The 72089-nt window shown below is 37.3% G+C and overlaps 3 protein-coding genes and 1 long non-coding RNA gene across 4 annotated transcripts; 2 read left to right on the forward strand and 2 right to left on the reverse strand.

The window, feature by feature from the left end:
- Nucleotides 1-6292: 6292 nt before the first annotated feature.
- Nucleotides 6293-15455, reverse strand: LOC131996367 (uncharacterized). Its single transcript, XR_009397807.1, has 2 exons — nucleotides 15199-15455; nucleotides 6293-6787 (listed from the first exon to the last, which is right to left on the reverse strand). It is a non-coding gene; the product is annotated as an uncharacterized LOC131996367 (long non-coding RNA).
- A 2320-nt stretch (nucleotides 15456-17775) lies between these two features.
- LOC106088063 (zonadhesin) lies at nucleotides 17776-45063 on the forward strand. Its single transcript, XM_059366012.1, has 4 exons — nucleotides 17776-17972; nucleotides 39891-39983; nucleotides 40048-41052; nucleotides 44797-45063. The coding sequence occupies exons 1-4, from the start codon at nucleotides 17921-17923 to the stop codon at nucleotides 45009-45011; spliced, it is 1365 nt and encodes a 454-aa protein (XP_059221995.1). The 5' UTR covers nucleotides 17776-17920; the 3' UTR covers nucleotides 45012-45063.
- LOC106088067 (protein FAM136A-like) lies at nucleotides 36460-37050 on the reverse strand. Its single transcript, XM_013253363.2, has 2 exons — nucleotides 36807-37050; nucleotides 36460-36728 (listed from the first exon to the last, which is right to left on the reverse strand). Exons 1-2 carry the CDS (start codon nucleotides 36981-36983, stop codon nucleotides 36540-36542), a joined length of 366 nt encoding a protein of 121 aa, XP_013108817.2. The 5' UTR covers nucleotides 36984-37050; the 3' UTR covers nucleotides 36460-36539.
- A 4702-nt stretch (nucleotides 45064-49765) lies between the features above and the next one.
- On the forward strand, nucleotides 49766-60227 carry LOC106088064 (uncharacterized). The gene is made up of 5 exons (XM_013253360.2): nucleotides 49766-49847; nucleotides 49924-50043; nucleotides 50144-51109; nucleotides 57082-57177; nucleotides 60193-60227. The coding sequence occupies exons 1-5, from the start codon at nucleotides 49778-49780 to the stop codon at nucleotides 60225-60227; spliced, it is 1287 nt and encodes a 428-aa protein (XP_013108814.2). The 5' UTR covers nucleotides 49766-49777.
- Nucleotides 60228-72089: the final 11862 nt, after the last annotated feature.

Consider the following 72089-nt stretch of genomic DNA (forward strand, 5'->3'; position numbering starts at 1 on the left):
GTGATTACAAGATTGGGATTTCATTCCCTTAGTCTTCCAAGTATGGATTCAGGATATGAGGGAATCCTTGGTATCCAAGCATGCGTCATTGGTCGAGAAGGAATATTTTTCCTCTTGACTAAATCTAGTGATGTACTTGGCCAGATCTCACCTATCTTTTTTAGCGCACAACGATACATTTCTATATCTGCATCGTCACAAACTGTAGGAGAGCCAAAAAATTCCGCAAGGACATCGGCAGTTCATTGACTATCCCACTCCAATTATTCCTAGTTATACAGCCCTGTTCTTTTCCCTTGTCGACAACTGTCGTCACCAAACTGTACCTAGCGACATTAGCTAAAGGTTCTTGGACCCATCTTACTATTGTTCGCCCTAGTTCTCTTAGACATGGGATGCCCTCCAGACGACTGCAGCTGACGGCTGACTGCGAATCTTGACGTGTAATCTTTGGGGTAGCCTGTACAGCGAGTCCCCGAGCCTAATTTAGGAAGTCTCTCTCCCTATTAGTGAGGGTCGTAGGATCATTCGCACCAAGCCTCTCAATAAACCTGAGAGCGATGCGTCTTCTAATATTTTAACCTCTTAAAGAGGTCTGCCGGGGAAGACTGATGGCCTATGCAAATTATAGGCATGCGAAGAAAGATTAGGGTAGGCCTTGTCCTTAAGGTTCGAACCAGGTGTCTTCGTCAAACGCCCCTGTTGACCAGTCGTCTCTCGGCTTCAGCAGTCGAGATTTTAGTAGCAGACAACATGCTACGGTCTGATACCACCACCGCAGCTGTTGGGTTCTTGGAGTCCATTTTAAGCCTACTCCCGGTCTCTAGATCTGCCGCTCCACTGGAAATAGACGCAAGTCATCAACCTCCTAAAGGATACCACTATCGTAGCTATCCTTGAGTGACTGAAATTTTTCTTCCAAAAATAATGACCTATTACGAGTTACAGGAAAATTCTTGTGGAGCGGAATAACAAAACGTCCGCTCCACTCAACGGTTCAAGGGCGATTTTATTTGTTTCGTATTCATTCATATAGGATTATGCTCGCGGAAATGAGAAATGTCATTTTGTTATGGTGTTAAACAAAATTAGTTTATTAAAGGAAAAATAGGCTATTACGTGTTTGTAAATACAAAAAGAGTACTTTTTAACAATTTTCGGTTTATAGAGCTCTTTTAAATGTTTGTGAATAAGGCTGTAAATGTGTGAAGGAAACTCTTAATGGACTAACAGACTATCGACTGGGAGCGTCAATTGCAATAAAATTTTTCAAAAGTGCCGCAAAATAGCGAAAATGTGTAGAGATGTGAGTTGTGTACGTAAATTTTATTGATTTATTTTTCCAATTTTTTTTTCATTTTTTTTTCATAGACATTATGGCACATATAATAGTGATATCTCAAACTAAGTTTTACGTATTGGCTAGATGAACATGTGATTCAGCAAAGTAGAAAGAGCCATATTAAGAAATTTTATAGCATGAGTAATTTTGGCGGATTTTTTGTTAAATTATCGATGTGTACGTAAATTTATTTGACTGACGGTATATGTAATATTATATAGGATCATTAAGCACACCAAGAACTTAAATATACACGTTGTCATTGGATAGTATGAATGTTAGTGGAAGGTTGTTCTTTTTGCGGCAGAAGTTGTATAAGTCTAGCAGTCTTTGTTTCGGAAAATGTTGATTGGAGATTCATTTCGTTTTTCCAGTAGTTCTTCCATTATTTGGGAGCTTTTGGGTATTCATTCAGAGCTTTGGATAGTTCTTCAAAATCGTTAGTGCGGAACAATTTACTACTCAACTGATGATCAGCAATCCCATGGCAGCCGGTTGGACGTACCGGATTGACCCGAAGGATTCCGTTATCGGCAAGGACGGCCTCAGTGCACACAACACTGCTACCACCACAACAACTAATGATGAAATTAATGAACAGATTTTACTCAACCTGTTTCGGGTTTTAGGCATCAAAATAAATGCAAGATGAACTAGAATGGTTCCAGCGTGTAATGCAGATATTTGGGATCTGCTTAAACTTTACCAAAGGGATCTTACACCTCTCAGTGAAGTGGTGGGAAACTGTGATGGGTGATGGATGGAGTGTGGTGAAAGAGAAACTTCATGTCATCTCTCCAGCCCCATGTCTCCTTAAACTCAGTTTTACAATTGCTGCAGGTTACTTTCAATTCGTCATAATTGCTCTTCAAAACCTGCCCAAAGACGTACTCTATGTTTTGTGATTTTTTCGACACATGCAGCTCATCGCGTGAGGTGTTGGTGGACTGCGTTCTTAGACATCTATATATACTTTTTCTTGCTCCTGGGAGTTTGAGCCCTCACGGTGAGTCGGAAGTTCAGGTGACTCTCTCGATGTCAGAGGAGAAACTGTTTAGAAAAGAGTTCACATTGGTTTCTATACCATTTCGGATCATACTATGGGTTAAAGGTTTAAAGGTCATAACAGAAGTCTTTGTACCAAATTTCAGTTAAATCAATTTTTAATTGAGGTCTCTACATGCTCAAGAAGTCAAATCCGGCAATCGATTTATATGAGAGCTATATCAGTTTATAGACCGAATCGGATCATGTTTAGCACAGACATTGAAAGTCGTTCTGTTACAACTTGTGCCAAATTTCAGCCAAATCAGATGAAAATTCAGGATTCTAAGCGCTCAAAAAGTTAAATCCGGGAATCGGTTTATATGGGGGCTATATCAGTTTATAGACCGACTTGGATTATACACAAATGTTGAAAATCATAACAAAAGTTCTTGCACCAAATCGAATGAAAATGGAGGCCTCTTAGGGCTCAAGAAGCAGAAACTTGGGATAGGTTTATGTGTGGTCTACGCCCAAATCTGAAGCGATATGAGCCATTTTAAATTCCGAGCGGCCTATATCGACAAGAAGTATAGGTGCAGTATATTTTTGATCGTACAAGCGCTATCGTGATTTCGTCAAACGGACGGGCATGACTAGATAAACTCTGAACTTAAAGAACAAGATATAGAAGGCCACCGTAGCTCGGAGGTTAGCATGCCCGCTTATGACGCTGAACATCTGGGTTCGAATCTTGAAGGGGCCATCAGACAAAATTTCAGCGCTAGTTTTCCCCTTCTGATGCTGGCAATATTTGTGAGGTACCATGCAATGTAAAACTTTTCTCCAAAGAGATGTCGCACTGCGCACACGCCGTTCGGACTCGGCTATAAAAAGGAGGCCCCTTATCATTGAGCTTAAACTTGAATCGGACTGCAGTCACTGATATGTGAGAAGTTTGTCCTTGTTCCTTAGTGGAATGTTCATGGGCAAAATTTGCATTTGCAAAATTTGCTATATGCAATTAGGGTCTTAGATAAAAATTTCGAGGTGTTGCAAACGGAACGACTAGATTAGTACACCCCTCATCCTATTGTGGTGTAATTAAAAAAGAACAATGGATAAGAATCGCTAAACTATTGGCACTTAACAGGTTATGAACCGATTCGAAACATATGTAATTGCAAAAACTAGGTAAGCACATGTCATTACACACTGACATACCAGTAACCAAATTCTTTTTACTCGTAGGAATACCCAATAATGGGTTACTTATAATGAGTTAAATAATTACTTATTGGTAATGAGAAGTTAAAGAATACCGAAAAACTAAAATGAAATGATTTCAATAAATTATATTCTATTAAAAGTCGTTATTTTTGAAAAGTAAGTATTACTGAATCGGAGTCATTATTTTGAGTGATTCAGTAGATTTGAAAGTAATTCATTATATTGCAACATTTAGTATGTTTGCGGGTATGCCATTAATTTAAAGCAATAATTATTTTTACATCGAATCTATTATTTTCCATATTTCGGTACTTTTAGAGGTATGTCTTCATTTTTAACACTTCTGTATTTGTACAAAGAATTCATTATTTATCATCTGGTGGTATGTTTACTCTGAAGCACTTTCCTTGAAGGTCATGCCCTTTTGTACTAGTAAGTGGTTTGTTTCGGTTTACCCACTGACTTATCTGGTAGTATGACGTTTTGCTAGGTGGTTTGGATGTTGTAGACCATGGTAGAAGTTATAATGTAAAATTTGCAAAGAGGCTCAGGATATAAAATCGGGAGATCTGTTTTTTTTAGGAGTTATATCGGGTTATGGACCAATTCAGACCATATTTGGCACGTAGATTGAAGGCCATAGGAGAATTGGTTGTACAAAATTTCTGCCAAATCGGATAAGAGTTGCAACCCTTAGAGGTTCATAAAATATAATCGGGAGACGGTATATAGGAGGTCACCGTGGCGCAGTGGTTAGCATGTCCGTCTATGACGCCGAACGACTGGGTTCAAATCCTGGCATGAACATCTGAAAATTTTTTAGCGCTGGTTGTACCCTTACCAATGTTGGTTATATATGTGAGGTATCCTGCCATGTTATAATTTCTCTACCAAGTAGTGACGCTATGCGGCACTCCGTTCAGACTCGGCATAATAAAAGAGGCACTTATCAGTGAGCCTAACTTTAATTGGACTGTACTCATTGATATGAGAGAAGTATTCCCCGTTCCTTAATGGATTATTCTTGGGAAATTTATAATTTAGTTGGGCCGTTTGGGACCATTTTTGGGACATTCAAAATTTTAGCAAAATCGGATAATAATTGCGCACTCTAAAGACTATAAAAGTCAAATCGGGAGATAAGTTTTAATGGCAGCTCTATGAAAACATGAACCGATTTATCCCATTTACAATTCCAACTGGCCTGCATCAACAAGAAGTGAAGCTTAACTCCTTCGAAAGTTAGAGTTCTTTCGACAGACACAGCTCAATAGACTTAGAATGTCAAGACGATCACAAAAATATGTATTTTGTTGGATCTCATAACATTACTTGGTTAAGTTATAAACGGAATGACTCACTTAGACGTTTCCGTCCATTGTGATACCACAGGAACAGAAGTAAGAAGATGCCTTCCTAGTTCCTACCGTTGAACCATCCAGATCGTTTTTAAAAGCCCAATAACTTGCGAATGTTCACACCCGCTAAATTTATTACTATGGCGTAACAACGGAAAATAATCAATCACGATCTAAACGTATTTTGCCCCATAGCTTACTTTGCTAGTTAGCATACGAATTAGAAACAACAGTAGAATTTATTAGTAATAGGGCAATAAAATTGAAGTGTTCCATCTTTTTAAGTGTTTTGGCTGTTCACACTCTCCTTCGTCGACCATAATTTAATAAGTTTTGCCAATACACGGCCCTGATGATAAGCACCGTTTAAACAGAAGTTGAAAGTGTGATAAAAGTTATAAAATTCCAAATTAAACATATGTTTGTTATTAAGGTGTGTATATACTTGAAAAAGTCATATCATGGTACTCGATTGTAATGGGAAAAATACTGATCTAGACAATAGCTTAGTAGGTTAAGAATATTTACGACGATTTTCTTAAAAATTATGAAGTAGAAATTATTTCTAAGCTCTTTCAATTAGTACTTTTCAATTAATTATTGGTAATTGTCCAGACGAAATGGCTGCGCCAACAAATTGAAATTTTGCATGATGGTATTTACTCTGGGCAAGTAGGTGTGAGTGACATAAGGCTGCTGTACAGTTCTGTAGATTAGTTTAAGGCAGCGAGAAACAAAATGAAAATATGACTGTGCTATGAATGAAATACTCTCTTAAGTTTTTTAATTCACAAATCTTGTTTGATTGAATGATTGGTGTTTTGCAAAAATAATCATAAAGTAAGAAAATTTTAATAGTTTTTATACCTTCCAATCGTTTTTTCAATAAAAATCATTGTTTTCAAAATAAAAACAGAAATGCGATGCAGGAACCCCTTTCAGCATCTCCATTTGTTGCTGTCTCAACAACAACTGAAACAAAGAGAAGAATAGTACGTGTGACTTGCCATCAACACTATTGTAAAGGGCTGGACATCGCTGGTAGAAGTATAGATCAACAAATCATATGTATATATAAAGGAAATAAGAAATGTTAATTATAACAACTTAGGTCGCAGAATGAGAATATGAGGGTACACTAATGTACAGGGTGGCTGATGAATATTGCTACAATGATGAATATTGCTACATTTTTTTTTCGGTGTATGGAATACATTTTTCTTTTATTCATGTTAAATTAAATTATTAAATTAATTATTAAATTATTATTAATTAAATTAATTAATTAATTAATTAAATTAATTATTAAATTATTATTATTAAATAGAAAAAAAGTTATTACATTTTTTTTTGGTAGCGGCTTTCATCAGCCACCCTGTAGAAATAACGGCAGAAATGTATTGTTTATTCTAAGTGATTCTCAGATAATATCCTTAGATAATAAGCCTTGCATAGTTTGTAGGAATTTTAGTATGTATATGTGAAGAAAATTTGCATATGTTTTTATCAATATAGACGCTTGCGAAACATTCGATTATACAACAAATTTTCATATTCTGACACAAGTCAATGTACTTGCCGCTTTGGTTTTTTTTATACAAAAATTTTGAAACCAAAATGACAAGCTAAAATGTAGATGGTATCTTTTTTGCTCTTCCCCTTTTCGATTTATCACAATTTTCATTATCTTTTGGGCCTAATCTTGACACAATTTAAATGAGAACGATTGATGGGGCTTATAGCATCGGAATGTATGCTTTATCACTTGTTGCACGTATTCAGGGAAAAACGTTTCCATTTCCACCGTTGCGGTACACACACGGCCTAGTTTAGCCCATTTACAGAAAATATGTTACATTTGAACTCGTACACACTGAAAAATAATGATAACAGATGTTATTACTTGAGAGGTACTCAAAAGGAAGGTCCAATAATGATAATTAAAATGACATAAAATTGGCATATTTAATACACCACAGAGATTTATTGGTCTGTAGCTGAAATAATTTATGAGAGCCGAATGGGAATAGCAATTTTTACTACAATAATTAGTACATGAGTCAACATTTTCAGAGCAATCAACAAGTGACACTCTTGACACTTGAACGAAATATAAGATACTTTAAGTCTGTGATATTAGCTTAAAGTTAAAAAGTATATTTGTACTAGCTGAACCCGGACCGCTCCGCTGCGCCTTCTTTTACCTTATATTTGGAACAAAGCTATCCTTTGAATGTTTATTTTCGGCAATTAAAGAGATTTTAGTGACATACCATGCTACGAAAATGGTATATATGTCACTTGACTAACAGTATAACAATAGAAATGCCTTTATTTCAATCCAGTAAAATCTTTATCGAAGGTTATAAAAGTTAGGATGTTAGATGTACTCCATTTTTGAAAGACTTTATTTGAGCCCGATATTCTCATGGAGATCTTGGGAGTGGAAAGGCCCCCTGGGTATTGCTTGGTGGATTTAGAGGTTAGTGTGAGCCTATAGAAACCTGGTCCCGAAAGTGGGTATTAATTCTACTCAGTGACTTGAATATATATCAGATTCGTATTCTACTCTACTCTACTCTACTCTACTCTACTCTACTCTACTCTACTCTACTCTACTCTACTCTACTACTAAAATTCTTTTTATTTCAGCTCCATATTGCAATGGTCTAATACGTCCAATTAGGGGTGTTATGGGGTTGGGGTGGCCCTATAAACACTTTTTCCCGAATGTTGAAATTCGTGCTGTACTCCCAAATACCTTTCCTTTGAGCCCCATATTGACATGGCCGGTAAATATGTATGTCCGAGTTAGGAGACTTTTTAAGGATAGGGTGATTCCCCCGTACACAGCCCTGAAAAAACTCAGCAAAATTCGATATCGTTTTCTAATCTCAAATATCTTTCAAAGTCAGCACATATGTCCAGTTTTGGAGGTGGGTTGTAAGAAACTATTAACATGGAACTCTACTCCCTTTGAGCCCCAAATTGTCATGGTGAGCAAATACATGGGGGTTGTTATAGGGGTGGGACGCCCCCTAAACAATTGGTGCCGAATGTTGATTTCAGATTCGTGCTCTACTCCCAAATATCTTTCATTTTAGCCCAATGTTTTCTTAGTCGCCAAACATGTCCGTTTTGGGGGATGAAGTGGCCTCTTAGTATCTTGGCCTTGGCCCTGAAAATATATATCGGATTCGTGTTGTACTCTTAAATGCTTATTATTGGAGCCCCATATTGCCATGGCCAGTAAATAAATCCTTCTCGGAGGAGGGGGTGTTTTGCGGAAGGGGTGGACCCACAGACACTTGGTCCCGAAAGTGGGTATCAATTTCGTGCTCTACTACCCAATACCTTTCATTTGAGCCCCATATTGCCATGGTCGGTAAATTTGTCCAATTTAGGGATGTTTTGAGGTCGCCCAAGCACTTAGCCTTAGGCATCGTGTTCTACTGCTCAAATATCTTTAATTTTGAATCCCATATTACCATTGGTTTAAGGGAGCCAAACACTTTGGCCGCCAATTTAAATATCAAATTCCTTTTACAATCACAAATACCTCAAACACTTGGTCCTACATTTGGACATCAGATTCGTATTCTACTCTCAAATACCATTTATTTAAGCCCCATATTGGCATGGTGGATAAATATGTCGGATTTAGGGGAGTTTTGGGGGCTGAAGTGGTCCACCAAATACTTGGTCCTTCAATTGGATATCGAATACGTTTTTTACTCTTAAATACCTTCCATTTAAGTCCCATATTGTTGTGATTGGTCTATACATATATTTGGAAGGTATCGGGGTGGGGTGGCGCCCTAGGTACCCTATAAGAGGCCAAACAAAATTTCGCTTAAATCGCACAACCCATCTCCGATATCCGACGGAAAATTAGGGTAAGGGGAAGGTCCGCTCCCCTTCGGCTTTCAAAAAATGTGGTACCCCATTTTCACCACGGCATCATTATGCGCCATCTATGAAAATTTCAAGAAAATCGGTTAACCCGTTTTTGAGTCTATACGGAACAGACAAACAAACGAACAAAAATTGATTTTTATACCCACCACCATAGGATGGGGGTATCAATCTAGTTATTCCGTTTTTAATACCTCCAAATACTCGTCTAAGACCCCATAAAATTTACATATTCTTGGACGTCTCAACGTTCTGAGTCAATCTAGACATGTCCGTCTGTCGAAATCACGATAGCGACCGAACGCGTAAAGCTAGCCGCTTGAAACTTTCCACAGGTACTTAATCTTGATGTAGGTCGTTGAGGATTGCAAATGGACCACATCGGGTTAGATTACAATATAGCTCCCATATAAACCGATTTGACTTCTTGAGCCCATACAAGACGCAATGTTTGTCCGATTTGGCTGAAATTTTGCACGTGGTGTTCTATTATGACTTCTATCAACACTGCCAAGTATAATTCAATCCGTCTATAACCTGATATAGTTCCCATATAAACTGATCTCCCATATGATTTCTTGGGCCCATACAAGTTGCAATGTTTATCGGATTTGGCTGAAATTTTGCATGTGATGTTCCATTATGACTATTATCAACTTTGCCAAGTACGATCCAAATCGGTCTATAATCTGACACAGCTCCCATATAAACCGATCTCCCGATTTGATTTTTTGAGTCTTTACAAGCCGCAATTTTTGCTCGATTTGGCTGAAATTTTGCATCTGGTGTTCTGTTATGACTTCTATCAACTCTGCCAAGTACGGTCCAAATCGGTCTATAACCTGATATAGCTCTCATATAAACCCAACTCCGGATTTGACTTCTTGAGTCTCTACAAGCACTAATTTTCGTCCAATTTGGCTGAAATTTTGCACGTAGTGTTCTGTTATGACTTTTATCAACTCTGCCGAGTACGGTCCAAATCGGTCTATAACCTGATATAGCTCCCATATAAACCGATCTCCCGATTTAAATTCTTGAGCCCTTACAAGGCGCAATTTTTGTTTGATGTGGCTGAAATTTTGCACGTAGTGTTCTGTTATGACTTCCAACAACTTTCTTATGTTCGGTCCAAATCAGTCTATAACCTGATATAGCTCCCACATAAACCGATCTCCCGATTTGACTTCTTGAGTCTCTACAAGCGGCAATTTTTGTCCGATTTGGTTGAAATTTTGCGGTGTTCTGTTACGACTTTTTAACACAGTTGGCGACCCAAATTAGTCTATAACCTGATAAACAGCCCATGTAAACAGGCCACTCCGGTTCCTAGAAGCTTTAATTTGTGCTGGTTTCACAGAAGTTTGGCATGTAGAATAAAATTATGTCCTTCAACGAAATTTGAAATAAAGTAATTAATAAAATATTTTTATAGACTTTTTTCCGCTTTTAAAAATGGAATGCGCAGAGCAGCGGACCATTTCATGATAGCAAATAAATATCAATATATAATATCATATAATTTCAATTCTTGGAATAATTACAAAGCGTTTTTGTCTACTGCGTGTAATCATTATTTACTCTATTTACTGCACTGATAACCCTGAAGTTATTATATGCCATTATTTACCAACATTGAAGTTTTCATTAGAAATGTGCTTCAAGTTTCTTATTGATTGCTATCCCTTACCAATTATGCTCATAATTGATGGTCAAACTCCAATATTAAGTGACTTATATATAGATAAAAATAAATTATGGCTACAAATGTTCGTTGGTAGGACTACCATCTCTATACATAGACACATACATTGTCAACTGATCATGTGCAATATTTTAAGACCATTAAACCCACCATTTGTCACTTAGGTCTTAATATCGTAAATAGAATTTGATAACAAGTAAAAAACGTGCTAGGTTCGCCGGGCCGAATCCGATATACCCTCCACCATGGAGAGCATTTGACAAGTTCTTTGAATGACTTTCTCAATATATATATGAGCAGCATCAAGTTGTTCACCGATATGGGCCGAACCCTTTTTGGCTATTAGAAGTCATAGTAAAATAGCACCTCCAAAATGTGAGACAAATCGAGTACAAATTGCGCTATCCAATGGCTCAGAGTATCAAATTGGAAGATCGGTTTATATGGCAGTTATATCAGGTTATCAACGGATTTATACCATACTTGGCAAAGTTGTTGAAGGTAATATCAAAACGAACTATGCAAAATTTCAACCAAATTGGATAACAATTGCGCCCTTTAGAAGCTCAAGAAGTCTTATCGGGAGATCGGTTTATATGCCAGCTTTATCAAAACATGGACCGATTTGGCTCATTTACAATCCCAACTGACCTAAACTAATAAAAAGTATTTTTGCAAAATTGCAAGCGCCTAGCTTTACTTCTTCGAAAGTTAGCGTGCTTTCGAAAGACGGATTAAGATTGACTTAAAATGTCAAGACGATCAAGAATATATTTACTTTATGGGGTCTTAGGCGAATATTTCGAGGTGTTACAAACGGAATGACGAAATTAGTATACGCCCATCCTATGGTGGAGGGTATAAAAACATGTGGTCTAAAATTATGTAATTTCAATTGGAAGTTGCTAACCATAGAACAGAAGGAGTACCAGCACAATACATTTGTATGCAGAGAATCAAAGACGATGGGTGCATACACCGTTGTACGGGGTTCATATCATCCTAGAAGAGCAGCATAATGGTAGTTGCCTGCACATAACATATCTTGGAGTAGAATACCATCGAGCCATGGCCGTAGAGAAGCAAATGTCTTAAACATTGGTGAATGAAAAAACACTGAATAGTTTTTCGGCAGTTCTCGCCAGGATCGAACATTTTTCAACGCCAAATAGTCTTTCGCGTATCTTCTAGATGAAGATTATGGTAGATCCGTAAAACGGATCTTCTAGAAGAGTGTTCCGCGAATCTTCTATATAAGTTGCTAATGAGTAAGTCAGAAGAGTCTTGGAAGATCTTATAATCGCCCAAGAATAGTGTCGACTAATAACAGATGAGTGATTTAAAAGATTTATAAAATAATCGTCTACACTCAAAAAAGTTTACTCAAACTTAAAGATGTTGTCCTTAATTTTAGGATTTTGGTAATCATTTCGAGCAAAAAATATGCAACGTATAAACAAGGATAGCGTCCTTACATAAAAGACGTAGTGTGGATAAACTATGTACACGGCGTCCTAAAACAAAAAAATTTATGAACCCTTAACACAAAGAAATGAATACTAAAATCAAGGTTTTTTACATTTGAAACCCAAGGATATGCAGACTTAAATTAACGATTTTACTCCATTAATCCAATAAAAAAGAAGTGGATTTAAGTTCGCAGGAATTTAAGAAAAGGACATCGAATGTTTAAAGAACAGAAATCCATATCCTTAAATAAAAACCACTCGGTTTGAAAAAAAGACTTTTGCGAATTCTAGGTGAAATTTCTTTTCAACAATTAAAACCATTTGAACGAGGTAAATGACGCTTTTACCAGCTATTCTACGGCTTAAAATGAACACTGGAGGGAAATAAAAGAAAACCCAAAGAATGTAATTTACCTGATCTTGTATGGCGTCAAATGGTCTTTTGAAAAAAATGGCAAGGCTTCATAAAACTAAAATTCTTCCTTTTTTATAATTAAGGATTTTTAGGACATTTTTAATGCTTAATTAAATTTGAATGGAATAAAACCATCGCAAAAAGTACATCTTAAAAATTTGCTCTCTTTCTTTTATAATTCTGAAATGTTTAGTTGCTAAAGTCTCCTACAAATGCAATTCACTTAGACATCAAAGCACAAGACATGATGCCTTCACATCTTCCCGATATTACCAATTTGTTTATTTTGATTCATCACATTCGACGATTGAACGACAGTCAATATATTTTCGGACAACATGTGCACCGTCTTGCAATATCTACAGCTTAGCGACATGACAGATGTATCGTATCACACGAATCACCTTTTATTAATGTCCGCATATCCGTGGGAATCGGTTTGATTTCAATAACGCTACCAAATCGATTTACAGTTTTAACTCCTTAAGCTCCAAGAAGCCCACATTTTGATGTGATTTGAGTGAAAACTGGTACTTAAGGTGCACTGTTCCCGCCAACGTAACATTTTTTGATACAAAAGTTATGGAAACCTATCTCCATATTTAAATTCGTGAACACAAACAAATTTCTTTTGAACAATAGCATAGAGGTGTACACCAGAGAACAGAAGCAGGCCAATTTAAAATAAGTTCACACAATAGACCTGAAGTGAATAAAACTTACAAATCCATGCAAGCAAATTTGGTAGAAAAAGCCAAACACGGCAACACTGAATGCGTGTGACTTGGCATCAACGCTACCGTGAAGCGCTGAACATTGCTGATCTATGTGTCTTTGCTGTTCGTTTGTTTGTTTGTCTATTGTGGCATTCTTCGACATGCTTTAGCTTCACATGCCACTCATCTGAGTAATGGCCACTCGCAAACAATGTAAGATGTACGATACTTAAATTGAAAAGCACATCCACTGAACGATTGGCGAAACGTCGTATGAAGAGCGTTTCTAGCTATCATTGTTTTGATGTGGCATGCATAACAGGCACTTGCTTTGGCACAAATTTGACATTTGAGTGCCAAATTTAGGTTCTCATACAGTTCTCCGGTAAAACGTGAGTGATTTTTCATTCACGCTTCACTTTACGAGACAAAAAAATATTCACTCACGACTTTTTTAAGTCGACTAACGTTCAAGCACGCTCACAAGAAAAACAATTTTACTCACGCACGACTCACGGAAAACTTGCGAATCCCGGTTCAAAAATTATTATTCCATGAAATAATATTTTTTTGAAAACGTCTATGAGAAGTAGCCAAAAATATAGTACTCTTCTTTAAGACATAAAAGAATTAAATTAGCAACCCTTAAAACGTGTTTTGGTATGGAAACAAAAACATTTGATTGTGGTCAAATTTAGCTTGCAAAACAATAAAAAAATTTTGCGGCTTTTCCAAAAGCAAAATGGAATACCAACCCTAAGTCTTAACTTGCTTATAACTCATGATATCTCGTGCTTCGTGATTTTTTCGTGCGTCGTGATTAGCGTCATGAGTCGTGATTAACGCTCAAGTACGAAGAATATTAATTCAAACACGCTCACGCACGACCACGTGATTAGATTTGGAAAGCACTCACGAATCTCGTGATTCACGCGGGGTTCACGACTAGCCACGACTCACGTGCACACCTTTACTTAATAGTAAGAATAATATCTTAAAATTTAATAAAAACTTGACTTTTGTGAAGTGTTTTTTATACCCACCACCATAGGATGGGGGTATACTATACTAATATAGCCATTCCGTTTGTAACACCTCCAAATAACGATGTAGGACCTCATAACGTATATATATTCTTGATCGTCTCGACATTCTGAGTCGATCTAGCCATGCCCGCCTGTCCGTCTGTCGAAATCACGATAGCGGTCGAACGTGTAAAGCTAGCAGCTTGAAATTTTGCACAGATACTTAATATTGATGCAGGTCATTGGGAAATGCAAATGGGCCATATCGGATCAGATTTGGATATAGCTTCCATATAAACCGATCTCCCGATTTGACTTCTTGAACCCCTGGAATCCGCAATTTTTTAGCACACAATATTCCGTTATGATTGGCAACAAATGTGCCAAGTATAGTCAAAATCGGTATATAACCTGATATAGCTCCCATATTTAAGCAGAATCCATGGTGGTGGGTTCACAAAATTCAGCACGGCCGAACTTAGCACGCTTTTACTTGTTAATTTTAAAAATAAAGTTGGAAAAATTTCTTACTAATATCAATGCTATTTTTGAACTTTAATTAAAGACGTGTTGTCCCCTTGAATTTATAGCTAAATTCTTTATCTTAAAGTTAGTATACTGCAATAAAACGCTTCCAAAATTTAGCTTAAAGCTATGCATCCTTATGCCTAGGACATGATTTTAAAGATTAAGCATACTATTTTTAAGTTTAATAAATCTTTGTGTTTAAGACCTAATTTTTAAAAACCAAGCACAAAATCGTAAAAATTAAAAGCATTTACTAGTCATTTAGGACAAAACCGCTTCCTTAAAATAACAAAAAAAAAATCTTTTGTTAGGACAAACATTTTTCCAATTGTCCAGGCTTTTATTTTGTTGCGAGATTTATACTAACTGTGAATCAGAACACATGAGAAAGTTAAAAAGAGTCACAAATGTCATTGCTAGATTTGTATGAGGAGTAAATTGATTTGAAAGCATTTCACTTTTCGCGACAGAATTGTATGGTATGGCTTTTAGTAGGTTTTCCGATGCTTACCCTTTCTTTACAAATGGGTTATCTTGCTGAACCAAAATATCTTTTTGACAGATTAACTATCTCCTGATCATCTCGTCTAAGTTGTATTAAACCATTCAGGACTAGATACTTCCGGTTTCGGATAGACAGTTCTTTATACGTGCAGTTTGTCATTGGAACAAACTACCACCACATTTTCGTACAATTTCGACATTTCTCCAATTTAAAAGATAAATAAAATCAAATTTTACTTTGATGGAATAAGAGAAGAAATTACATTTTATTTGTTCTTCATATATTTGTGTGTATGCGTGTCACATTCTTCTACACTTTCATGTATTCTATGTTAATTAAATCAATTTTCAACAATTCTATGTTTCCCGTACTTTTAATGTTTTGTTGCCTCAGCTGTCATTCAATTTAATTTATTTACTGTATTTTCTTTAATTTTTATTTCATATTATATTCATTTATATTTTAATTATTATACCCTCCGCCATAGGCTGAGGGGTATACTAATTTCGTCATTCTGTTTGTAACACCTCGAAATATGCGTCTGAGATCCCATAAAGTATACATATTCTTGATCGTCATGGCATTTTAAGTCGATCTAGCCATATCCGTCCGTCCGTCTATCGAAAGCACGCTGACTTCGAAAGGAGTAAAGCTAGGTACTTGAAGTTTTGCACAAATACTTCTTATTAGTATAGGTCGGTTGGGATTGTAAATGGGTTACATCGATCCATGTTTTGATATAGCGCCCATATAAACCGATCTTGGGTCTTGACTTCTTGAGCTTCTAGAGGGCGTAATTCTTATCAGATTTGGCTAAAATTTTGCACTTATCCTTTTGCTATGATATCTAACGATTGTGCCAAGAATGGTCTAAATCAGTTCATAATCTGATATAGGGGCCATATAAACCGATCTTGGGTCTCTAATTCTTGAGCTTCTAGAGCGCTCAATTCTTATCCGATTTGACTGAAATTTTCCAGGAGGTGTTTTGGTATGACATTCAACAACTGCGCTAAGTATGGTCCAATTCGGTACATTACCTGATATAGCTGCCATTATAGGGTGCAATTCTTATCCGATTTGGCTGAGATTTTGCATGAAGTGATTTGTTATAGCTTTTAACAACTACGCTAACTATGATTTACATCGGTCAATGTTTTGATATAGCTGCCTTATAAACCGATCTTGGTTCTTGACTTCTTGAGCCTCTAGACGGCGCAATTGCATGAGGTATTTTGTTATGACTTCCAATAACTGCGCTAATTATGGCGTGAATCGGTATACAACCTGATATAGCCGCCATATAAAACGATCTGAGATCTTGACTTCTTGAACGTCTGGAGGGGGCAATTTGGCTAAAATTTTGTATAACGGCTTCTCTCATGATCTTCAATATACGTATCTAATATGGTCTGAATCGATCAATAGCTTGATACTGCTCCCATATAAACCTATCTCCCGATTTTGCTTCTTGAGCCCCTACAAGGCGCAATTCTTATCCGAATGAACTGAAATATTACACAATGACTTCTACAATGTTCAGCATTAATTTATGGTCCGAATCGAACTATAACTTGATATAGCTCCAAAAGCATATCCAATAGTTCTTATTGAATATTCTCTGTTTGTCTAAAAAGAGATACCGCTATTACTTGTTTATATTTCAATTATTTTCATTAGTTAGGTGTAACTTTTACTTTTCTTTTATTTAAGTTTTATTAGCGTTTATTGTTTAGATTATTGGATTAGTTTCAATTGTTTTCTTACATTTGTTTCTATGTATGTAGACTGTGTAAAAGTAGTACAGTTTATAAGTTTATACTTGCTGTACTATTTGTTAATCAATACCAAATGGCCAAGGTCATTGAAATGTATCATATATGAGCAAAATAGCCAGCGGCTATTGTTTTCGAACCAAAATGTCTAGATGGTCTTCAAATTAGCTTAGAAATTTTATATTGATAAATTTCATTTAGATTTTGTACAACATCTTCACATTTTGTCTATTTATATTGCCCATTTGCATTATGATTCATGCTGGCGCATTCACAATAAAGCATCTAATGCTTCATTAGAACCCGATTAAGAGCCATATTTGCAGATGTATGGAGCATTAGGCAGAATCGCACAATCACAGGATGTGGTTGTTTAAATAAAACGACACTGATAATGCTCAACTATTTGTTGTTTTTGTTTCTTCTTTTTTTTGTTATAATTTATTAATGCCTCTTGCAAGAAGTACCTGGGGGATTTTGCCTTCAATTGATATCTCCGAAATTACTACTGCTGATGCCGACGCTGGCTTTGTTGAAATTATAAACAAATATATCTACCTAATCAAATAGGCACCAACGGTTTTTTCCTCCAGCTTATCTAAAAATTTTGGTAACTTTGTTTCGCTGCTGTCCGTCGGTGTGAATTTTTCTTCCATGGCAGTATACTCGCATTGTCGATTGTTAGAGACCCAAACTTGCACCAATACATTTACTCTCCCTTGCCATCCCCATGTGGGTAGTTATCACCCACAAATTGCAAGAAATAAATGATAAAAGCCATGTTAACAAAATCTAATTGTTAGTAACAATTTAAAGGTGCTACATAAACGATCGATTTGCTTGGACCGCATTCGTCGAAGAGAGTACCGGAAAATAATTGTTATCGATTACGCTTAAAGTTTCGTCCATTTAATTTGAAAGCGCGGAGAAGCACGGATATCCCAACACAAAAAATGAAATTGTTTGCTGCATTTTTGCTAGTGGCTTTTATAGCTCACTCAAAAGGTAAAAATTAATTAAAAACAAGAAAAACAAAAGAAAATGATAACCTTTGCGAATTTCCAAACAAAAATTCTAAGGACTAAATATTGGTTCAAATACAATATTAATTAGCTTTGGCAAAATGGTTAAAAAGTGAAATGGATAGATGAAACAATGTATTGTGAATATAAATAAAACTTTTGTTTTTAAGAGTTGAAAAACAAATATCCTTTTGTATTCAATAAATAATATTTTCAAATTTTTAACTTAAATTGAATTTAAATGCAAAAACCAAACCCATAATAATTAATCTTATTTCCTAAAGTTGGTTGAATATCTTTTGAAAATTAAAAAAAAAAACACTTTGGAACTGTGAACTACTTTTCAACCAGTAACTCGTTTTTTTCACTTATATATGTATCGGTATGAAATAAAAAACTATATAAAGTTCCAATACGAACTATTATATTAAAAATTTAGTTTTTAATTGTGAAAAGTTCAAAATGTTGCAAAGTTCAAAATAGAAAGTAACAGTAATTGAATCTCATAAATAATGTCTTATAAACAAAATATTTTGTCTAAAAACGTAAAAGAACAGATGATTGTGAAAAATGTGACCCGTTTTTTTTTTGGAAAAAAAGTGTTTTCGTGCTTTTAAATTTTTTATTAGGAAATTATTTTTTTCAATAATTTGTCAAAAATTGTCAAAAAATGAAAAAGAAAATAGAAACAGTACTGCGAAATCTTTTGTATCATATCAGATTGATTCCCAATTCTTATTCTTATTCTTGCGCTTTGTTTGTTAGTTTGAAATGCCGTTAAAAATAGGGTACTAAATTTTTTGGATATCTGAAGCGGGGGCGGAACCCTCTCCCTTACCCCAAATTTCAAAAACCCCTGATCTCGGAGATGCATGCACCGATTTAAGCAAAATTTTGTATGCCACCTTATGGTACCCCAAAAACACAAAATCGGTGTAACATTTTTGGGTCAAATAACCTGGGGACGCCCTATCTCAAAACCCACCCGGGCGGACATGTTTAGTAATTGGGACAATTTGGGTATCAAATGAAAGGTATTTAAGAGTAGAATACGAATTTGGTATACAAATTTCACTTAATTTAATTTTCGGGGGGTCCCCTACCCCCAAAACAAGCCCCAAGGGGCACTTTCACTGCTTTGGACAATATGGGTATCAAATGAATGATTTTTAAGAGTAGAGTACGAACTTGGCATTAAAATGTTACCCTAAGTGTCGGGGGATCCCCCAACCCCAAAAACACTACCCAACAGGACACTTCTACCGCTTTGAGCAATATGGATATCAAATGAAAGGTATTTTAAAGTAGAATACAAATCTGAAACTAAAAATTATTTTTTTGTGTCTGAGGCGCCCCAAAACCCCCCAGCAGGATAAATTTAGTAATTCCGACAATATGTATATCAAATTAAAGCTATTTAAAGGTAGAGTTCAATGTTGATGTAAAAATTTATTCCTTGGTATCTGAGGCGCCTCCCCACCCCCCAAAACCCCTCAACAGGACATATTTACCGATTAGGACAATATGGGTATCAAAGGAAAGATATTTGGAAGCTGAGTACACATCTGTTCAAAGAATTTAGTCCGAGATGTCTACGGGGCCTCCCCAACCTCAAAACGGGCATTTGGTCTTTGGATTTAACGACGAATTTGGTATGCAGAATTAGGACAGAGTCTGGGACGGGTCCACCCACTAAATACCCTTCAATAGGACGTGTAGTTCGATCGGAAATATATAATATATAAAATATTGGTATAAGCATTCAAGTATCTGGGACAGGACGGTAGATCGCGACAATAAAAGACTCAAATAAATTGTCGTTTGGTTCATAGCGTCGGGGGGAGCGAACCTCTCCACCCAATAAATGCAACGCAAAACTACTGTCATGTAGGATGATCGAGAACATATTGTACTCAAATGAAAGGACGTGTCAGAGGGCAATCCCCCTCCTCTATCCTAACGAGAAAGGAAAGGAATTAAAAATAATATATGAATAATGTGAAATAATATATTAAGGCCGATCAGGATAGAATAGGACAGAAATAAAAGGTCTTTGGTGGTAGAGTACACTTTTTACCCTCACATTGAGATGGACACAGGAGGACCTGCGGATTTTTAAGAATGTGGTATCCCAAGTGGTCGCTTTGAAATATGAATTTGGATGTAGATAATCGATACAAAAAAATTTATAAGAGTGAATTTAAACAAAACCCATAGCCCTGAATATTTTGATAGCCTTCAAAATTCTTGACATTGTGGGCCTCAAACAAAACCGTTCTCTAACACAATGCTGATATTACTTCAGGGTCCGTCTCTGAACTTAATTCAAACCGGTCATGATTGCCTACTATGGTGATAAATAGTAGGTATTTGATGGTAGAAAACGAATTTGATATCCAATTTTGGGGCCAAATGTTTGGGGGTCGTCTCACCCCATAAACTCCCCTAAACCAATGGCAAATGGGGCTCAAATTAAACAAATTTCAGTGTAGAGCACGATGCTGATATTGGGTGGGTGGCCGCCACCCCTGCATTTCCCTCAAACTGGATATATTTGTGGGTTATGGCAAAAAGGGACTTATATCTGTTTCATGGCCAAGTGTTTGAGGGACGCTTCACATCATAAACTCCCCCTAAGCCACACATATGTACCGACTATAGCAATATGTAGCTACAATGTGGTTTTTGAGAGTGGAGTATGAATCTGATATCCACTTTCGGCTCAAAAAGTTAGGCCACTCCAAATCCAAGGGAATGATGTAGATCTAACATCCAAACTTTAATGGGCGAAAACTCGCCATACCCTAGTTTCAAAAACGCCAGATCTCGTAGATGGGTGAGGCGATTTAAGCGAAATTTAGTTTGTTTATAATAACTTAAGTACAGAAATTTGTATCCTTATTTAGGGTGGGATATCTATGGGGCCGCCCCACCTCCATTTGAGACCAGAGCACGAATCTGATATATGGGGATACGTCTCACCACCAAAAACACTCCCATACCGGACATATTTACCGACCATAGCAATATAAGGCTCCAATGAAAGGTATTTGGAGGAGAAGAGCACCAATACAATATCCACATTGGAGCGAAATATCTGAAAGGCCATATTCAATCTATTGAGATAGTTGTTACTTAGTCTTTTTATTTAATTTTTAATTCTTCCTATGCCCAAATCGTTGTGAATACAGTTATTATTCACGAAACAGGGAGCGTTAGTTATCAATCTAAGAATTTTTGACCGGTACCTTTGCAAAATTTGGAAAATTGGAATTGCTAGCGGTACCCATAACTCAATGCCTTATGACCACACTGGCTTTAAAACTGTTTTGTAGAGAATAACTTTGTTCTCAATACTAAGCTGCGATTTAGGCTCAATGAACCAGTATATCTTTTTAGTTTTTATATCCACCTTCTTTCTTTTCGATTAAATATGCTCCTTCCAGGTGAGTCCCTTATCTAAGGCCAAGATATTTTACGCTATCCAATTTAGGAATTAATTCACCACTTAATTGTTTTAAACGAGAATGTAACGTTTGTCGATTTATTGGCGTTCACTTGTATATTCCACGTTTTAAGCCAGTCTTGAATGCAGTTAAATTGTTTTTGCACTATTGTTGCCATCTGCACACGCAGCTACTGTAACATCATCGTTAGCAGGTATATCAGACGTGTATAACGTATACAGCAATGGTCCAATGACACTCTCCTGTGGTACTCCAGAATTGATATTGCCTACTTCCGATTCTTTGCTATTAATAGCTACATAAAAACTTCTCTGGCTTAAAGAATTCCGACGGAGACAAAATAATAGAAATTGTTTTTGAACCGATTCTATCAAATCAGAATGAATATTGTAGTACGGATCCCATACCACTGAACCATACTCGAAATTACTTCTGACTAACGGCGTATATAAGTTTTTCCTCACAGAGAAATCGTTAAGTTCTTTACTCCAGCGTTTCACGAAGCCAAGAGCACTACGTGCTTTGTTTACAACCATTGTGATTTGTTGACAGAAGTTTAAGCGTTGGTCTAGAAGAAACCCAAGATCTTTAAAGCTATAGACTACTTCAAGTTGATTGGAACCCAAAAAGTAGAGGTTATTCTTGAAAATGTTATGTGTTTGCATTTGGAAATATTAAGTTCCATAAAGTTCTGGATGCACCATTCGTAAAGAATATCAAGGCCATACTGAAGATAACACTGTTCATCAGTCTCTCGTTGATCTGAAGATCTTTACATCATCTGCATACATCAAAATATTTGAGTGCTTTAAAGTAATAGGGAGATCGTTTATGAACAAAAAAAAACATCACAGGGCCAAGATGACTACCCTGTGGAACATCTGAAGAGACAACAATTGATTTCGAAACTGCAGTACCAAATTTAACTCTTTGAGTACGTCCAATCAGATATGATCTGATCCACTTTAGGAAAGATGGACTGAAACCAATAAGGTCTATTTTTCTTAACAGAAAGTTGTGGTTTACTTTATCAAATGCTTTACTAAAATCGGTATATATAGTATCCGTTTGGTAGGGTTCGCTAAAGCCATCGTTGACCAAACAAGTAAATTGTAAAATATTTGTTATCGTCGATTTCGATTTCCGGAACCCATGTTGGTAGGGAGACAATATAGAAGAGACTTGATGTGAAATAGTGTCAGTCAGAATTTTCTCTAATAGCTTCGTAATAGCATTCAAAATTGAAATGACCCTGTAATTAGAAACCTCATTGGGATATCCGGCTTAAAATAACGGTCTTATATAAGATTGCTTTCACAATTCCGAAAGATATCCATGCTTTAATAAATTGTTGAAAAGTGTACAAAGGGGATACGAAAGTTCGAGAGCGCAATGCTGTAAAATGTTCGATGGAATTCCATCTGGATCGGGATTAAAAGTTATCTTCAGTGACCTTAAATTTTCAAGTACTACGTTTTCGCCAATCCCAGACAGGTCTATAAAGGCTGAATTGTTGATTGTGTATGGATATGTTCCACATAAATCATAATAATTATCTGAGTAAGTAGTGCTAAAAAAGTCAGCAAAGGTGTAGGCAATGCCTGGATCGTTATCAGCTACTTTAGCTTTATATCTAAGAAATTCGGTAAACTATTACAACGGCGCTTTGAATTCACAATTTCGTATAAGGATTTAGGATTTGATTTCAATCGATTTCTAATTTTATTCAAATAACTACCATATGCCAATTTGTTTTCTAGCTAAAGAATACATCGAAAAGTCAGACATTGACCCTAAGCGTTTAAATCTTTTATATAATCTAATCTTCTTGTTCTTTAGCCCAGAAAGATTGATTGTATTCCATGGAGGACCAGATGCGTTTCAAAAAGTAGTTTTAGGGACAGATTGAGAATTAAAGTATAATCGATAGATCGATTTAGATCTGAAAATTTCATTCCAATCAACAGATGAGAGTAGTGTGTTCAGTTTGATGTAATCAGTTTTAGCAAAGCAGTACACTTTTTCAATTGCAACATCTCTTTTAACTTTAAGAGTGGGATAGGGTATAAGTAATTTGAGTGTCGGATGATGTCTATCCTCAGGACTTACAACCGGATCATTAGATTATTAACGAAAACAAAATCGAGTAACTTAGAAAATGAATTGTTTATGTAATTAATTTGAAAAATACCAAAATTTTAAAATATGCCGATGCATTCATTAGAAATGCCATTTGGTATCACGGGTGTTAAATCATTTGATTCGGACGAATGAATCCAGTCAATTTGAGGAAGATTAAAATCACCAAGAGCAATCAATGTGTCTCTTGGTTGAGATGAGTGAAATGCTGATTGGATTGCAGATACGTGTTTTAAATAAATATCCTCACATGAAGAGGGTGGGACGTAAGGACATGAAATAAATATTGAAACATTTTTCAAAAATATCTTTAAGGCTACAAATTCAATATCCAAGGAAGATTTCACTACTATTTCTTCAGAAGGAAATTCAGTGGAGACCACTATTAGCAAACCACCGCCAGAATTTTTCCAAAAAAAATTTTCATACATACTGCAACTGATACTAAACCTGGGAGGGAAGTACACATAATATATAGTTATGCTGCTATCATTTTCTAATAAAAGCTTTATTCCCGCGGCCTGAAGAAATTTTTCAGACACTGCATCAAGAGTTTCATATTTTAAACCAAGAGTTTCATATTTACCCATCAGGGCGATTTGATATGTTGGAATCATAGCCTTTTATGTGCAGAAAAGACCTTGATGTCAAATGCGCTTCAGAGACCAAGAATATGTCGATGTTATTCAAATTTAAAAATGTTTCCGTCTCATCCAATTGATTGGACATGCCTTTAGCATTCCATTCTGCAATTATAATATCTATTGTAATTGCATAATCTTGACATCAACATTGACATCATATTTATTAAAGTATTTGTCAACTCTATTTGTTTTTGCATTATTACTTCAATTTTCTGAAGCAAACTATTTTCATCTCCTCTTAGAGCCTGAGAATAAGACATTGGATTGTGTTGATTTGTCCTTGTAAAGTTTTGAGCATACAGCGGTCAAAAAAAGTATTCATTATTAGCAAAATTGATAATAAATTCACTTATTTTGGGTAATTGAAGAAAATTTAAAGTAAACAAATAATGCAGTTTTATGCAATAGTTTATTTTTCGTAATATGTTTTAAAATAAATTCAAAAAATAAATTTAATTAGCGCAAAAAATGCAATTTTATATAATAACACCAAAAACAGAACAAAAAAAGTATTCATCATTGATGTGCTATCATCAAAGTCAAATTCAAATATTATTTGGGAATCCCCCTTTTCTGTTTTATTTAGTAAAGGAGGCTTTGCCCTTGACAGCAAATATTTAATTTCATTGAAAATATAGTTTTTGTCAAAATGGGTCGTAAGCAAAACGAGGTTTCTGATGAGGTAAAAGTTTTGATAATAAAACACCACAGGAATGGTTTAACTCAAAAAACTATCAGTGAAATATTAAATAGACCACGATCTACTATACAATCCATCATCAGAAAGTGGACAGAAACGAAAACTGTTGACAATAAACCAAGATCTGGTCGACCAAAAGCACTTTCAGTTGGAGATGTGCGTTGGCTAGTGCGGCAAGTTCAGAAAACTCCGAAGACAAATGCGACCATTCTTCGTAAAAACACTATGGAATATTTAGGGAAGGAAGTTACTACACAAACAATTCGAAATACACTCAAAAGGCATAGTTACAGAGGAAGAACTGCACGTAAGAAGCCCTTTATAAATAAAATAAACCGAGTGAAAAGGCTAAACTTCGCAAAAATGTATGTAAAACAGCCCGAATCATTTTGGAAAACAGTCATTTTTGCAGACGAGAGCAAGTTTAATCTTTTTGGGTGCGATGGAAAGGTCATAGTGTACAGAAAACCAAATACAGAGCTTGAAGAACGAAACACAGTTGCTACTGTAAAACATGGTGGAGGTGGTTTAATGGTTTGGGGGTGTATGGCGGCTTCAGGAGCGGGAAATCTTGAAATTATTAATGGAGTAATGGATCATAAGTATTACATTGACATTTTAAAGAGGAATTTAAAAGATAGTGCTGTAAAACTTGGGCTTGGTAATAACTTTCAATATTATCAAGATAATAACCCCAAACATTCTGCTTTAAATACCAAGATGTGGATGCTGTATAACTGTCCCAAAGTCATTAAAACTCCTCCTCAAAGTCCCGACTTGAACCCAATTGAACATCTTTGGGAACATCTCGAACGCAAATTGAGAACGTGCAATTTTTCGAGCAAGAGTCAAATGCAACAGGTGATATTGGAGGAATGGACTAATATAGACCAAAATATAACCGCTAAATTAGTCCAATCGATGTCAAACCGTTTAAAAGAAGTTATAAGACGCGGTGGTCGAATAACAAAGTATTAATTTTTTTAAATTATGTTATTTATTTTTTTGTTTTTTTGCAATGATGAATACTTTTTTTGTTTAATTTTTTGTGTTCAGCTGTAAAATGGCCCTTTTTGTTCCAATAAATACTATTTTTTTCTTTAAAAACAATGAAATTGTGTACATATATATCACACAAGCACTACTGCATCATTAGTTTAATATGTTTTTATTCCAATTGTCTTTTGTAGACTTATTAAAAAAAAAAACATTGAATGATGAACATTTATAAGTTCATTTTTAGCTCTTGAAGTTCTTCTATTTGGGAAATTTTGATAATATTTACAGCTTTTATAGGATAGATATATGGTTTTCGTTACAATGGACGCATTTTGGGGGCGGTGTAGGTATCTTATTGCATTCTGTTGATGAATGATCAAGAGCACATTTGACACATATGTATGGTTTTCGGCAATAAGTTATTGCGTGCCCAAATTCCCTACATCGGAAGCATTGCACAATATCATCATATTTTCTTGGAGATTCAATAGTAACTATGGTGTTTTCAATCGATCGGATGCTATACATGTCATTATTATTTGGCCCTGGATCAATATCTACATTAAACATTGGTAGGGGCATTTTTTGATATGCGGCTGACATTATTTCTCACACGTCGTTCTTAAAGTCCACGTGACAGTAAATTGGCCTTAATATCAGATAAATCTGTGGAGTGATGCAGTCCTTAAATAACAACTCTATATGCACACTCAGGTTTCAGCTGAAATTTATGATAACTTTTTCCCTCAGATTGAAAAAGCGTGATAACCTTACGATAACTTTCTACATTTTTCATACTAAGTTTGACCTGACCATATTTTAAAGATTTATAATTAAATTCAGTCAATTCAATACATTTACTTATCTAAGAAGTCATTTTATCAATTTTATCAACATGGGGAATGAATATTGATGGAGGTTTAGGCTGAACGTCTGCAGTGCTGGTAACATTAACACCGCTGTCGTTGTTGGCATTATTGGCTGATGTATCGATTTGATACTCCAGGTTCTTCATTGTGGATGCTGTATAACTGTCCCAAAGTCATTAAAACTCCTCCTCAAAGTCCCGACTTGAACCCAATTGAACATCTTTGGGAACATCTCGAACGCAAATTGAGAACGTGCAATTTTTCGAGCAAGAGTCAAATGCAACAGGTGATATTGGAGGAATGGACTAATATAGACCAAAATATAACCGCTAAATTAGTCCAATCGATGTCAAACCGTTTAAAAGAAGTTATAAGACGCGGTGGTCGAATAACAAAGTATTAATTTTTTTAAATTATGTTATTTATTTTTTTGTTTTTTTGCAATGATGAATACTTTTTTTGTTTAATTTTTTGTGTTCAGCTGTAAAATGGCCCTTTTTGTTCCAATAAATACTATTTTTTTCTTTAAAAACAATGAAATTGTGTACATATATATCACACAAGCACTACTGCATCATTAGTTTAATATGTTTTTATTCCAATTGTCTTTTGTAGACTTATTAAAAAAAAAACATTGAATGATGAACATTTATAAGTTCATTTTTAGCTCTTGAAGTTCTTCTATTTGGGAAATTTTGATAATATTTACAGCTTTTATAGGATAGATATATGGTTTTCGTTACAATGGACGCATTTTGGGGGCGGTGTAGGTATCTTATTGCATTCTGTTGATGAATGATCAAGAGCACATTTGACACATATGTATGGTTTTCGGCAATAAGTTATTGCGTGCCCAAATTCCCTACATCGGAAGCATTGCACAATATCATCATATTTTCTTGGAGATTCAATAGTAACTATGGTGTTTTCAATCGATCGGATGCTATACATGTCTTTATTATTTGGCCCTGGATCAACATCTACATTAAACATTGGTAGGGGCATTTTTTGATATGCGGATGACATTATTTCTCACACGTCGTTCTTAATGTCCACGTGACAGTAAATTGGCCTTAATATCAGATAAATCTGTGGAGTGATGCAGTCCTTAAATAACAACTCTATATGCACACTCAGGTTTCAGCTGAAATTTATGATAACTTTTTCCCTCAGATTGAAAAAGCGTGATAAACTTACGATAACTTTCTACATTTTTCATACTAAGTTTGACCTGACCATATTTTAAAGATTTATAATTAAATTCAGTCAATTCAATACATTTACTTATCTAAAAAGTCATTTTATCAATTTTATCAACATGGGGAATGAATATTGATGGAGGTTTAGGCTGAACGTCTGCAGTGCTGGTAGCATTAACACCGCTGTCGTTGTTGGCATTATTGGCTGATGTATCGATTTGATACTCCAGGTTCTTCATTGTGGTGAGGCCGCTTCTGTTGAAATATATATTTGGTGATGCAGAATTTCTTCTCTTCTTGATCGGCACTTTCTGCCAATCAGATTCAGCTTCACTACTCTCAGGGAGGTTCGGGGCTTCTGTTGTGGTCGAGACGAATGTGCATAAGCAAAGTGCATCAATCGTGCACACAATTGATGCACTCACTTGATTTCGTTGACTGTTGTTAATGCAATTGTTTTTGCTTAGAAAACAGTTTTAAAAGAAAGATTTTTCAGGGAAATTTTATTGTTTTTCCGAAGAAAACAAACGAAAAATATGACTTTTTTGAACTCCCCACAGTACGCCTTTATATTTGCGCAACTAGACGACAGCTGAACTGGCTAATTCAATTTTAAAATTCCTCTCCGAAATACTCGGCATTACATACCTCTTAGACTAACTTTAGTGAGATCTAATTACGGATTAAACAATCCGTTACGCTTTTTGTGTGATGTGTATAACAAATTGTATCGATCCTATTCATTTAATAAAAAATCATATCCTTTGTCTTTAGTTTGTTGTAGAATTTGCCAGAGATGACTGTTCATCTTATTGTTCTTTCATTGTTGTGTAATATCTATGTTGCTTTAGATGTTGATCTAACTATAGTGTTCAACTGGCTGTGAAATTTCTATAGTATTGCCCTAAGAAACCCTCCACAGTTCGGACTATGGGGTGTACGCATCTCACGCGTCGGCAGGGGCGGATGAACGAACGTTTAGCTATCTTATGTTACCTTTAAAATGGGTCGCATTTTTCAAGTTCATTAAAAGATTTTTTATAGGCGGAGACTAAAAACTTCAATTGTGCATAGAGGAAAGAAATTTTGAATATCAGGCAGGCTTTCCAAAAAAGTATAGTAGCACTACATTGGTGCCATATATAATGTTTGAATTATAAAGAGCTACAAAAAAGTTTTTTATAAAAAAAAAAATACATAACATTCCAAAAAATCATGAATATTTATTTGAATCGATAGTACAGTCCATATAATTTAAGTTTAAAGATTATTTCATGCAAATGTTGACCCTGACTGCGCCTCAAGAGGTCCATCCGCTTAGTTCAATTTTGGCATACTCTTTGCGACATCACTTGAAGCGGGCTGGTCTGTATAGACATGAGCTTTAACATATCCCCACAAAAAATTGTCTAAAGGTGTTAAATCGCACGATCTAGACGACCAATTAACTGCTCCCGAACGTGAAATAAAATGATCAGCGAACTCGCCTCTCAATAAGTCCAGTTCTGCATTTTGGGTAAAAACAAAGTTGGACCACATCCCATGGTTACTCACTCCATTCACAGTTACGTTACAATTCGCATAATTATTGAAGAAGTACGGTCCAATGATGCCACCAGCCCATAAACCGGATCAAACTGTGATTTTTTCTGAATGCATTGGTAGCCCTTGCAATGCTTCTGGCTGATCTTCGCTCCAAAATCGACAATTCTGCTTATTTACATACCCATTGAGCCAAAAATGAGCTTCATCGCTGAATGGAAGAAACGCGCCATGAACTTTCTTAACAAAGCACACGCATTTTGGTACTAAAATCAATCATTTGCAAGCGTTTTTCGTTTGAAAGACTATGTATAGTTGAATTATGTGCGTAAGCTGCTTAAACAAGTGTTTCCAAGAAGATAATAGATAAAAAATCACCCTTTATAGGCACACACACATGCAGGTACGCAACAAAGGCCTGCACAAAACCATTAATTGGTGACTGTTTTTGCTGAAGTCGTGAACACTGAACCCACATGATCAGCGTAGCGGTTTTGAGCTTTTTCCACCAAATTCGGTAGGATTTATTTTCAATTTAAAGTGTTTGGTCGATTGGATGGACCATTTCGATTTTGGTATATAATTAACGAAATATTTAGCGAATTTTTATACTCACAGCCATAGGATTTATTTTTATTTATTTATTGTGTCATTCTGTTTGCAATACAACGAAATTTCCATTTCCTGCCCTACAAACTAAATATATATTCTTGATCGTCGTAATATTCCAAGACGATGTCCGCGTGTCTGTCCGTCCGTTTGTTGTAATCACGCTACAGCAGCCTTCAAAAAGTGAGATATTTAGCTGAAATTTGGGACAGACGCATATTTTCTTCCAAACGCAGGCTAGTTTCTTGAATGGAACGATGTGCCAATTTAGTGTCATAAGCCCATAACATATTTTCCCATGAACATTCCATTAAGGAACTGGGAATACTTCTCTCATACAAATGAGTGCAGTCCAACTCAAGTTTTCGCTCAGTGATATGGAGCCTCCTTTTTTAAGCCGAATCCGAACGGCGTGCCGCTTAGCGACACCACTCGTTAGAGAAGTTTAAACATGGCTATGAACATCCGAAAAAAGATTTCAGCGGAGGTTAAATACAAATGAAAATTTTGCCCATGAGCATTCCCATAAGGAACACGGTCAAACTTCTAACATGTCAATGAGTGCAGTCCGATTAAAGTTTAAGCTCAATGCCCTTATCGTTGAGCATCCTTTTTAGTCGAGTCCGAACGGCGTGCCGGAGTGCGACACCTCTTTGGAGAGAAGTTTTACATGGTATAGTACCTAACAAATGTTGCCAGCATTAGGAGGGGAAAACCACCGCTGAAAATTCTTTCTCATGGTCTCGCCAGTATTCGAACCCAGGCGTTCAGCGTCATAGGCGGACATGGTAACCTCTGCGCTACGGTGGCGTCCAGCGAAGGTTATTCCCTTACAAATGTAGGCAGCATTAATAAGGGGATAACCAACGCTGAACATATTTCTCATGGTCAAGCCAGGGTTTGAACCCAGGCGTTCCGCGTCATAGGCGGAAACGCTTACTTCAGCTCCACGACCCCCATGTCCGAGTAAGGTCGATGTCGGATTAAATTTCAACACATATGGTGTTTTGTATTACAACCTAAGTATGTTGTATTAGACCCTAATAAGGCTGTGGACACATAAAAGCCTCTGTTATTACCCGTAATTGACAAAATGTTTAGAATAGTGAGTAGTTATGGTTCTCTCAGCATCAGTACCCGTTAAAGACCAATAACCCGGAAATTAAAAAAAAAAAAAAATTTTGTTTACAAATGTTAACAAAATTTGGATAAAATGTGAATATCTAAAATTTTGGTCGGATGAGAGGGAATTTCGTAGGTTTTTTGAACAATTTTGGGCGGAAAAATATTTTCGTTGTGGCCACGCTGTACATGAGTAGTATTTCAGGCTACTGAAGAGCGAGACACTGAAGATAGAGTAAAACGAACAAGTTGCCGTTGAGTAGATACTTTTGTGTGAGGGAGTATTTTTATCTTGAATTCATCACCGCTACAGTGAGATATGAGAAATTACTCGATGTATATGATAGCGTCTCACCGTCATTTTCAAAATATGAACTGATCGCACAAATCGTTTGCAAACTGTTTGTTTTCTCATATAAAAACCGGTAGGAAAAGGCAAAAGTTGGGCGGTGCCGATTTTATATCATACACCTACACTTTAGGTACAAAGTGGGAGCTATATCTAGTTCTGAACCAATTTTGGTAGACCTCCGAGGATTTTTTCAGGTGGGTTAATAAACAATCCCTATCAAATTTTTGGGGACCGCCCCAATCCTAAAACACCCTAAAATAGGTGTATTGGACGGGCATGACAATATGGGACTCAAATGAAAGATATTCGGGAGTAGATAACGAATATAGTGAGTAAGAAGGAATAGGCTTTATATCGGAAGGGGGCAGACCCTCCCGCGTTACCCCAAAAACATCATACAAAATCAAAAGTTGACCGATAAGGACAATACGAATATCAAATGAAAGGTATTGAAGAGTAAAATACGAATATGGTATTAAAAATTGGTTCCGAGTACCCAGGAAGTCGCCCTAACCTCAAAAACTTCAAAAAGCAGACATATTGAACGTTAATGAGGGGGTTAATGATAGGTATTCGGGATTAGATTACAAGTCTGCCACACAAAATCACCCACCCTCCAAAAACTCCCCAAATTGACATATGACCGACCCATCATGACTATATTAGACTCGGACCGATTTTCATAAAATTTTCACAGATTATGTAGGTTTTTCTGGAAGAAAACATAGGCTATATAATTTGTAGATATCGGATGGTGATGGACCCTCCCCCTTATCCCAAAAACGCCACCCAAAACCAAAAGTGGACTGAAAGGGACAATATGGGTATCAAATGAAAGGTATAGGAAACTAGAAAACGAATATCGTATTAAACTTTGGGTCCAAGTACCCAGCGGGCTGCCACAACCGCTAAACAGAGATATTCGACGCTCCTATCAATGAAAAGTATTCGGCACTAAATTACATATATGGCATAAAATATTAGGTCCAAGTAATGGGAGTTCGCCCCACCCCCAAATACCCACAAATGGGCATAACAGCCGACCATGGCTAAATGGGATTCAAATGAAAGATATTTGGGAGTACATTTGCGTTCAAGTCTAGGTGGCGCTTTTCCTCCTAAAAATACGTCGAATAGGTTAATTGACCCAATATGAAAGATATTTGAGATTAGAAAACGATTTTGATATCCAATTTTGTAGCCAAGTGTTAGGGGGTTAACCCTAAGTCACCCCGTGAACTGAATTTCATTTCCGACTATAAGAATGTGGAGCTGAAATCAATGGTATTTGGGAGTAAAGAACAAATTTGATATCTATTTTCAGGGCAAGGAGCCGGTGGCCAATCCAGCCGCTAAACACATTCCAAACGGTTCATTACTACCAACCATGGCAATATGGGGCTCAAATTAGAGGGATTTGGGAGTCGAGCACGAATTTCATATCTATATTTGTGTCGAAACGTCTCCCCTAAAAAGCACTTCTCATTCACCTAATTTTCAAAAATTCCAGATCTCGGAGATTGGTAATGTAATTCGTTCTAAACTTTTTTACACTCTCACAGTCACCAAGAACAAAACTTGGTGCTGCCCAAAACCCGTCAAATGGATATATAGACCAATCACGACAATATAGAGCCATGTGTTTGGGGAGCCGCCCCATCCTAAAATACCTTCCTATTATATAAAAGCTATTTGTGGTGGAAATTCATTTATTTTCGGAAAATTGAAATTAATTTTCGGAACAAGAACCTGGGTCAACCCCACCCTCAACACACAACTTATGAACCGATCATGCCGTTATGGGTCTGAAAGTTTTAAAATTAGAGCACGAATCTTATATTTACATTAATGTCACCAAGTGGTCACCCGAAATACCCACTAAAACGGAAATAAAGGGTGATTTTTTTGAGGTTAGGATTTTCATGCATTAGTATTTGACAGATCACGTGGGATTTCAGACATGGTGTCAAAGAGAAAGATGCTCAGTATGCTTTAACATTTCATCATGAATAGACTTACTAACGAGCAACGCTTGCAAATCATTGAATTTTATTACCAAAATCAGTGTTCGGTTCGAAATTTTGACAAATTTTGTTCAGCGATGAGGCTCATTTCTGGTTGAATGGCTACGTAAATAAGCAAAATTGCCGCATTTGGAGTGAAGAGCAACCAGAAGCCGTTCAAGAACTGCCCATGCATCCCGAAAAATGCACTGTTTGGTGTGGTTTGTACGCTGGTGGAATCATTGGACCGTATTTTTTCAAAGATGCTGTTGGACGCAACGTTACGGTGAATGAACACATTTCGAACCGAACACTGATTTTGGTAATAAAATTCAATGATTTGCAAGCGTTGCTCGTTAGTAAGTCTATTCATGATGAAATGTCAAAGCATACTGAGCATCTTTCTCTTTGACACCATGTCTGAAATCCCACGTGATCTGTCAAATACTAATGCATGAAAATCCTAACCTCAAAAAAATCACCCTTTATTTACCACTGGGGTAGTATAGGACTCAAAAGAAACGCATTTGGAAGTAAAATAAAAATTTGCCCCGGAAACGAGCTAGGACAAAACTCAAGTTGAGTTAACCAATGATAAGGGACCTTTTCTATTGCCGAGTCCGAACGACATGCCGCAGTGCGACACCTCTTAGTGGAGAATTTTTTACATGACCATGCATGGCATGGTACTTTGCAAATATCGCCAGCATTAAGAGAGGATAGCCACCGTTTTAACCGTTCAGCGTCATAGCCGGACATAGGCTACAGTGGCACGAATTTGATATCCATATTCAGGGCGAAGTATCCACACCCCAAAAAGATATTAGAGAGTTAAATAAGGCGCAGCGGAGCGGGGACGGTTCGGCTAGTTCTCAATGATTAGTGTGTCTTTAAACCACAGATTAATGGTTTTGCGTAGGCCTTTGTTTGGTACGCAAGAAAAAAAGTAAATTCTCCCCACACTATTGTTTTAGTCTGCTTAACATACATACTCACCAAAAATATTCTCCAACAGTTTAGTTCTCCCCACACAATTGCTCCAATATCCAAAACGCAGTTCCTTTTTTCTTGTTATTGTTTTCTAAGCACTAGCGACGCAGCGCGCCATCAAATATTCGTAGTCAGTAAGAAGACGAACAGCTCTGCCTAGCAACACACAGCATACATACATTATAACGGTTTGCTGCATCTTAAGACACATCATTTGTTTTGTTGCGATTTGGGAATACATACTTATTCTTTGAGGCTTCCCCAAACATTTGCTTATTTTGATTTTCCGTGTGACCAAACGTTGTCAAACACACACACACACACTTTCTTATTTGCAAGTGGGCATTATTGTAAGAATTTTGTCTTAATTGTAGAAACCCATTTACCACTTCTTTTTTTGTCCAACAACATCAAACCCGCGACGCGACAACTCACTTGTTGGCTTTTTTCTATAACTACACACACACGTACATACGTAAGGAAAATAAAATTCCCCACACACTTTTGTTCCAACTGCACAACGCAGTTTTGTTATTTTTTCGCGGCGCGTACATCAAATTTTAGTCGAAGGTAAAAGACGAACAGCTCTGCCGGCATACAACACATACACAACAAGACACACATCGTTTTCTTTGCTGTCTGCTTAACGATTTGGGAATAATTCTTCTTCTACACTTCCCCTTACATTTGTTTATTTCGATTTTTCGCGTAAACAAAAGTGGTTCAAACACAAACACTTTCTTATTTGTAAGTGGGATTCTTGCATTAATGCAAAATTTTGCTTGAATATTAGCTTTTATCATTTTGACTTTGTCAAACAACATTAAACCCCGACGCGACTGACTTCACACTTGTTGGCTTTGACTTTTTCTATAAACACACACACACGCACTTGTACGCAAAAAATTGCGGAAATCTTTAAAAACGCAACAAAACTTGCATACAAAACCCACAAAAAAGATTTCTATGAAAATTAAATAATGTATTTAACACTTTTATTAATTTTATATAACGATTATCCGAGCCCTTAAGCTTATCCGCTAAACGCAACTTCCGAATATTTATTTTACTCCGCACGCACCGATCACTTAAAGAAAACTAAACAAATTTGGCCGAGCAAAAGCAAATTTCTTTGCTAAGGACAACAACATAACAGAAGGATGTTGTTGTAATAAAGGGCATATACAAAGTATGCGCTATTGCCCTACAACACAAACAATTGTTTTGACAAAGCATGAGAGTGAAGAGCAAAGAAGAGAACAGATCAAGAGATAATCTTGCTCTTTGGTTTTGCAATGTTTGTTGAACGATGTGAGTGCATTAGTGGGGGATAAGTGGGGTTGTCCTGGGGAAACTCTTTCAATGTTTTTAATTTTAAGAGAATTTTTTTATGTTCGAAGATTAAAAGAGAATGTTAATTGTGAAGAAGACAATTATGTTTGTCAGATGTATTGGTGATTAAATGGTGGATTGTTCGAATTTTATGCTACTAGCACTCGTATCCTTATTTTTCAAAACACTGTATCTGACAGATGGATGGGTGCACCAATTTAAGCGAACTATTGTCCGCCCTACCCCCTTAAAAACCCCAAATGACCTGATAAGGGCCATATGGTGCTTAAATAAAAGGTCTTTGAGAGTTGATTACGAATCTATTACATACTTGGCTTGCTGCACCCCTCAAAAACCTCTTAACAGAGCATGATTACCGATTGGGACAATATGGTTATCAATTAAAAGGTGCTTGGAAGTAGAGTAGGAATTTGATATCAATGTTAGACACCAAGAATTTGGGGGGCCGCCACAAGGTTACTTCATATTGTAATTTATTTTAAATTTTAGTTGTTTGGCCTTTACATTTATGTTTTTTTTTTATCAAAATTTTATGATAAGAAATTATCGTCTCCGCTAACTTCTATACATTGTCTGTAACATTTGGTCCATTAGCCAACACCGTTTTCATGGCTCTCATCATTTTGGGTATCAAATCGATATGCTTATCAACACATTGTCCTACGCAATGTTCAAATCTTTTGCCATACTCGGAAATGTCAGATACCTGAGTACTGCTGGGAATTTGGCAGTGAATGTCGTTATTGCAATTCTTTAACAAAAAAAATATAAAAAAGGAAGTATTTAAAAACAACAAAAAATTTTATAAATTTTGTTGTCATTGACAAACCTCTAAGCAATTACGCAAGCGTCCTTGAAACATTCCCAATTCATGCTGCATGTAATCTTGAGCCTTTAGTAATGGTTCCGAACATTCTTCTATGCAATGTTGAACATGGTCCATACTGGGTTGACGGTTATAATCATCACAACAGTGGGCCGCACAGACATGCATATTGGATTGCATTTTCCTTAGATGTGTTCTGTATACCTCATGAATTAAATCTATTATGGCCTTATCCAATCGACGGTGGTGATTCATTTTATTGAGTAAAATTACGAAATAAGAAAATTAAAAAAAAAATAAATGCCAAAATTAGTTTGACAAGTTTTAATTGAAATGTCAAACAAACCTTTTGTTTGTTTGACATTTCAATTTATTTATTTTTTTTATACCCACCACCATAAGATTGGGGTATACTAATCAGCCAACACGCAGGGGTTGTCCTCTATAAATGAGTGCATTGCGTTGGCGAATGGAAATAAGGATCTGGAGGGGTGGAGGAAAGACTTTTGTCATAAATCTCTGGATGTCATAGTGGGTGGGAAAAACATTAGCCGAAAGTCGATTCACATACAAACGGTTGGGGCGAAATAAGAATTATCTCTATAATGCCGGTCCCGTGCGCTGGTCAATCAATTATTAACGGATATGAGTTACTGAACTGTCTAGTATCTCTTACAAACATCCTTACATCAGGAATAATATGACGAATATCAGACGAACACACACCAAGTACCGATAGAACTGCGCCAAACAACCCATTTTGAGACGATGTTCCAGGGGGCAATAGAGTTAGATATCATACTGTCCCCAATCAACACCATCGTTCTCCTCTGTACACGCTCCTGATGCTCCAGGGATGATTTTGAAGTTCCAGCCCATACATATGAGTTGTACTCAATATTCGGCCTTATAAAAGTGGTATAATTGTTTAGATGATACGAATAAGTAATTCTTGCACCCAGGATTCACTAATAGAAGGTTAGGTCACATGCAAAAACACAAAGTGGATAGGCCCCATAAACATCATTAAGGATGTCAAATCTGACGATTGAAAATGTCATCATATAGGAGAAAACGTAAACAAAGAATGAATGTAAAAAGAGAACAAGTTGACATCCTCAATGCCAAGTACTGCCAAATATTAAAAAAAAAGTATATCGGCTGATCGCTTGGCTTAACCTTATTCAGTGAATCCTGTCTTGCACCGTTTAACGAAGCCTAAGAACTTGAATGTTTCTTTCGACACTTCAAATACATGTTTAGCCCAATGGACATCACTTTGTATTTTCATGCCCAAAACATCAAGAGCTTCTGATTGCTCAACATCGATATCGTTGATAGACAAAGATAATCGTAATAGGTCAGCGAAGCGTTTGGGTTACAACAAACAGCATTGAGTCTTCCGTGCATAAAAATCTACTCTGTTTATTCGAACCCATTCAGAAATGGCCAGCAAATCCCGACAGAGTGTTACGTCCATAATCCGCCTCCTATATTCAATCTCTCGAAGACTCGGCCTATGGTCGGAGTATGGACTACGAATGACAGAGATTACTATCATCCGCAAGTGATTAGATCAGATTCGATGTCACACTCAGCAGATCGAAAGCAAATATTGTCCATGAACATTTCACTAAGGAACAGGGGCAAACTTCTCACATTTCAATGAGTGCAGTCCGATTCAAGTTTAAGCTCAATGATAACCTTGAAGCGAGCGGAGCGTATCGCAATTGGCGGGTAATTTACAGGGTTGTTGGCCTCACCTTGGGTATTGCCTGAACGTTCGCAAACTCCCATAGCCTTCGCAACCTGAAGGCTAGAGTGAAAAGATTGCGTAAATGACGAGCGAGCGTCGAAGAACACTTGTATAAAACAAGTGACGATAGGCCATCCGGGCCCGGTAATTGAGTATTTGTGCAAAATTTCAATCGGCTAGCTTTACTCCTTCGAAAGTTAGCGTGCTTTCGACATACAGACGGACGTACGGACATGGCTAGATCGACTTTAAATGTCATATAGATCAAGAATATATATACTTTATGGGGTCTTAGATGAATATTTCGAGGAGTTAGAAACAGAATGACGAAATTAGTATACCCCCTTCCTATGGTGGAGGGTATAAAAAAGGTCAAGTGTATTCATCCGTTGAACCTACACACACGGAATGTGTTAGAATGATTTCACTGCCCGAAAAATGCTCCAAAATTCTCGTTATGGAATCAGAAAGATCGTCGATATAATGTAATCTTGAGTATCCTTTTTTAACTCTTTGAAAAAATTATTTTCTTTTCCCATTACTTCTTCGCACTGCACTTTTTGGCATTATAAAATTCCAATAAGAAAAAATGTGTAAAATAAGTGTTTCAAGAAAAACAATATTCATATTTTATTAAAGGCGGTTAAACATGCACGACCTAATCACAGAGTTGCCAGCTTTGTGTTTGATATTCATATTGTGCCGATCGGTCCACTTTTGATTTTGGGACCGATCGGCACAATATGAATATCAATATCAAACTTCCAATATCAAACTATAAAGTCTAGGTTTCCTTCCAGACAAACAATCTGTGAAAATTTCGAGGTAATCGGTTCAGCCGTCTTTGAGTCTATACGGAACAAGCAAACACACCGTCGATTTGGCTCAAATTTTGCACATAGTGTTCTGTTAAGACATCTAATAACTGTGTCAATTACGGTTCAACTTTGCTCGTTTTTTCTCGTTGTATATAAGATTTCTTTGGCAACACTGGTGCCACTTCAGTGTTCAGTGACAATATGAGACCTCATCACTTTATTTATTATCTTTACATTACAATCAATTGATCATTTTGATAAAGAGTAGATAAAATTAAAACTAAATACTTCACTTATTGTTTGAAGCATTCGCATAACGTGTTGCAAAATATAACAACTGAGGGAATTTGGTAAGAAATGTACACTTTTTCCTATTATGACTTGAGAGAACCTTGGAAACCGCATTAAGAGCGACAATATATATATATATATATAACAATACTTGTGTAAAATAATGCAATCTTTTTTATTTCTTTTTTTTCTTGTATATCTCGACATAAAAAACAATTGTAGTTGCCTTGGCTGATGACGTTCTCCGGTGTTATAGTTGTGATGGGGATGATTGTGACGATGCCGATAACTGGGAAATTGAAACTTGCTATTCAGGTAATGATGATGACGTAACAACCACAATTAGTGCAACTTAACACGCCATTTACCTCTGTTACAGCAACAACCGAAAATCCAGAAACAACAACAACAGATACAACAACAACGGAAACAACAACAGATACAACAAATACCGGAACAATTACAACAACAGTGGAAACTACAACAGATGTTGCATCAACTACAGATACAACAACTACTGAACCAAGTCCAACAACGACTACTGGGATGACAACAACTGTGACAATAGATACAACAACATTGCCAACTGATACAACAACAGTACCAACAGATACAACAACAGTGCCAACAGATACAACAACAGTGCCAACAGATACAACAGCAGTGCCAACAGATACAACAACAGTGCCGACAACAGTGCCAACAGACACAACAGCAGTGCCAACAGACACAACAGCAGTGCCAACAGATACAACAACAGTGCCAACAGATACAACAACAGTGCCAACAGATACAACAGCAGTGCCAACAGATACAACAACAGTGCCAACAGATACAACAGCAGTGCCAACAGATACAACAACAGTGCCAACAGATACAACAGCAGTGCCAACAGATACAACAACAGTGCCAACAGCAGTGCCCACAGATACAACAGCTGTGCCAACAGATACAACAGCAGTGCCAACAGATACAACAGCAGTGCCAACAGATACAACAGCAGTGCCAACAGATACAACAACAGTGCCAACAGATACAACAGCAGTGCCAACAGATACAACAACAGTGCCAACAGATACAACAGCAGTACCCACAGATACAACAGCAGCGCCAACAGATACAACAGCAGTGCCAACAGATACAACAGCAGTGCCAACAGATACCACAGCAGTGCCAACAGACACAACAGCAGTGCCAACAGATACAACAGCAGTGCCAACAGATACAACAGCAGGGCCAACAGAAACGGCGCTTTTCAATACTAAAAAAATCGTTAAAAAACGATCAGCCTCAGAAGTTCTTTTAAGACATTATCGTGGTCGTAGCCGACGTGCAACTGGTCCAGATGGCACCGGCTACGCTTGCTACACCATAGAATACAAAGGTGAGTTAAAACCAAAAACAAAAAACGGTGGTAAAGAAAAATTTTGAAAATTTTCCAAGACAATTTGGTTATGTTCGTGTGTCTGTCCGTCTGTCGTTGAGTTGAAATACTTACTTCAAAGAAGACCACTGCATTTGCCACCATCCCCACTCTTAGCCATTGCGGATACTTCCAACGAGCTCTTTGTCGGTTTTAGTACATTCTGCTGACTGGAAGGTAGGGCTGGTCCTTTCCAGAGTACTTCAAAGCATGGCGTGCTTTTCGATATTCAGCGTTTTAGCTGTGTTATGCTCTTTGGGAAATCAGATTCTCTTTTCAACTTCTGTAGAAGTGGTTGGAATGTCAGTTCGCAGTTTCGCCCAATTGCGCTGCTGGTGCATACTCCTAAGTCCTCTTCGTAGTGCCCCGTATTGCTTTCTGCGTCCTTTTGTAAGCTTAGCAAAGCCTTCGCTCACCGCTGCTGACATCCCGCCAACCTTATCTTCCAATCCTGCGATGATTTTTTCATTGACACTGTCGCTGTCTGAGTCGGATTCGGAAACCACCACCTTTACTTAAAGGATAGGGACGAATGGAGCGTCCCTCTGGGTTATATGTTTCTTCGTGATTCGTTAGTCTGACGATTGGTTTTGAGCTTGAAGCATTATTTTCGACAACAGGTTCCAAGGTACCCACACCCGTTGGTGTGGGTTCGGACAAAATGCTACGGTCTAATGCCACCACCATTTCATTGTGGCTTTTAGATCTCCCCAACGACTGGAAACAGACTCATATCACCACCCGGCTGTTAGAAAATCCAAATGTAGCTATCCTTGGAAGACTTAAACATTTTTTGCCTAATATGTAGTACCTAATTCGAGATACCGATATTTTTTGAGGAGCGAAATCAAAAAACGTCCGCTCGTCTCAACGCAGGATTCACTGAATTAGGTTAAGCCAAGCGATCAGCCGACATACAATAGTTTTTTTTTTTTACTTTTTGGCAGTTCTGGGATGTCCACTTGTTCTCTTTTGTATTCTGATTTGTATAATAAAATCATTGAAATGAGTTGGGGTGAGATATATACTCTAAGCACTGTTGATCCACCGAATAGTTTCTTACAAGATAGTATTGTTCGTATATATAAATGCTACGGTACCCATTCGAAGTGGGAAAAATAGTTGGGACACGATTCCTTGATTTGGTTCTACCATCCTAGCAAAGAGACCTTGCCTCTTGAAAATAAAAACGTTTTAAGACGTCGGAGTTGCATGAGGAATTTCGTATTGCGAGAAACCGGGCGAATAAAGTAATAAACATATGGAAATTGGAATACTATTCATCGAAGTTTAATAACGCTTCAGAAGCTAGAAGCAAGTGAAAGGTTATTAAGGATATTGAACTTGGAAAATCTAAATTTTGTTTGACCTATCAGGATGATATAGACGAGCTTAATGAATCTTTTGCCACCATACGTACATTACCTGCAGACGCCTCTTTCAAATGTGGAAAGTTTTTGCTAGTTTTACATTGGTAAAGTCGAATGCTGTGGGCCTTGATGATATCGACTCCAGATTCATACGTGTAATACTTCCACACTTCTTTCTTATTTGACACACTTTTTTAACACAATTCTGTGTTTTAGTATTTATCCGACTGCTTGGAAACATGCGAAAACTATTCCCATCCTGAATTCTAACACTGAATTCCATCCCACTTCCATATTATGCTATCTCTCTAAGGTGTTCGAGAAAATCTTTCATAGACAAACATGGGATTATCTCAAAGTCGAATCTTTGCTGCCTGCAAGGCAGACTGGTTTACGTGGTCTGCAGGAAATGGGACAGCAGCAAACATTTCAGTTGTATATTAATACATACTTAGAGCTCTTCTGGGTCTACATTCTTTTCCTTCTAATCGTAAACTAATCATCGAATTCATTCTCTACCCTTATACACTTTTTATTTGCACTCCATATTGGTAAGATCAGTCTTCATATCCTCTTTAGGTTTTATGGGGGAAATGCGAAAATTATTCCTATTCCGAAGTCTAACACAGAATTCCAACCTACTTCCATATTATGTTATCTCTCTAAGGTGTTCGAGAAAATCTTTCATAGACAAACATGGGATTATCTCAAAGTTGAGTCTTTGCTGTCTGCAAAACAGACTGGTTTCCGTGGTCTGATGGAAATGGGACAGCAGCAAACATTTTCGGATATTTCAGTTGTATATAACATACTTTGAGTTCTTCTGGTTGTACATTGTTTGCCTTCCAATCGTAAACTAATCATCGAATTCTTTCTATACCCTTATACACCTTTTATTTGCACTCCATATTTTTAAGACCAGTCTACGAAAAGTATTACTATCCCGATATCTAACACTGAATTCCAACCTACTTTCATATTTTGTTATCTCTCTAAGGTGTTCGAGAAAATCTTACATAGACAAGTGTCGGATTATCTCAACGTCGAATCTTTGCTGTCTGAAAGGCAGAGTGGTTTCCGTGGTCTGCTGTAAAAGGGACAGCAGCAAACATTTTCGGCTATTTCAGTTGTATATTACATACTTTGAGTTCTTCTGTGTCTACATTTTCTTCCTCTTAATTGTTAACTAATCATCGAATTCGTTCTCTGCCCAAATACACCTTTTATTTGCACTCCATATTGGTAAGATCAGTCTAAAAATCCTCTTGATGTTTTATGGGGGAAATGCAAAAATTATTCCTATTCCAAAATCTAACACTGAATTCCAACCTACTTCCATATTATGTTGTCTCTCTAAGGTGTTCGAGAAAATCTCTTCGGGTTCTACATTCTTTTCCTCTTAATTGTAAACTAATCATCGAATTGGTTCTCTACCCTTATACACCTTTTATTTGCACTCCATATTGGTAAGTTCAGTCTACATATCCTCTTGATGTTCTATGGGCGAAATGCGAAAATTATTCCTATCCCGAAATCTAACACTGAATTCCATCCAACTTCCATATTATGTTATCTCTCTAAGGTGTTTGAGAAAATCATACATAGACAAATATGGGATTATCTTAAAGTCGAGCCTTTGCTGTCTGAAAGGCGGACTGGTTGCCGTTTTCTTCTGGAAATGGGACAGCAGCAAACATTTTCGACTATTTCAGTTGTATATTACATACTTTGAGATCTTTTGGGTCTACATTCTCTTCGTTCTATTCGTAAACTAATCATCGAATTTGCAATCCATATTGGTAAGATCAGTCTACATATCCTCTTGAAGTTTTATGGGGGAATCATCTCAGGCGCCTCGCTTTATATTTCAATTTCGAGTAGGTTCTTTGCTCTTAACTAATGTTAAAATGTTGTCTTCTTAATATTGGCGATTGTTATCTTAATATTGGCGATAAAAGGAAGTTCTTCAGAAATACAAGACTTTCCAGGAATTCACACCTGTTTGCTATTGATCGAACATTTCATTAAAGTCCCATACTTCGCTTCTTGGCCCCGAATGTGGAGCTCAGATACATACTCTTCTCTCGAAGACCTTTAATTTGAGTACCATAGTGTTCCTCTACTACTTGTCAACTTTTTTGTCCTTTTGGGATATTCACCTAGGTTATTTGACCCGTATTAATGGGTTACCATGAAAATTTCGTATAAAGCGGAGCACCCATTCCAAATATTTCCTTTAATCATATTTAATAATTGTATTATTGTACTTATCATTAACCGTTGTTTAAAATAATGAAAACAAAATTTTTAACAATCGTTTTAATCTATTCAACAGATAATGAATCATCTGATAACAAAATGAAGAAGGGTTGCGTTAAAATATCTGTGGATCAGACCGCCTGCGAAGCCATCAGCGATAACATCATGGGAGGTAATGCAATAATCGAAAATTGCCAAGTTTGTATGAGTGATAAATGCAATTCAAGTGCAACGCTACAATTCTCATTACTTACAATGGCCGTATTGTTACTCATGAGATTTTTTATATGATTATCATATATAATTTTCAGCTGATTTAATTGTTATATACATATATACTGATTCTTTGCCCAAATGTAAATAGTTTTAAAATGTATTATAACATATTGTTTGTGAAATATATTGTTCTGTATTTTAATCTATTTTTGTGAAATATAGTTTTTAAATAGGAATTAAGTGTTTCTTACGTTTTGGAAATGAAATGTAACAGTGCGGGAAGTTATAAATTGTCATTGGTAAGAAAAATGCTGTGTAGTTTGGAGGGTCCACCATATAATGGGGGTATACAAATTTCTCCATTCTGTTTGCAACTCTTCGAAATATTCGTCTAAGATCCCGTAAAGTATATATATTCTTGATCATCATCACGAAATCACGCTAACTTTCGAAGGAGTAAATCTAACCGCTTGAAATTTTGCACAAATAGCTCGGTTGGAATTGTAAATGGGCTATATCGGTCCATGTTTTGATGTAGCTGTCATATAAAGCGATCTCGGATCTTGACTTTTTGAGCTATTAGAGGACGCAGTCCTTATTCGATTTGGCTGAAAATTTATGTGACTTTTTTGTTATGACTTCCAACAACTTTGCTAGGTATAGTTGAAAACGGTCCATTGCATGATATATAGCTGCCATATAAACCAATCGTGGATCTTGACTTCTTGGGCCACTTGAGGGCGCAATTCTTATCCGATTTAAATTAAATTTGCATGACTTTTTTTGTTATGAGCTAACTTTGCTAAGTATAGTGCAAAACGGTATATAACCAGACGGTATATAAGCTGTCATATAAACTGATCTGAAATCTTGACTTCTAGAGCCTCTAGAGGGCGCAATTACTATCCGATTTGGTTTGATTTGGAAATTTAGTACAATGGCTTCTCCTATAAACTTCAACATACGTGTCAAATATGGTTTAAATCGGCCTATAGTCTGATAAAGGTCCCATATAAACCGATCTCCTGATATTCTTCTTGAGCCTCTAAAGGGCGCAATTCTTATCGAAGTGGCTGAAATATGACACAATGACTTCTACAGTGTTCTCCAACATTCAATTCAATTATAGTCCGAAACGGACTATAACTTGATATAGCTCCAATAGCATAGCAATTCCTCTCCTTTATCCTTTGTTTGCTTAAAAAGAGATGCCGGGCAAAGAACTCGATGCAAATGCGTACCATGGTACATTCAAATGCGTACTTAGTACATTTTTACTTGTTAAGTCTCTGCCTATAAAGAGAAACCGTCCATAGAACTTGACAAATGCGATCCACGGTGGAGGGTATATAAGATTCTGCTCAGCCGAACTTAGCACGCTTTTATTTTTTTAAGCCCACCACCGAAGGATGCGGGTATATTAATTTTGTCATTCCGTTTGCAACACATCGTTATATCCATTTCTGACTCTTTAAAGCATATATATTCTTAATCAGCGTAAAATTCTAAGACGATCTCTTGCCATGTCCGTCCGTCTTTCTGTTGAAATCATGCTACAGTCTTTAAAAATTGAGATATTGAGCTGAAACTTTGCACAGATTCTTTTTCTGTCCATAAACAGGTTAAGTTCAAAGATGGGCTATATCGGACTATATCTTTATATAGCCTCTATATAAACCGATCCGATGATTTAAGGTCTTAGGCCCATAAAAGCCATATTAATTATCCGATTTTGCTGAAATTTGGTACAGTGAGTCGCGTTATGCCAGTCGAAATGCTCCTTAAATTTGGCCCACATTGGTTCAGATTTGGATATAGCTGCCATATAGACCGATCTCTCGATTTAAGGTTTTGGGCCCATAAAAGGCTCATTTATTGTCCGATGTCACTGAAATTTGGGACAGTGAGTGGTGTTAGGCTCCTCGACATCTTTCTGCAGTATGGCACAGATCGGTTCAGTTTTGAGATATCTCTCGATTTGAGGTCTTGGGTCCATAGAAGGCGTATGGGACAGTGAGTTGTGTAAGGCCCTTCAATATTCTTCTTCAATTAGGCTCAGATCGGTCCAGATTTGGATATAGCTGCCATATAGACCGATCGCTCGATTAAAGGTTTTGGGCCCATAAAAGGCGATGTCGATGTCGCCGAAATTTGGGACAGTGAGTTGTGTTAGGCCCTTCGACAGCCTTCTTAAATTTAGCTCAGATCGGTTCAGATTTGGATGTAGCTGCCATATAGACCGATGTTTCGATTTAAAGTCTTGGCCCAAAAAATTCACATTTATAATCCAATTTCGCTGAAATTTGAAATAGTGACTTATGTTAGGATTTTCGTCATCCGTGTCGTATATGGTTCAGATCGGTCTATGTTTGGATATGGCTCCCAAAAAGACCAATATTTTGTTCTGTAAAATTGAACAATGTGACTTGTACTTATTAGACCACTTAATATCTGTGTCAAATTTGGTCCAAATCGGAGCATATTTCGATAAAGCTGCTATGGGGGCATAAATTATGCATTTCTCACCGGATTATGACGAAAGGTGGTACAAAGGTACGCCACCTCGGGTATATATGTAATCTGGGGTGGTGGGTATCCAACGTTCGGCCCGGCAGAACTTAACGCTTTTTTACTTGTTATACCCTCCAACATAGGATGGGGGTATACTAATTTCGTCATTCTAATTATTTGTAACTCCTCGAAATATTCGTCTAAGACCCCATAAAGTATATACAGGGTGGCTGATGAATATTGCTACAATGATGAATATTGCTACATTTTTTTTTCGGTGTATGGAATACATTTTTCTTTTATTCATGTTAAATTAAATTATTAAATTAATTATTAAATTATTATTAATTAAATTAATTAATTAATTAATTAAATTAATTATTAAATTATTATTATTAAATAGAAAAAAAGTTATTACATTTTTTTTTGGTAGCGGCTTTCATCAGCCACCCTGTATATTCTTGATCGTCATGATACTTTAAGTCGAACTAGCCATGTCCGTCCGTCTGTCCGTCGCTAACTTTCGAAGGAGTAAAGCTAGCCGCTTGAAATTTTGCACATATACTTTTTATTAGCGTAGGTCGGTTGGGATTGTAAACGGGCTATATCAGTCCGCGTTTTGATATAGCTGCCATATAAACCGATCTGGGATCTTGACTTCTTGAGCCGCTACAGGGCACATTTCTTATCCGATTTGGCTGAAATTTTGCACGAGGTGTTTTATTATGACTTTCAACAACTGTGCTAAGAATAGCTTAAATCTTTCCATAACCTGATATAGCTGCCTTATAAACCGATGTGCGGTCTTGACTTCTTGAGCCTCTACAGGGAGCAATTCCTATCCGATTTGGCTGAAATTTCGCACGAGGTGTTTTATTGTGACTTCCAATAACTGTGCTGAGTATGGTTTAAATCGGTTCATAACCTGATATAGCTGCCATATAAACCGATCAGGGGTCTTGACTTCTTGAGCCACTAGAGGACGCAATTATTTTCCGATTTGGCTGAAATATTGCATGACGTGTTTTATTATGACTATCAATAACTGTGCTAATAATAGCTCAAATCGGTCCATAACCTGATATAGCTGTCATATAAACCGATCTGGGGTCTTGACTACTTGAGATTTTACATGGAGTAATTGCTATCCGATTTTGCTGATATTTTGCATGAGGTGTTTTGTTATGACTTTCAAAAACTGTGCTAAGAATAGTTCAAATAGGTCCATAACCTGATATAGCTTCCATATAAACCGATCTGGGGTCTTGACTTCTTGAGCCACTAAAGGGCGCAATTATTATCCGATTTAGCTGAAATTTTGTACAACGGTTTCTCTTATGACCTTTAACATACGTGTCGAAAATGGCATGAATTGGCTTACAGCCTAGTGCTGCTCCCTTATAAACCGATCTCCTTAATTTATTTCTTCAGCCCCTAAAGTGCCCAATTCTTACTAGATTTGGCTGAAATTTTACACAATGACTTCTACTATGGCCTCCAATATTCAGTTCAATAATGGTCCGAAATGAACCATAACTTGATATTGTTCCAATAACATAGCAGTTATTTTCTTTTATCCTTTGTTTGCCTAAAAAGAGATACCGTGGCAAGAGCTCGACAAATGCGATCCATGGTGGAGGGTATATAAGATTCGGCCCGGCCGAACTTAGCACGCTTTTACTTGTTTTTGTTTTTTTCTTTTGATTACCATAGAGATGCAAACGAAATTTCGCTTTAATTGGGGCACCTATCTCTGAGATCTTGAATTTTTTGAGAGTTAAGATAAGGTGGGATCACGCCCTTTGTTGGATATCAAAAATTAAGTGCCCAATTGGTAAACTCAACATTCCATGCCAATTTCCGTTCAACAGCTTTTGAGTCCATACAAAAGAGACCAACAAACAAAGTGGACCTTCGCTTGCTACACTCAACAGTAATTATATGTGTAAAAGTTATAGGCATCGCTCTAGTTCTATAGAGTACACCCCAAATCCCAAATAATCAACATTTAAGTTTTGTTTACAATGGCACTACATTGAGTGTTCAGGGGAGTAAGTAAGAGAAATGTTGCTAGTGAAAATCAAAGACCACGGTACAACAGAAATGAAAGCAGCCTTCACTTGTAGAAATATGTGGCAAATGGTGGAAAAAAAGGTTTTAAAGTATCACTCAGACTCACTATCTAAGATGATTACATTCAATTGCTGATCAAAGCAATTGCAAAACTCAAGAACATGGCATATGATATACGACAGTTTGAATTCATATCCGCATAGTGAAAGTGTCAAGCGCAGAAATTCGTCAAAAACGAAAAAAATTGGATTTAAAAGATGGTCTTAAGCTTGCCTAAAATATTGGGGAGTTGGATGCTCATTGCCGCAATGTTGTCATGTGCAAGTGGTAAGTATTCGTGAAGCAGAAGAAGAAGAAGTGAAGTCGTCAAAGATTATTTAATATTACAATCCACTTGAATTAGGTAATGCCAAATGTTTCCAATGCTCTTCTGCGGATAATAGCAACTGTCTGGATTACAGCAATCTTCATTCAAAGGATTGTGCCAATGACTCGGGGATTGACAAATGTTTTACTCGAAATGGTGAGTGCTAAACTCTTCATTGGGTTATAGCAATACTGTGGCATGTCTCCCAAATGCCTTCTCTATGACTTTCAGTATAAACAAATGTTTATAATTTCAGACGATGGCATCATAAGTCGGGGATGTCTTATGAAATCAGAAGAATGTCCTGTTGATATATGTAAGTCATGCTCAGCTAATGCAGAGCATGCATGCAACAGCCACAATATTTGTCAAAAATGTTCCACGAACGATCCTAACTGCTCGCAACAGAAATTGTTCAATGCTAAGTACAATGAAATCTGTGAATCTTCCGCAACCGAATGTTTTGTTAATGTCAAAGACAAAAGGGTTGAAAGGCGTTGCGCTACAACGGAAGATAAATGTGATGCAACTTCGAAAACCTGTCGGAAAACACCTTTGGGTAATTCAAATTTTGGAATTTTTCCCACCAGACGCCTTCTATGCCACCAATGTGCTGGTGCTGAATGTGTAGATGTTGCAACAATAAATTCCGAGATAAAACCATGCGGCAACTATGTGGATGATGACAAATGCTACATCTTTGCCGAAAGTTCCACACTTATGGTACGTGGCTGCAAATCCGATGACAATTCGAAATGTGCCTCTGGTCATGAGGAAGGTTGTTTTGTGTGTAACACGGATTACTGCAACAATTCAGGCTACGAAAAGATGCAAAAATTAAAATGCATTCAATGTGAAGGACCCACATGCCTAAGGCATTACCAACCTGAGGAAGCTAAAGAGTGTAAGGAGAAGATCCTTTACAATGGTGAGGAACAATGCTTCACTATGACCACCACAAAGTCAGGGGCCATTCGCAGAGGTTGTTGGTATAACATTGCCGATGCCTTAAAGGCTGAATGTACTAAAACTGGAACTTTGTGTAAAAAATGCAATTCAGGTGATGGCTGTAATGGGGCAGCTATAGAAAATCCTTTCACGTGTCTAGTTTGCCGCAGTGACATTGACAAGAGTTGTTGGAATAGGTCAGCTCAATTGAAGGGGAAAAAGTGCAGAACTGGTGAGGGAACGAAAGAGCAAGGATGTTTTCATGGAATATGGAGTAAGTAATTTAACAACTCTAATGCTAAGTATAATGCTATTTAAAAGTCTTAATCAACTAGAGCTCTACTTAGCCTAGATTAAGTTGAAGTGGCTGTTTGAATCTGATTCTATTAGACGTTTTCGTCCATTGTGATACCACAGTAACAGTAGATGGAAGATACTTTAAAGTTCCTAACGTTTATCCAACCAGAATGCTTCGAAAAGCCTAACAACTGGCAAATGTTCACATCCACCAAAATGCAAATTTTGCCCATGAACATTCCACTAAGGAACAGGGGCTAACTTCTCACATATCAATGAGTGCAGTCCGATTCAATGATAAAGAGCCTCCTTTTTATACCCGAGTCCGAACGGCGTGCCGCAGTGCGACACCTCTTTGGAGAGAAGTTTTACATGGCATAGTACCTCACAAATGTTGCCAGCATTAGGAGGGGAAAACCACCGCTGAAAATTTTTCTGCTGGTCTCTCCAGGATTCGAACCCAGGCGTTCAGCGTCATAGGCGGACATGCTAACCTCTGCGCTACGGTGGCCTCCACCATTTCAGATAAATCTTCAAAAAAGAATCTAAAGTGGAACTTCTTCTACTTCTTCAAGACCAAATTTAATGTCGACCATTGTAGAAGTCATTGTGTAATATTTCAGTCCATTCGGATAAGAATTAAGAAGCAAAATCGGGAGATCCGTTTATATGGGAGTTGCAGGCTATAGATCGATTCAGACAAGTGTGTTTAAGGTCATGGGAGAAGCCGTTGTACTAAATTTCTGCCAAATTGGTTAATAATTGCGCCCTCTAGAGGCTCAAAAAGTCAAGATCGCAGATTGGTTTACATGACAGCTATATCAGATTATGTGCCGATTTGCTCCATACTAAGCACAGTTGTTGGAAGTCATAAAAAAACACCTCACGACAAATTTCAACCAAATCGGTTGAGAATTACGCCCTCTAGCGGCTCATGAAGTCAAGATCGCAGATCGGTTTATATGGCTGCTATACCAGGTTATAAGCCCATTTAAATCATACTTAGCACACTTGTTGGAAGTGGTTGCAAAACTCACATGCAAAATTACATCCAAATCGGATAAGAATTGCGCCCTCTAAAAAAGTCAAGACCCAATATTAGTTTATATGGCAGCTATATCAGGTTATGTCCGGATATGAATTGTGTCCTCTAAAAGCTAAAGAAGTCAGGACCCAATATCAGTTTATATGACAGCTATATCAGATTATGTGCGCCATACTAAGCACAGCTGTTCAAAGTCATAACAAAACACCTCGTGCAAAATTTCACTCAAATCGGACAAGAATTACCCCCTCTAGAGGCTAAAGAAGTCAAGAACCAAGATGGGTTTATAGGGCAGCTTTATCAAAACATGAACTGACTTGGCCCATTAACAATCCCAACCGACCTACACTAATAAAAAGTATTTCTGCAAAATTTCAAGAGTCTAGCTTTACTCCTACGAAAGTTAGCGTGCTTTCGACTGACAGACGGACTGGCGGACGGACAGACGACGGACATGGCTAGATCGACTTAAAATGTGATGAAGATCAAGAATATGTATACTTTATGGGGTCTTAGATCATATTTCAAAGTGTTACAAACAGAATGACGAAATTAGTATACCCCCATCCTATGGTGTAGGGTATAAAAATAACACTAAAATTTAGGTCGAACGGAACAATATGGGACTTAAATGAAAGGCCATTATCCCCCAGTTCTCTGAGTTCCTTCAAATATCCCCCAAACGCTCAAGCGGAACGAACGGGAAAATGTAGAACTTAAATACAATAGAAGGGTTTTTCAGGTTTACATAGGACCACATTATCTTGCAGCTTGCACAGCTCCTGCAGATGCACAGTTAGCCTACCATTTGTCCTGCAAACTTGTCTGCCCTGGGATATATCTGCGTCTCAGCATCCAGAAAAGGGGAATTTTATACTTTTCAGTCATCTTATTAAAACAACAATCTAGTTAAGTCATTTTGATTTCTGAAATAAGTTCTCCAGAGATTAAATGGCTGTCTGAGAAGATATTAAATACAGCCGAAGATCGGGTACCCGGTCCCAGTTCTTCAGAATACGCCAAAGACCACAAGGTCGACCAGCCTAGAACGATTCGTATAGAAGTAAAAGTTTTTATACCCACCACCAAAGGTGGTCTGTAACACCTCGATATATTGATCTGCAACCTCATAAAGTGTATATATTCTGGATCGTCTCGACATTCAATAAAGCCATGTCCGTCCGTCCATCTGTCGAATTCACGACAGCGGTCGAACACGTAAAGCTAGCCGTTTGGAATTTTGCACAGATACTTAGTATTGATGTAGGTCATTGGGGATTGCAATAGGGAAAAATCGGTTCAGATTTTTTTATAGCCCCCATATAAACCGATTTCCCGATTTGACTTCTTGAGCCCCTGGAAGCAGCAATTTTTGTCCGATTTGGCTAAAATTCGGTATATAACCTCATATAGCCCCATATAAACTGATCCCCGGATTTATCTTCTTGAACGCTTAGAAACCTCAATTTTCATCCGATTTGGTTTAAATTCGGAACAAAGACTTGCGTTATGACTTCCAATAACCTCACCAAGTACGGTTCAAATCGATCTATAACCTGATATAGCCCCCATATAAACCGATCCCCTCAATTCTCATCCGCTTTGGTTTAAATTCGGAATAAAAACGTTGAGTTATGATTTCCAACATCCATGCCAAGTATGATCCGAATCGGTCTATAAACACATATAGGCCCCATATGAACAGATCCCCGGATTTGGCTCCTTGAGCCCCTAGAAGCCTCAATTTTCATCCGATTTGGCTGAAATTTGAAACAAAGACTTGTGTTATGACTTCCAACATCCATGTCAAGTATGATCCGAATCGGTCAATAAACAGATATAGTCCCCATAAAAACCGATCCCCAGATTTGGCTTCTTGAGCCCCTAGAAGCCTCAATTTTCATGCGATTTGGCTGAAATTTGGAACAAAGACTTGTGTTATGACTTCCCACATCCATGCTAAGTATGATCCGTATCGATTTTAAAACAGATATAGCCCCCATATAACCGATCCCCTGATATGGCTTTTTGAGCCCCTAGAAGCCTCAATTTTCATAAGATTTAGTTTAAATTTGGAACAAAGTCTTACGTTATGACTTCCAACATCCATGCCAAGTAGGATCCGAATCGGTCTATAAACATATAAAGCCCCCATATAAACCGATCTCCGATTTGACTTCTTCGACTCTTATTAGCCTCAATTTTCATTCGATTTGGCTGAAATTTGAATCAAAAACTTATGTTATGACTTCCAACATCCATGTCAAGTATGATCCTACTCGGTCAATAAACAAATATAGCCCCCATATAAACCGATCCCCGGTTTTGAGTTCCTGAGCCCCTAGAAGCCTCAATTTGCATCCGATTTGGCTTGAATTTGACATAAAATTTTGAGTTACGACTTCTAACATTCCTGCGTAGTATGATCCGAATCGATCTATAAACAGATATATTGCCCCCATATAAACCGACCCCCGGTTTTGACTTCTTCAGCCCTTAGAAACCTAAATTTTCACCTGATTTGGCTGAAATTTGGAACAAAGACTTTCAGTTATGACATTCAACATCCATGTCAAGTATGATCCGAATCGGTCAATAAACAGATATAGTCCCCATATAAACCGATCCCCAGATTTGGCTTCTTAACCCCCTAGAAGCCTCAATTTTCATCCGATTTGGTTTAAATTTGGAACAAAGACTTTAGTTATGACTTGCAACATCCATGCACAGTATAATCCGAATCGATCTATAAACAGATATAGCCCCCATATAAACCGATCCCCGAATTTCGTTTCTAGAGCCCCTAGAAGCCGTAATTTTAATTTTAATCCATGCTAAGTATGATCCGAATCGGTCTATAAACAGATGTAGCCCCCATATAAACCTATCCCCGGATTTGGCTTCTTGAACCCTTAGAAGCCTCAATTTTCATCCGATTTGGCTGAAATTTGGAGCAACGATGTGAGTTATGACTTTCAACATCCATGCCAAGTATGATTTGAATCGGTCTACAAGCAGATATAGCCGCCATATAAACCTATCCCCGGTTTTGACTTTTTCAGCCCTTAGAAACCTAAATTTTCATCCGATTTGGCTGAATTTTTAAACAATGACTTGTGTTATCACTTCCATCATCCAAGTCAAGTATGATCCGAATCGGTCAATAAACAGATGTATCCCTCATTTAAACCGATCACCGGATTTGACTGCTTCAGCCCGTAGAAGCCTAAATTTTTACCTGGTTTTGGCTGAAATTTAGAGCAAAGACTATGAGTTTTGACTTCCAACATCCGTGTCAAGTATGATACGAATCGGTCTATAATCGGATATTGCCCTTATATAAACCGATCCCCGGATTTGACTTCTTCAGCCCTTAGAAGCCTACATTTTCACCGGATTGGACTGAAATTTGGCCCAAAAACCTATCATATGACTCACAACGACGGTTCCAAGTTTTTTTTTTTTTTTTTTTTTAAATCGGTCAATATGGTGATATTCAAATACAAACTCAGTTAATGAGAGTACATTTTTAGTGGAGTCCATGGTGGCGGGTATCCAACATTCAGTTCGGCCTAACTTACCACGCTTCTGTTTGTTTTTATTTTCGATTCTACCCACTGTGCTCACTGCCGCACAGTAGTTGTTTCAGCTACAGTATTCAGAGGCATTAGTTTTATCTCAAAACTCGGTGCATTCAATGGTGTCGTCTTCAATGCAGCCATGATGCACAAACAAACCCTCCTTTGCATCCGGCTGAATATAGAACAGTGGGTGGATTTTTGTAGCTCAGTCCACCAGACCACACCAACTGTTGCTCTTCTATAATAATAATTGCCTTTTGCGTACTTTCCAAAATGTTGGATTTGAAGTTAAATTTCCTGTCCAGCAAAAGACTCAGATAATGTGAGCTTCAAAACATGTTTAATTCTCTGCTCCCAAGGAGACATATGCCACGATGGGTACCTTGTATCCCCTGCATAAAAGAACAACTTCCGTGTTAGACGGATTAACGCATACACCACATTCGGCCACCCATTTCGCGGTCATGCATAGACCTTCAGAAGTACTACAATATAAGTATAAAACAACGGTAAACTTTCTCCTAAGCACAAACACACGCAAACACTTTTACGCCACTATTTACTAGCGACTATTTCACGTACTCACTTCTTCTCCTTTAATAACAACCCTCACTAACACATCAAGAATATGAGAAAAAAACTGAACAGCGGTGGTTTTCCCCACCTAATGCTGGCGACATGTGTGAGATGCTGTTACCATTTGATATCGCAGACATGTAAAAACTTTTACCCAAACAGGTGTCGCACTGAGGTACGCCGTTAGGACTTGGCTATAAATAGAAGATAACTTATCTTTGAGCTTAAGCTTCAATCGGACTCATAGATGTGAGAGAAGTTTGCTCCTGTACCTTAATGGAATTCACAAAATTTGCATATCCATTGCTTGCCAATAAACTTGAGGACCTCTTTGAGAGTCCTTTGTTTTTGCCAAAGAAGTTAAGGTAAAGCACTGGGATGAGAAATGGGATTGGATCAGTCTTGTACGCAAGATCCGTATCAGGTGAATAGAAGTCTAGTCTAGTGAAGCCTGGCACAGCCACACCACTAGTTGAGGTTTCAGCAGCAGATAGCAGACTGCGGCCAGAAACCACCACAACAACTGCTGAGTCCTTAGAGGCCATTCCAAAACTGGTCCCAATCTCTAGAACTGCCTCTTCACCGCAGACTGACGCAGACCACCAACCGCGCATAAAGGAAAATACTGTTGTAGCTATTCTAAGTGGCTATAAAATTTTCGTAAGCACCAACCAACCAACGAGGTGCAACAATATTCCCCCTAAGCAGTTACAACAAGAATAACATATGACCATTTTTATATTTCAGACGGCGTTGCTATTCGAGGCTGCATGATGGATGCCGATGAAAAAACTAAAGCAACCTGTTTGGATGCTACTAACCAACAGTGTCGCACATGTTACCGTAAGAACTGTAACACTGGAAAATCTTCTTCTGGAGCCTACAGAGTTATCCACTGTACATATATTTTAGTTACAATGTTATTATATGTATATACGATACCTTAATTAAGTCTCCAAGAATGGAGCTAAATTTAATTCAATTCAATGATTTCACAGTGAAATATCAAGTTTTTAAAGATTTTCGATAAAATTTTGATAAATAAAGAAGCATAATTTAGAAATTACAGTCAATTTAAAGTTGTCAGAGTGGTATTTAGATTTTTAATGGTTGTACAATGACATAGACCGATGAGGACCACAGTGGAGCAGTGGAGACTGATGTAGATATCTGGCCTATAGACATGCCGATTAAATATGAGGCAGCCACTGCGGCTTCAGGCGAGGGGAGAATGCATAGAGGTTAGGAGCAGGTCACACTATCGCGGTATAATAAAGGCTCCAATAAAAAACTTGGTAGGAATGGAAGAGGTTTCCGATCGGCACTGCTGCCTGTAATACAGTCTTGGATTGAGGGAACTCTGGCATTGACATATGGAAGTTCAAATGCATAGTTTAGGAGATATAGTCAATTTAAAGGTTTCATAGTGAAATTTAAATTTTATTGGATTTTCGATGATACGAATAAAGCCCACTCCCTTCTAGGATGCATTTAGGAGATGCGATTGTTGAATTTTATATTTCGGGATGTGACAACCCTTGCTTGTATTGCAATCTGTCAATTGACAACTCAATCGAAAAGTTTGAAATTTTTAAGATTATACGTACTCAGAATGTTTTGACATACGAGCGCTTTTTGTGTTGTTTACAGTGAGTTAAAAGATACATCTAGTCCAAAAAAATGGAATTAAATCGTAAACATTTTCGTGCGATTATTTTTTACAATTTTCGACGTGGATTAAATCAACAACAGTGCATCAATAAACTTAATTTAATTTTTGGCGATGATGGTGGATTTAACCGAGATCTTAGCTCACTCCAAGACGAATTTCACGAAGTTCGTCCAAAATCAGTTGTTTTTCCAAAACAACAAATTGCATGATTTTCATGTGACCTATCGTGAGATTGAGACAACCTTAGGCATTAGTGGGACCAGCATGAACATTTGACCGTCAAAAAAATTTGTTCGCGTTGGATCCCACACAATTTTTCATTCGCTCACAAAAAAGGCTCGCAAGAAATGATCCAAAAATACTAAACAATTGCAATTTTGAGCACTCGACACATCGATTTGATGAGTCATTCAAACGCATGCAAAAATGTATAGATCTTAATGCAAAATAATTTGAAGAACAATGAAGCGATTTTCGATGATTAATATTTGTTTTTGTGTTCTCTACGCCCGAAATATGAAAGGCAACCTCGTATAGCCACCTCAAAATTTTCATAGTGAACATAAAATTTTGAAAATTTTTTCAAAAAAATTTGAGATTTTGAATGGATTCAAGTATAAAGGCAAATTTCTCTCCAAAACACATAGGAAAGTAGATTCAGCCAATTTATAGTTTTCATAGAGAAATTTAAAATATTGAAAGATCTTCGATGAAATTTTGAATATCTTATGGAGTCACGAATTAAGGCGCACTTCCCTCTAGGACGCATAGTATGGGAGATACAGCCAAGATCAAGTTTTCATGGCGAAATTTTGATTTTTGATGAAATTTTAAAATTTTTGATTGAGTCACGAATTGTGGCCTATTTTCCTCTAGGACGCATAGTTTAGGAAACACAGTCAACTTAAAATTTTGATAGTGCAATTTCAAAGGTTGATAGAGGTTTGATAAAATTTTTAATGTTTTGATGGCGTCACCAATTATGGCCCATTTTCATCTAGGACGCCCAGTTTAGGAGATACAGACAATTTAAAGTTTTCATAGTGACATTTAAAATTTTGAGAGAAATTTGATGAAAATTTCAATTTATTGATGGAGTCAAGAATCAAGACCCATTTCCCTATAGGACGCATGGTTTAGGAGATACACCCAGTCTAAAGTTTGGATTTTCCATGAAATTTTGAACTTTTGATGCGATCACGACAATTTACAGACAATTTAATGTTTTCTTGGTGAAATTTAAATATTTACAGATTTTCAATGAAATTTTGAATTTTTGATGAGAACACGAACAAGGGCCCATTTCCCTTTAGGATGCATAGTTTAGGAGATATAGGAAATTTAAAGTTTTCACTGTGAAAGCTCCATGTTTATGGATTTTCGATAATATATTCAATTTTTTGATGAGGTCACGAATTAGAGTCCATTTCCCTTTAGGATGAAGAGTTTAGGAGATACCGCAAATTCAGAGTTTTCACGGTGAAATTTTTATCTTTATGGATTTCCGATAATATTTTAAATTTTTTGATGGGGCCACGAATTAGGGTCCATTTTCCCTAAAGATGAAGAATGTAAGAGTTACAGCCTATTTTAAAATTTGCATTGTGAAATATCGATTTTTGATGGATTTTCGATTAAATATGTGATTTTTTTAAGGGGTTTACAAATTCAGACCAATTTCCCTTTAGGACGCATAGTTTAGGAGATACAGCCAATATAAAGTTTTCATGGTGAAATTTCGATTTTTGATGCATTTTCGATTACATTTTTTTTTTGATGGGGTCACAAATTTAGGCCCATTCCTTCTGGGAGGCAATGGTTTAGGAGATACAGTCAATTTGAACTTTTCATAGTGAAATTTCGATTTTTGGGGGATTTTTGATGAAATGACAAATTTTTTCACAGCTTGTGACTCTGTAATTGCATTCTTTCTTCTGTCAGTTATCAGCTGTAACTTTTAGCTTGCTTTAGAAAAAAAGTGTAAAAAAGTATATTTGATTTAAGTTCATTCTAAGTTCTATTAAAAATGCATTTACTTTCTTTTAAAAAATCCGCAATTACTTTTTGGGCAACCCAATATATAACACAATTGCACTTGCATGGTTTATGCGACAGTGCCATCCGAGTGTTTATTGAGAAATATTTAATTAAAACTGCCTGCTTTTGTATCAATTTGCAATTTGCAGAAATATTATTAATTAAACAAAGCTCGCCCAGATAATGACATGACAGTGAACAAATGGCATTGTTTAAGTGATCTCATCATTACTATCTGTATTGACAATGGCCAGCAGTAGGTATTTTTTCAATATCTCATTTTGCCTACGATGATAAAAGTTGACAAGAATTTTGGGAAAAATTTAATAGTTTCGAGAGCTTCAGTGCAAGAATTTGTTGATGGTTTACAGTATCAAAGTTTGCATTACTGTGATCCAATAGAAGGAGAAAGGATATCATCATTTTATACCCTCCACCATAGGATGGGGGTATAGTAATTTCGTCATTCTGTTTGTAACACCTCGAAATATGCGCCCGAGACCCCATAAGGTATCACTTCCAATAACTGTGTTAAGTATGATTCAAATCGGTTCTTAATCTGATACAGCTGTTATATAAACCGATCTTGGATCCTGACTTCTTGAGCCAATAGAGCGAGCAATTCTCATCCGATTTGGTTGAACTACGAGAGTGCTCCTTGTTGAAAGATTAACCCCCTCAAGCTCGTTTCCTCCGCACTGCTATAAAGATGTTCTTGCAAAATATTTACACAGTGCTCTCCAGTCATTATACCCTACACTACTACTGTGGTACAGGGTATTATAATTATTAGTTTGTGACACCCAGAAGGTAGAGAGATAGACCCATTGGTAAGTATACCGATCGACTGAGAATCACTTTCTGATTCGATTTAGCTTTATATGTCTGTCTGTCCGTCCGTCCGTCCGTCTCTCCATGTTAATTTGTGTACAAACTACAAGTCGCAATTTTCATCCAATCGTCTTCAAATTTGGTATGGGTATTTTTTTTGGCCTAGAGACGATGCCTATTAAAATTGGAAAAAAATCGGTTCAGATTTGGACATAGCTCCCATATATTTGTTCGTCCGATTTGCAGTAATAATGCAATAAAATAGCCATTTGTTAACCGATTCTGTCCAAATTTGGCAAGAAGGATTTTCTTGTGAACCTCATTTTTACTGGTGAATTTTATAGAAATCGGTTCAGATTTGGTTATAGCTCCCATATATATGTTCGTCCGATTTGCAGTAATATAGCAATAAAATTGTCATTTGTTGACCGATTCTCTTGAAATTTGGTAGGAAGGATTTTCTTATGAACCTCATTTTTACTGGTGAATTTTATAGAAATCGGTTGAGATTTGGATATAGCTCCCATATATATATTCGTCCGATTTGCAGTAATACAGCAATAAAATGGTCATTTGTCAACCGATTCTTTCGAAATTTGGCAGGAAGGATTTTATTATGTCTCTCAATTTACTGGTGAATATCATAGATATCTGTTCAGATTTAGGTATAGCTCACATAAATATATATCGTCCGATTTTCACTCCTAGACCCGCTGCAAGCGCATATATTGACCAATTTTCCCAAGATTTTGTACAACGCTTTCCTCGACGAATTCCACAATATCCATAAAGTTTGTTCGAAATCGGTTCAGATTTAAATATAGCTCCCATCTCCCGTCATTTGTCAACCGTAGTTATTACATTTTGAACATATTTGCTTTGCTCGAAATTTAATACAGTAATTTCAATAACCTATCTGAATGCATCCGCCGAGGTCCATCAAAATTGGTTCAGAATTAGATATAGTCCCACTTTTGTATGTAAAGGGTAAGTGTAGGGTATTATAAAGTAGTCACCGCCCGACTTTTGCCTTTCCTTACTGGTTTTAGAGTCAATTTTTACGAGCCTACCAACTCCTGAAGGGGTAAAACATCCATACACCATAAGATTTTTCGATTTTAGCCTTTGTGTTGGTTCACCCCACAATCTTTTCCGATTTTAGCAATTTTTTAGTTCATAGTTTGACTTGTCTGTCGAAATAACTTTATCCTAAAATGATCCAGGCATATTTATGTAATTTTTGCAAAAGCCAATCGTTGTTTTCTGTTGGCGCTCCTCGTAGGAGAGATTTTTTTAGCAAAAGGCCCTTTTTTAAACCCCTTTCATTAAGTCTTCTTTAGGCAGTTCGAGTCGAAATATTTGATTCTAGCTTCTCCTTTATATCTCTGGCTGTCGTAAAAGAATTTCTCTTTGCTACAATTGCAATATGATCATCCTCAAGCTCCGTCGTCTTACGTCTTCTGCCACATCATTTTTTCAAACTTTTAATTGACATCCTTATTTTAAACAAAGCAATAATTTTTCTGACCCCAGATTCTGATATTTTATACTTGGAACTCAAATCTTTCAATTTCATCCCATTTTTGCGATCTTGTACCAACATATCTTTTTGAGTTTCGGTTAAGGGCTTAATTGGGAAAAAGGAATGGTCTGTGCTTATTTTCTATTAAAAGTTAGGAACTTTGCTACAAATTATTCTTTTTCAATAACTTACCACAAATTTTTGTTAAAAAAAATCAGGAATATATTATAAATTTCACGATTTATAAAAAAAAACAGTAAATAATCACATAGATGAAAAATATTGAGGATTAATGAAGAAGGGTACACAACCGCACTTTATTTAGCCCGACAGTGTATGTTAAATATGGCAGCAATTTTGTTACGATAGTTTTGATAAATCGTGGGTTTATTCCGTCATTTCCAGTTGTATGAGATTTTATTGTAAGTATACTGTCCAGAACATCAGAACAGATTTTCCATTTATACAGTGCTCACAATTTTATACCCTCTACCTTAGGATGCACATAGAGTTCTGCTATGAATTCCAACAACTCTGCCATGTATGGCTCAAATCGGTCTATGGCCTGGTATAGCTCCCATATAAACCTGTCTCCTAATATGACTTCTTGAACCCTTACAAGCCGCAATTTTTATTCGATTTGTCTAAAACTTAGCATCTAGTGTTCTGTTATGACTTTCATCAACTGAGCCCAGCACGGTCCAAATCAGTCTATAACCTGATATAGCTCCCATACAATCCAATCTAATGATTTGACTTCTTAATCCCCTGGAAACCACAATGCTTGTCCGATTTGCATGTAGTGTTCTGTTACAACTTTCAACAACTGTGTATATCTCCCATATAAACCGTTCTCTCGTTTATCCTTTTTCGGTTCCTAGAAGGTTTAATTTTTGCTGGTTTAACAGAAGTTTGGTATGTAGAATAAGACTACGCACTTTTACTAAACTAAGTTTGCATAAATTTTTAGCAGAATCCACGGTGGTGGGATCCCAAGATTCGCCCCGGCCGAACTTGGGACGCTTTTATTTGTTTAAAACAAATTTTGATAAACTCTGCAACGTTTGTAATTGGCGGTATGACGACAAAAGCTTAGGGTTAATATCTTCAATTGGTGTAGTGTGTTATAGTCCTTTAAATACCACCCTAAATGCAGGTTCTTGTCTAAATTGATAAGTATGAAAATTTTTTTTTACTTGCTATAAGAAACAATGGCGTTAATAACTAATCTCACTTGATTATCTTTTGTAGATTTGTAGTAAAACTCTTTCGTGATATAAGAACAATCAAATCGATTACCATTTTATCTATATTACTCACGTCTGGAACAAATATTGACGGGCGTTTGAACTATTGAACTATTTTGTGCGTTGTTTTCATTATTTACTTCACCTTCTTCTGTTTCAAGAACTGCGAATCATCATTATTTGCTGTATGAGAAGAATTTAAATATATTATTCCTTTTTAAATTTTCTCGATTCTCAGATAGATCTATTATATATCAAAAAAAATCTATTAAATATCAAAACATCCGGTAGGTCTAATAGGAACCTTAAAGAAAATTCGACACAAAAGAAAGCAAGAATCTATTTGACCATGTATTAATTTAGTCAAAAACGTAATGTTTCGCATGGTTCTACGACTTTTCAATGCAGGAAGCTCTATAAGATTTAATCGGCACTAATACAAGCACCCATTTCGACGCAGACAAAATAATAGAAATTGTTTTAGAACCGATTCTATCAAATCAGTATGATTATTGTAGTATGGATCTCATACCACTGAACCGTACTCAAGATTACTTATGACTGGCGAAGTATATTGTATAAGTTTTTCGTCACAGAGAAATCATTAAGTTCAATACTCCATTGAGATGGAAGCTTAAGCGTTGATCTAGAAGCATTCCAAGGTCCTTAAAGCTATAGACTACTTCAAGTTGGTTGGAACCCAAAAAGTTGCTGGTTTTAAGAGAGGTTATTCTTGAAAATGATAGATGTTTGCATATAAAATATTAAATTAATTTACTGAAGATAACACTGTTCGTCAGACTCTCTCATCGAACTGGAAATCTTTACATCATCTGCATACATCAAAATATTCGAGCGCTTTAAAGTAAAAGTGAGATCGTTTATGAACAAACAAAACAGCACAGAGGGACTGAAACCAATAAGGTCTATGTTTCTTAACAGAGGATTGGGGTTGACTTTGTCCAATGATTTACTAAAATCGTTGTAGATAGTATCCGCATTGTTGACCAAACAAATAAATTCTAAAATATTTGTTATCGTCGATTTCGATTTCCGGAACCCATGTTGGCAGGGAGACAATATGGAAGAGACTTGATTTGAAATGGTGTCAGTCCAAATATTCTCTAATAGCTTGGCTTGAGGTCATGTACTTTACTTTACTTTAATTGGCTATGACAGAATATTTGTTCCACTATCCGAACGTAGAATAGCGTTTCAATCTCTGACACCAAGTTTCGAAGTGTCTCCCACCACTTGATCTTTCCATTGGGCTTTTGGTCTTCTCGGTTTGCATTTACCACCATGTTTGCCTTCAAAAGACTTCTTTGCTGGAGCTTCTTCACCCATTCTGACAACATGACCTAGCCAAGGCAGTCATTGTATTTTGATGCGTGTAGCTATGCTATCGTCGTCATACAGCTCATACAGCTCGTGGTTCATACGTAGCCGTTATTCTCCATTAACGCAAACTCACAAGTACCCATGCTTCAGAACCATATAACAGTACGGGTAGTATCAGTGTCTTGTATTGTGTGATCTTCGTCAGTCGAGAGGTGGCCTTGTTTCTAAACTGCTTACTTAGTCCAAAGTAGCATCTGTTTGTCAGTATTATTCTTCGCTGAATCTCAAAACTGGTGTCATTCGTTTCGTTTACGGCGGTGCCGAGGTAGATAAAGTTACTGACTGTCTCAAAGTTGTGGTTCCCAACTTTCTCCATTTTCTTTATCTGCTCGGTTGTGCAAGGCTTTTTGGGAGTTGAAGCAATCCATTTAGTCTTATCTCCATTTACTGCCAGACCCACTGGCTCTCTTTCGATTCTTTCAAAGGCTGCAGTTACTACTTCCGGTGACCGACTTATGATATCTCTTGTGATTAGTGTGTCATATCTATTCACATCTGCACCTCGTATAATCTTCTCCAGCAGGATATTAAAGAGATCACACGATAGGCTGTCTCCTTGTCTGAAACCTCGTTTGTTTGAATGGTTCGGAGAGATTCTTTCCTATTCTTACTGAGGAAGGCGTATCAGCAAGTGTCATCCTGCAGAGTTTTATTAATTTTGCAGGGATACCAAACATAGACATGGCTTGAAATACCTTTGAACGTAAAGGAGTATCGAAAGCGGCTTTGTAGTCAAAAAAGAGATGTTTGGTGTTGATTTGTCCTTCTCGGGTCTTTTCCCGGATTTGGTGCGGTGTGAATATCTGGTCTGGGGTGGATTTACCAGGTCTAAAGCCGCATTGATAAAGCCCAATTATCTCATTGACTTTAGGTTTCAATCTTTCACACAGTACGCGATGGGGAGGAGACATATTCCTCTGAAATTGGCACATTCCGTCTTGTGTACGGGACATAGTATGCTGACGTTCCAATCATCGGGTATGCGTTCTTCTAGCCAGATTGCGCAGATAAGCTGATGCATACGCCTTATCAGCGTGTCGCCTCCGGTCTTAAATAGTTCAGCGGGTAACCCGTCGGCTCCTGCTGCCTTGTTGTTCTTTAGTCGGGTCACTGCTACTTGGACCTCATTCTGACCAGGAGGTAAACATTCTATACCATCATCAGGGATTGGTTCTGCGGTATCCTCTTCGCTGCCATCGTCGGACACTAGCAGTTGGGTAAAATGTCATGTAAAATGTCTGGGTAAGTTACCAGATTCCCTGCTTTGTCTCTGCAGGAGAATGTGGCTGCACCAAAGCCATCGGTTTGATGTTTAATTCTTTGGTAGAATTTCCGAACTTCATTCTGACTCCTGTACATCTCAATTCGCTCACACTCATGTCTTTCCATTTCCTTTTTCTTTCTGCGGAATAGACGTTTCTCCTCTCTCCTATTCTCCCGATACCTCTCCTTCATCTGGCTCGTCGTTACTGATTGCAGGGTTGCTCTATATGCCGCATTCTTGGCTTCTGTAGGTCGTACCATGGGTTGCTTTGGGGAGGCTAAGAGTACCCAAGTACGGATTTCGTGGCATTTTCCATGGAGTGGGCAATGATTTGCTACTGCGCCATTATATCATCGGGATAAGGAGTGCTTTCATCAGGCAGTTGGATCAGTCGAGTGGAGTATGCCGCTGCCATTTGTGTTTGCAGCTTTTCAATGTCCAGCTTATAAATTGCCCAGTCATAATGTCCAGGGCATAAATTGGACTTGTCCCCATCGCAATTTATCTTGCATACCACGTTCGATTTTTTCTTTTTTCCTTATACTGGTTTTAGCCTTACTAACTAGGCTGTTTACAGTATTGGCGCTTTTTAGTGCCGGTTGGTATGAGTCCTTGTTGTTAATGTTGGAATCTCGTCGAAAAGCCTGAAATAAATGTTTTCTTGTATAAAATCTTGATGCAAGTTCCTTCGTATCCTTATCCTTTTTGTTCTTCCGTTACCGTTTTTCTTGGGAAATCAATTTGCTCTAATATGTTTCGAATTCTCTTCTCATTTTCGATGTGGATGTCGTTTATGTAGAACAACCTATCGATAAAATTTGTGGCAGTGATGGTTTTTTATACTCCTTGGATGCTTTGAATAGAAGTTGATGAGTCTTCCCGATGCTGTGTCTTTTTGGTACCAATCGAGATTCAATCGGTTGTCTTTTCTATGGACTACTGTGTCAAGGTAGGGTAACATGCCATTAGTTTCGTATTCCATTGTAAATTTGATCTGTTTATTGAGTGTGTTTTTTACTTCATTCTTGTCGATTATGCAAAATATGTCATCTAGATATTTGGTCAAAAATCGCGGTTTGGTCGTCAGTTTATCAGTACAATTTTCTAGTAGTTCCTCCATGATTATGTCTGCTACAATCGACGATAATGGAGACCCCATTGGCATGCCCTTTTTCTGTTCATAAAACCTGTCGTCATACATAAAGTATCTGGAATCCTTTGTACATAAGTTTACCATCTCTATAAGTAAATCCATTGGAATTTTTGTATATTCCTTGAATATTTGTCCATTTCTCCTTTATTGTCGATGTTGCTAGATTGACAGGAACACTAGGGAACAAGGATACAAGATCGAACGAAACTAGTAATTCCGTGTCTTTAATGTCTTGACCGTTGATTATCGTTTTGAATTCTGTTCCATCCTTTATGTTGTATATTGAGTCCTTCGTAGCATTGTTTAATATCTCTGTGATGTATTTGGATAATTCGTATATAGGGGAGTTTATAGAGGAACATGTCGCCCTAAGTAGGGTACCTGTTTTATGGATTCTTGGTAGTCCATATCTCCTTGGAGCGTTAGCAGTTTTACTCAATGATCTGTTTTTAATCGACGTGTTTATGACGTTTTGTTTAAAAAGGGTGACCACAATTTTGTTGTTTTTGATTTGAATTCCTGATATTGGGTCTCTTTTTAGTCAGTCGTCTACACGTGCAGATGTCCCCTAGGGTGCATCTCATTTTCGCGTCATGTTCTCCCTTTTTCATCGCCACAGTTTTTCCTTCCTTATCTGCGCTTAGTATTAAAATGTCCTTAATTTCCTTTAGAAATTTTCGAGTTTCGCCCACTGTGCTTAGAATAAATTTGTCTCTCCTACCCAAATTATCTTTGTGTAAGTTGTTGTCTATCAATATACTTAGTCTTACTCTTGCATTTATCTGCCCTCCAAAGTCTGAACACACTCCTTGTGGCCCAACGACAATAACCATTCAACATTGGTTGGAATGTATGGTCTGTGTTATTGACAAACCAAGCTCAGTTGTGTTTAAAATCGAACTCAAATTGCTGTTGTTGTTTCAGTCTAAGAAGTTTGTTCATGTGTGTTGTCTTGCTCTTGTTGAGTATGATGTTCTCACTCTCAATGTTGAGTGCCAATTATCCCTCTCCATTAGATAGTTGAGCTGTTCTCTTGTATGTTTAAGCATTACTGTGTGTGTTGACTTGTGTGTGTTTGTATTGTATTAGAAGCTTCAGAATTCTAATGTGAAAGTTATATATGTATGTGTTTTTTTAATGTTCTCGCAATTTTTGGCGGGATATTGTTATGAGTGTAAAATATGTTGTATGCTTTCTTGGTTGTGTTAAAAATTAAATTGGGTACAATACCTGCCTGTCTGCATTTGATGAGAAATGTCGTTGATGTTCTTAAGGATGCACAATATAATATTCTCGGAATAACATTCCTAATTGAAATGCCCCTGTTATATGAAGCCTCATTGCGATTTCCGGCTTTTAATAACGGTCTGATAGATTGCTTCCACAATTACGGCAGACATTCATGCTTTAATGAACTGTTGAAAAGTGTACAAAGGGGATATGAAAGTTCGAGAGAGCAATGCTTCAAAATGTTCGATGTAACTCTATCTGGACCCAGGAATTAAAGTTATCTGCAGTGACCTTAAATTTTCAAACACTACGTGTTCGCCAATCAAAACACTTCTGTAAAGCTGAATTGTTGATAGATATGTTGCACATAAATCATAATAGTTATCTGAGTAAGTAGTGCTTAAAAGTCGGCAAAAATGCCGGCAATAACTGAAGGGTACGGGAAATGGGAGACACAGAGCCTGTATTCTTTCAAAGAGTGGTCCTAACGTTTTTCTTCTTCCGTCTCTAAGCACTGAAGATTTAGTGGTAGCCAGCCTTGAAATAAACAAGTCTCATTAATAGCTGGATTCCCTATATATGGCACACTATTCAGAGATGAAGCCTTCAAACCTTAAGTCGCTGGTTGGAGCTGCTTCTGTAGGGAAGAAAAGCCTCATTGTAGGAAGTGATGCTAATCCACATCACCAAATATGGGAAAGTTCGGATGTTAACGAAAGGGGTGAGCTGTTATTGAATATATTTCAAGTTGCAATCTGGCCATTTCTAATCAAGGGGATAAACCGACATTTATTACCAGGAACAGGCAGGAGGTACTAGATATTACCTTTGTATCGGAAAATATAAGTGGAAGAATATGCGACTGGGATGTGTTGGATGACCACAGCTTCTCTGATCATCGTTATATTAAGTTTCAGCCTTGGAGAAAATTGTGCAGAAGTAGTCCCTCGGCTAAAATGAAGAAGGGCGGATTGGGATACATTTCAGCACAAATTCTGCACGTCTATCCCTTCTAGACAAGAAAAGGAAGTGGAAACTACAGAGGATATAGACATTGCGTTCAAACGGATCACTATAGCCCTGAATGACCCGCTTGTGTCAGCATGTCCTAGTGCCAAGCCAATGGGTAAACAAAGACCGCCGTGGTGGACCCCGGAGGTGGTTTGTCTAATGAAGGACTGCAGAAAATTCTTCAACAGTGCAAATACCACAAGCGCACAACACGATTAGGACATCTATAAGGCTGAGCTAAGAAAATATAAGGGCGAGCTGAGAAAGGCTCATAATTAATGCTGGGTAGATTTTGTCCTCGAGACCTATTACGGTGGGGTAAACTCAGAAGTCAGATAATGTATGGATAATGTCTAGTGAGGAAACACTAGAACTAATCGTTGATACATATTTCCCGGGATATTCTCTAACGGACAACGTGGCGCCAGAAGAGGTTGTCACTAGTATGCATTCGTCGGAGGCTATTAGGGAAATTGTGTCTGAGCCGAAAACCCTTCGGGCGATAAGAAAGCCCTGATGATGTATCACCGGTTGAATTACAAGCTGTATCTGATAGACTGGTTCCCTGGCATAGGGAGATATAATCTGCTTGTATCAGAATATCATACATATATACCTGTGGGATGGAGGGACACGAAGGTCATTTTCATTCCGAAATCAGTAAAACCCTACCACACATCCTTCATGCTGAAGACTCTTGAGAGGTTGATAGAAACATATCTTAGGGCAAAGATCCATGGAGATCGCCTGTCGCGGCAGCAGCATGCATATGGTAAAGGCAAATCCACTGAAACAGCCCATCTCGACCTAGTCGGCTACATAGAGGGCTCTCTCGCTGTTAAGGAATATACAATGGCAGCATTTCTTGACTTTGAGGTGCTTTCAATAATGTAAAACCGACGTCAATCATGAAGGAGTTGGAATTTCTAGGCATCAACTCTACCATAAGAGTGTTTATTAATAACTTACTTACTAAAAGATGCATTACGGTAGGCTGTGGATCTAAAAAGATGGGTCAGCAGAACAAAAAACCTCAAGGTGGTGTATTGTCTCCTCTACTTTGGAATATAGCCATTAACAATATATTATTGTATCTGGTAGGAAATGGTGTAAAGATTATCGCATATGCTGATGATGTGGCAATTGCAGTTATGGGAAAGTTTGCCAGCATTCTTAGAGACATACTTAAGGAATCTTTACGTGCGAAAAAGAAGTTGTCTACCGAAAGTGGTCTAGGTGTAAATCCGTGCAAGAAAGAAGTAGTTCTTTTCAGTAGAAGATACAAGTTGCCTACTGTCTAACCTGTCTCCTTGGGAGGAGAGAATGTTCCATTTACTGAAAGCTTAACACACCTGGGTGTTTTGCTGGAAAGAAAATTGAACTTCAAATCCAACATTTTGGAAAGGGCAAGAAAGGCAACTCTTGCCCTATACAACTGCAAGAGAGCCATTAGCAAAAGTTGGCAGCTTAGACCACGCGTCATGCATTGGTTATATACTGTAGTTGTCAGACCTATTATGCTATATGATATTGTGGTCTAGTGGACGGCACTTCAAAAATCAACCTACTGCTCAATGCTTAACCGGATTCAAAGGATGACTTGTTTGTGCATCACAGCCGCACTGAGGACGACACCATCTGATGCACTGAATTTAATGGTACTAGAATATACATAGACAAACACACGGATGGTTCCTAAATGGTACTCTAAAGATCTAGAACTGGTCACATCGAAGAGGTTACCCGACCACTGCAGTGTATATCAAGCGGAGATCCCTACAATTGACTAAGTGGTGAAATGGCTAAGATATAATGTCATTACGACGATTGGCAAAAATATCTTCTCATTCAGCCATGCAGCCATTTAATCCCTGGAGAATGTATTTCTGAACACAAAAACTACCCTCGACTCTCAACGAGATGGCTGAACAGTTCAAAATTCGCCTGTTCTGGGAGCCGGGCCACAGAGATATCCCAGGGAATTGTAAAGCGGACAAGCTTGCGAGACTAGAAACTAACCTACACATTCCAGGGATACTGAAATCTGTGGGTATGCCTCTGGCTACATGCAAGGTAAGTTTTCAGGACCAGGCCCGAAGGACAACGAATGGTAGATAGTCACAAAGAGGGGGCTGTGAGCATTCCAAAACTATGTGGCCTAATCTAGATTTAAAGAGATCTACCGCTTTGCTGTCATTGGCTAGTACAGAGTCTCAGTCATTGTGTCTGTCATGACAGGTCACTGCCTAATCGGAAAATATGCTGACAGACTGAAGGTTGCCAGCAACGACTTTTGCAGAAGCTGTGAGGGCATCGAAGACGAAGAGACTATAGTACACCTTTTGTATGTGTGTGTCCCGCACTAGCAGTTAGAAGTATTAGTTCCA

Source organism: Stomoxys calcitrans, chromosome 3 (genome assembly GCF_963082655.1).
Source record: "Stomoxys calcitrans chromosome 3, idStoCalc2.1, whole genome shotgun sequence".
Lineage (NCBI taxonomy): Eukaryota > Metazoa > Arthropoda > Insecta > Diptera > Muscidae > Stomoxys > Stomoxys calcitrans.

What these genes read in the sequence shown, in the direction of transcription:
- LOC106088063 (XM_059366012.1), top strand. Translation starts at nt 17,921, where the DNA reads ATGAAATTGTTTGCTGCATTTTTGCTAGTGGCTTTTATAGCTCACTCA. An exon ending in TTTTATAGCTCACTCAAAAG is followed by an intron (nt 17,973 to 39,890) that starts GTAAAAATTAAT and finishes AAACAATTGTAG; the next exon opens with TTGCCTTGGCTGATGACGTT. An exon ending in CTACACCATAGAATACAAAG is followed by an intron (nt 41,053 to 44,796) that starts GTGAGTTAAAAC and finishes TCTATTCAACAG; the next exon opens with ATAATGAATCATCTGATAAC.
- LOC106088067 (XM_013253363.2), bottom strand. Translation starts at nt 36,983, where the DNA reads ATGCAATCCAATATGCATGTCTGTGCGGCCCACTGTTGTGATGATTAT. An exon ending in GCTTGCGTAATTGCTTAGAG is followed by an intron (nt 36,729 to 36,806) that starts GTTTGTCAATGA and finishes TTTTTGTTAAAG; the next exon opens with AATTGCAATAACGACATTCA.
- LOC106088064 (XM_013253360.2), top strand. Translation starts at nt 49,778, where the DNA reads ATGGTCTTAAGCTTGCCTAAAATATTGGGGAGTTGGATGCTCATTGCC. An exon ending in AATGTTGTCATGTGCAAGTG is followed by an intron (nt 49,848 to 49,923) that starts GTAAGTATTCGT and finishes CACTTGAATTAG; the next exon opens with GTAATGCCAAATGTTTCCAA. An exon ending in CAAATGTTTTACTCGAAATG is followed by an intron (nt 50,044 to 50,143) that starts GTGAGTGCTAAA and finishes TTATAATTTCAG; the next exon opens with ACGATGGCATCATAAGTCGG.